The following is a 72,089-nucleotide window of genomic DNA, read 5'->3' on the forward strand; positions in this document are numbered from 1 at the left end:
TGCGACTGAAAAGCGCCGCATGAACAACTGCAAAACTGCTAAGTTTTTAGTTAAATAACTAAGCGCATGCACGCTGCGTACCATGCGCATGCGCATTTAGCAGCAAATCGCAGCATAGCGAAAATCAGCAATGAGCGAACAACTTGGAATGACCACCAATATACAAAGATATGTACCATATGTTCGGATTAACCCATATGGGGAATTTTCCCAGGCAATTATAATATATTGTCCAAAATAATCTCTCTGTGATTTAAAGGTACATTTTTTTTCTACATTAGATAACATGTCTATGAAAAGGTCCCATATAAAACACTTTTTGTAAAAGGAGATATCACAGACCAATAAGGAGATACAATCCTTTAAACTTAATAATTTTCTTAGATGGCAGTTTATAAACACGTCAGACTTCTGCAAAAACATTTTAAACTATAGTCAATTAAAATGTAAGTTTCAAACAATGTATATTGTGATAATAAATGTGGCCCTCAAAAAGATTTTTTTTAATTTTCTTTTTGCCTCTTGCAAATAAAACTCCCTGGTAATACATTTATTTTCTGTAATCCAGTTCCCATTCTATTTTGTACATATATTTCATTTTCTTGTCTTTTATCATCGGTTAGATACATACTAGGGAAATGATGATTGGCATTGGTTTCTAAAAGGCTCTGCTCTTCAGGGTCAAGTATTGATACAAAATTTCTTCATGATCCTCTCACACTGAGTAAACTTTAGCTCAAGACTTCCATATGGAGCACAAAGGTGGAGAGAGGAATGTTCCTTCTTATTTTTGAAAAGTGTTAGTTGAAACCCGTCAAAATAAAAAAAATTAAGATAATATCAATCATATCAAGCAACAAATATAAACACATCTACATTGTAAGATCTTTGTTTTGACACTACCTGTGGTAGAGCAAATGTTTACATTGCTCACGCACGCTTCTCCCATAGACTTTACATGGGAACTTTGTCACTCTGCAATTCCTGAACTATTGCCCCAATCCCATTTTTCTTTTCTACTGGTGCATTGTGCCGTTCTCTCACAGTACAAAACCAGAATTAACATATAGATGATCAGAATCTTGAAAAACTTTTGAATATTATTAATCAGGAGTGAAGAAAATGTTCATATGTTTAGGTGGTCATAAAACTGTAGGCATGGCTTTGTTTGGGGTATACTGTGTGTCTATAAAATATGCTTTCAAACAAGGACGTACAGTCAGGGGAGGCAGTGCCTCCCCTGTCATTAATGATTAAAATAATACAAAGAAGATTCTCCTTTAAGATATTTAAATAATTTTTGCAGGTAATTTGGGTTTGGGAGGCACCATTAGTTATGCCTCCCGTTGTCAATGGTAAAGGGGCCAAAAGCAGGAGGATGAAGGGGGCATGCTGAAGGCTGCAAAAGCCCATTGAAAATCTATAGGAAAGTGGAACTTCTAGAAGTGCCTTGTAGACACAGGGACATGCTTTCAACCCATGAAAGCACATCTCTGTCAGTGAGAAAGATGTGATTGGCCAGCGGATACATAACTGGATCCACTGTCATCACTGGATGCATAGTAGGTGCCAGCAGAGGGGATGTGTCAGGGGTGCAGGCATCAGCGGTGGCAGGACGTGGCAGAGGTGCAAGTGGCAGAGGTGACATGATGTGGTGGAGGTACTGATGTTAGTGGTAGGCATGGATCCAAGATCCCTGCCTGCCATTCTGCAGAGTTGGCAGTGGTACAAAATAAAAAAATGCTCCTCATCGTCATTTTTCTAATTCAAGATCGCCTCCATTACCCAATCACAGCTCGCCACGTCATTGCCCCATCCCCTCTGGATGACTTATATGAGAGGGAGTGGTTGTTGGCCCGACAGCAGAGGAGGAGCAATGAAGAGCTCCAGAAGAGAGAAGATGCCGTGGAAGTCCTGTATGAGCAGCGGCCATGCAAAAGAGCTAAAAAGGCCACCATCCACCATGTGAAGATGCTGGAGGAAGACACTGGAAGCGCTGAGGAGATTGCAGCCATGAAAATGAGCTGAAAGGCTGCCGCCTCCAGTTGATTATGCCGGAGGATGCTGGAGGAAGATGCCTGAAGCCCTTGGAAGGCAGCGGCCTTGAAAAAGAGCTGAAAGGCTGTGTAATAAAACTTTTTATTTTAAACTGTTTTGTATTTATTTTAATATTTTCTTTACAGGAGTACTACAGGTGCCAGTGGGCACTTGTAGTTGGTGGAGGAGACAGAAGCACGCTGTCTCCTCCACCAATGCATTTCAGACATTTATCAAGGTTTGTAGGAGCAAATACACTAACTGTAGAATGTTCCTACACACCTTGATAAAGGACCATGTTGAAACGCGTTGGTGGAGGAGACAACCTGTTGCTACCCCAGAGAATCTTTTGGAGCCCTTACACCTGATGGGAGAGGAGTTATTGCCCAGGGATTTCATCTATAACCCTCATGCCTAAAAAGTGTACCTTTCTCAAAAGGCCACATGTGGTACACAGCAACCTATAACATGTGTGCTGTTTTCAATTTTATGTTGACAAATCTTTTGTATTTTGTAAAAAATTCAAAAACGTTTTTAATACTTTTAAACACTATGAGGAGCTATTACTTTATTTTATCTTTGAGGGGTTCACAAATAAAATAAGATTAATTATATGTGGGATCCCAAGATACACACGGAAGGATAAAGAAACCTTTCAAGACCTCCAACACACCTGGGCGAGGTGAGCTTAGGTATAAGGAACCTTTCTAAAGTCCTTACACTTTATTCTGCAAGTTATTTGAGCCATTCCTATTCTGAAACAAAGGAAAGTCGTATGCTTGGTCATATCCCCCTTGTTATACAGAATAGTTGCACCTGTGATCCATTTGCTCTGACTAGTGTGCCCATTCATGGGTAAGTGTGAATGGTCTCACCCGTGATCCAGAGAATGCATTGTGCACACAAAGCTGACTATTTGCACCCATGCATTTGTAGTCGCTGCTGTGATGCCCACGCATGTGCGAATGCATCATGGCAATGAAGAGCTTGTTGCTGAACAGTAATATTATTATCCCTTATTTATATGGTGCCACAAGGGATCTGTAGCGCTTAATTACAGAGTACATAAAAAAATAATCAAAACAGGAAAATAGTGACTCACAGTTGAAGACAATATTATACAAGTACAGGGTAAATAAACATAGCTACATCAGCAGATGACACTTAATAAGAATACACACGTGCCAATTCGGGCTCAGCGCAATGTGTGCTGTGCCCGGTGTGGGCTTAGCACACATCACAGTGGGTGTCTGTACACACGCTACTATGTGTGCTAGCCCGATCCTAACTATACTGCAAGGCTTAATGCAGTCAGGTTCTGAGCCAGCGTATACACACAGAGCGATCAGTGATTCATTTCTAGACAGATCACTTAGAAAATAGGCTATTATTGCTCCATGTGTACCCCCCAAAAAATAAGTATCAGCGTGGCAGAAAATAGCGGAATTTGGTGCAGTCGAAGATTATTATAGTAAGAAAAGGATAAGCACATGAGAGATGAGGGCCCTACTCAGGAGGGCTTATACTATAAAGGGGAGGAGCAGACAGACAGGGGTGACACAGTTGGGAAATAGCCTTTTAAAATATTAGTATTAACGTTCAATTTAAGCAGAAATTTTTACAATGGATAATCAAATTGATGAAGAATAAATCAAAGACATTTTTTAAACCCATTTACTGTATATGATTTCTGATATGCTGCCTTTGTATATCCTAAAGTCTTAGCAAATTATACGTTTTGTTCCTTGAACATTTTCATTCTCATTTTATGCAAAGTGCAAAACAATATAAATAACTGCAGCTCTCCAAATAGTTTTCTAGTGATGTTGATTACACATGTCAACAGAGCAATTAATAAACATTACAAATGGGTTTGTTGTGATTATTGATTCCTGTATTGAATGTGTTATCTGATTTAAACTGTAACAGACATGTGTGATGAATTTAAATTCAATAACCCAGGTCTTTCTCTTTTGTAATTTAGTCCTAGACTGTACTGAAAACCAAATAATTGTGTAGCATAGTTAATAGAGATGAGCGGGTTCGGTTTCTTTGAATCCGAACCCGCACGAACTTCACTTTTTTTTCCACGGGTCCGAGCGACTCGGATCTTCCCGCCTTGCTCGGTTAACCCGAGCGCGCCCGAACGTCATCATGACGCTGTCGGATTCTCGCGAGGCTCGGATTCTATCGCGAGACTCGGATTCTATATAAGGAGCCGCGCGTCGCCGCCATTTTCACTCGTGCATTGAGATTGATAGGGAGAGGACGTGTCTGGCGTCCTCTCCATTAGAATAGAGATAGATAGATTAGATAGAGAGAGATTGTGCAGAGTCGCAGACAGAGTTAGTTTACCACAGTCAGTGACCAGTGCAGTTGCTAGTTAACTTTTATTTAATATAATATATCCGTTCACTTCTCTCTGCTATATCCGTTCTCTGCCTGAAAAAAAAACCGATACACAGCACAGTCAGTCACACAGTGTGACTCAGTCTGTGTGCACTCAGCTCAGCCCAGTGTGCTGCACAGTCATCAATGTATAAATTAAAAGCTTATAATTAATTGTGGGGGAGACTGGGGAGCACTGCAGGTTGTTAGCAGGAGCCAGGAGTACAATTATATTAATTAACAGTGCACACTTTTGCTGCAGGAGTGGTGACCAGTGCCTGACCACCAGTATAGTATTGTTGTATACTACTAATATCTCTTTAAATATCAACCAGTCTATATTAGCAGCAGACACAGTACAGTGCGGTAGTTCACGGCTGTGGCTACCTCTGTGTCGGCACACGGCAGGCAGTCCGTCCGACCAGAATTGTATTATTTATTATTATATACCTACCACCTAACCGTGGTTTTTTTTTCATTCTTTATACCGTCATAGTGTCATCCTAATTGTTACGAGTATACTACTATCTCTTTATCAACCAGTGTACAGTGCGGTAGTTCACGGCTGTGGCTACCTCTGTGTCGGCACACGGCAGGCAGTCCGTCCGACCAGAATTGTATTATTTATTATTATATACCTACCACCTAACCGTGTTTTTTTTTTCATTCTTTATACCGTCATAGTGTCATCCTAATTGTTACGAGTATACTACTATCTCTTTATCAACCAGTGTACAGTGCGGTAGTTCACGGCTGTGGCTACCTCTGTGTCGGCACACGGCAGGCAGTCCGTCCGACCAGAATTGTATTATTTATTATTATATACCTACCACCTAACCGTGGTTTTTTTTTCATTCTTTATACCGTCATAGTGTCATCCTAATTGTTACGAGTATACTACTATCTCTTTATCAACCAGTGTACAGTGCGGTAGTTCACGGCTGTGGCTACCTCTGTGTCGGCACACGGCAGGCAGTCCGTCCGACCAGAATTGTATTATTTATTATTATATACCTACCACCTAACCGTGGTTTTTTTTTCATTCTTTATACCGTCATAGTGTCATCCTAATTGTTACGAGTATACTACTATCTCTTTATCAACCAGTGTACAGTGCGGTAGTTCACGGCTGTGGCTACCTCTGTGTCGGCACACGGCAGGCAGTCCGTCCGACCAGAATTGTATTATTTATTATTATATACCTACCACCTAACCGTGTTTTTTTTTTCATTCTTTATACCGTCATAGTGTCATCCTAATTGTTACGAGTATACTACTATCTCTTTATCAACCAGTGTACAGTGCGGTAGTTCACGGCTGTGGCTACCTCTGTGTCGGCACACGGCAGGCAGTCCGTCCGACCAGAATTGTATTATTTATTATTATATACCTACCACCTAACCGTGGTTTTTTTTTCATTCTTTATACCGTCATAGTGTCATCCTAATTGTTACGAGTATACTACTATCTCTTTATCAACCAGTGTACAGTGCGGTAGTTCACGGCTGTGGCTACCTCTGTGTCGGCAGTCGGCAGGCAGTCCGTCCATCCATAATTGTATTATTATTATAATATATACCACCTAACCGTGGTTTTTTTTTCATTCTTTATACCGTCATAGTGTCATACTAGTTGTTACGAGTATACTACTATCTCTTTATCAACCAGTGTACAGTGCGGTAGTTCACGGCTGTGGCTACCTCTGTGTTGGCAGTCGGCAGGCAGTCCGTCCATCCATAATTGTATTATTATTATAATATATACCACCTAACTGTGGTTTTTTTTGCATTCTTTATACCGTCGTCATAGTGTCATACTAGTTGTTACGAGTATACTACTATCTCTTTATCAACCAGTGTACAGTGCGGTAGTTCACGGCTGTGGCTACCTCTGTGTCGGCAGTCGGCAGGCAGTCCGTCCATCCATAATTGTATTATTATTATAATATATACCACCTAACCGTGGTTTTTTTTTCATTCTTTATACCGTCGTCATAGTGTCATACTAGTTGTTACGAGTATACTACTATCTCTTTATCAACCAGTGTACAGTGCGGTAGTTCACGGCTGTGGCTACCTCTGTGTCGGCAGTCGGCAGGCAGTCCGTCCATCCATAATTGTATTATTATTATAATATATACCACCTAACCGTGGTTTTTTTATACCACCTAACCGTGGCAGTCCGTCCATAATTGTATACTAGTATCCAATCCATCCATCTCCATTGTTTACCTGAGGTGCCTTTTAGTTCTGCCTATAAAATATGGAGAACAAAAAAGTTGAGGTTCCAAAATTAGGGAAAGATCAAGATCCACTTCCACCTCGTGCTGAAGCTGCTGCCACTAGTCATGGCCGAGACGATGAAATGCCAGCAACGTCGTCTGCCAAGGCCGATGCCCAATGTCATAGTACAGAGCATGTCAAATCCAAAACACCAAATATCAGAAAAAAAAGGACTCCAAAACCTAAAATAAAATTGTCGGAGGAGAAGCGTAAACTTGCCAATATGCCATTTACCACACGGAGTGGCAAGGAACGGCTGAGGCCCTGGCCTATGTTCATGGCTAGTGGTTCAGCTTCACATGAGGATGGAAGCACTCAGCCTCTCGCTAGAAAACTGAAAAGACTCAAGCTGGCAAAAGCACCGCAAAGAACTGTGCGTTCTTTGAAATCCCAAATCCACAAGGAGAGTCCAATTGTGTCGTTTGCGATGCCTGACCTTCCCAACACTGGACGTGAAGAGCATGCGCCTTCCACTATTTGCATGCCCCCTGCAAGTGCTGGAAGGAGCACCCGCAGTCCAGTTCCTGATAGTCAGATTGAAGATGTCAGTGTTGAAGTACACCAGGATGAGGAGGATATGGGTGTTGCTGGCGCTGGGGAGGAAATTGACCAGGAGGATTCTGATGGTGAGGTGGTTTGTTTAAGTCAGGCACCCGGGGAGACACCTGTTGTCCGTGGGAGGAATATGGCCGTTGACATGCCAGGTGAAAATACCAAAAAAATCAGCTCTTCGGTGTGGAGGTATTTCACCAGAAATGCGGACAACAGGTGTCAAGCCGTGTGTTCCCTTTGTCAAGCTGTAATAAGTAGGGGTAAGGACGTTAACCACCTCGGAACATCCTCCCTTATACGTCACCTGCAGCGCATTCATAATAAGTCAGTGACAAGTTCAAAAACTTTGGGTGACAGCGGAAGCAGTCCACTGACCAGTAAATCCCTTCCTCTTGTAACCAAGCTCACGCAAACCACCCCACCAACTCCCTCAGTGTCAATTTCCTCCTTCCCCAGGAATGCCAATAGTCCTGCAGGCCATGTCACTGGCAAGTCTGACGAGTCCTCTCCTGCCTGGGATTCCTCCGATGCATCCTTGCGTGTAACGCCTACTGCTGCTGGCGCTGCTGTTGTTGCCGCTGGGAGTCGATGGTCATCCCAGAGGGGAAGTCGTAAGCCCACTTGTACTACTTCCAGTAAGCAATTGACTGTTCAACAGTCCTTTGCGAGGAAGATGAAATATCACAGCAGTCATCCTACTGCAAAGCGGATAACTGAGTCCTTGACAACTATGTTGGTGTTAGACGTGCGTCCGGTATCCGCCGTTAGTTCACAGGGAACTAGACAATTTATTGAGGCAGTGTGCCCCCGTTACCAAATACCATCTAGGTTCCACTTCTCTAGGCAGGCGATACCGAGAATGTACACGGACGTCAGAAAAAGACTCACCAGTGTCCTAAAAAATGCAGTTGTACCCAATGTCCACTTAACCACGGACATGTGGACAAGTGGAGCAGGGCAGGGTCAGGACTATATGACTGTGACAGCCCACTGGGTAGATGTATGGACTCCCGCCGCAAGAACAGCAGCGGCGGCACCAGTAGCAGCATCTCGCAAACGCCAACTCTTTCCTAGGCAGGCTACGCTTTGTATCACCGCTTTCCAGAATACGCACACAGCTGAAAACCTCTTACGGCAACTGAGGAAGATCATCGCGGAATGGCTTACCCCAATTGGACTCTCCTGTGGATTTGTGGCATCGGACAACGCCAGCAATATTGTGTGTGCATTAAATATGGGCAAATTCCAGCACGTCCCATGTTTTGCACATACCTTGAATTTGGTGGTGCAGAATTTTTTAAAAAACGACAGGGGCGTGCAAGAGATGCTGTCGGTGGCCAGAAAAATTGCGGGACACTTTCGGCGTACAGGCACCACGTACAGAAGACTGGAGCACCACCAAAAACTACTGAACCTGCCCTGCCATCATCTGAAGCAAGAAGTGGTAACGAGGTGGAATTCAACCCTCTATATGCTTCAGAGGTTGGAGGAGCAGCAAAAGGCCATTCAAGCCTATACAATTGAGCACGATATAGGAGATGGAATGCACCTGTCTCAAGTGCAGTGGAGAATGATTTCAACGTTGTGCAAGGTTCTGATGCCCTTTGAACTTGCCACACGTGAAGTCAGTTCAGACACTGCCAGCCTGAGTCAGGTCATTCCCCTCATCAGGCTTTTGCAGAAGAAGCTGGAGGCATTGAAGAAGGAGCTAACACGGAGCGATTCCGCTAGGCATGTGGGACTTGTGGATGCAGCCCTTAATTCGCTTAACAAGGATTCACGGGTGGTCAATCTGTTGAAATCAGAGCACTACATTTTGGCCACCGTGCTCGATCCTAGATTTAAAGCCTACCTTGGATCTCTCTTTCCGGCAGACACAGGTCTGCTGGGGTTGAAAGACCTGCTGGTGACAAAATTGTCAAGTCAAGCGGAACGCGACCTGTCAACATCTCCTCCTTCACATTCTCCCGCAACTGGGGGTGCGAGGAAAAGGCTCAGAATTCCGAGCCCACCCGCTGGCGGTGATGCAGGGCAGTCTGGAGCGACTGCTGATGCTGACATCTGGTCCGGACTGAAGGACCTGACAACGATTACGGACATGTCGTCTACTGTCACTGCATATGATTCTCTCAACATTGATAGAATGGTGGAGGATTATATGAGTGACCGCATCCAAGTAGGCACGTCACACAGTCCGTACTTATACTGGCAGGAAAAAGAGGCAATTTGGAGGCCCTTGCACAAACTGGCTTTATTCTACCTAAGTTGCCCTCCCACAAGTGTGTACTCCGAAAGAGTGTTTAGTGCCGCCGCTCACCTTGTCAGCAATCGGCGTACGAGGTTACATCCAGAAAATGTGGAGAAGATGATGTTCATTAAAATGAATTATAATCAATTCCTCCGCGGAGACATTGACCAGCAGCAATTGCCTCCACAAAGTACACAGGGAGCTGAGATGGTGGATTCCAGTGGGGACGAATTGATAATCTGTGAGGAGGGGGATGTACACGGTGATATATCGGAGGGTGAAGATGAGGTGGACATCTTGCCTCTGTAGAGCCAGTTTGTGCAAGGAGAGATTAATTGCTTCTTTTTTGGGGGGGGTCCAAACCAACCCGTCATATCAGTCACAGTCGTGTGGCAGACCCTGTCACTGAAATGATGGGTTGGTTAAAGTGTGCATGTCCTGTTTTGTTTATACAACATAAGGGTGGGTGGGAGGGCCCAAGGATAATTCCATCTTGCACCTCTTTTTTCTTTTCTTTTTCTTTGCATCATGTGCTGATTGGGGAGGGTTTTTTGGAAGGGACATCCTGCGTGACACTGCAGTGCCACTCCTAGATGGGCCCGGTGTTTGTGTCGGCCACTAGGGTCGCTAATCTTACTCACACAGCTACCTCATTGCGCCTCTTTTTTTCTTTGCGTCATGTGCTGTTTGGGGAGGGTTTTTTGGAAGGGACATCCTGCGTGACACTGCAGTGCCACTCCTAGATGTGCCCGGTGTTTGTGTCGGCCACTAGGGTCGCTAATCTTACTCACACAGTCAGCTACCTCATTGCGCCTCTTTTTTTCTTTGCGTCATGTGCTGTTTGGGGAGGGTTTTTTGGAAGGGCCATCCTGCGTGACACTGCAGTGCCACTCCTAGATGGGCCCGGTGTTTGTGTCGGCCACTAGGGTCGCTTATCTTACTCACACAGCGACCTCGGTGCAAATTTTAGGACTAAAAATAATATTGTGAGGTGTGATGTGTTCAGAATAGGCTGAAAATGAGTGTAAATTATGTTTTTTGAGGTTAATAATACTTTGGGATCAAAATTACCCCCAAATTCTATGATTTAAGCTGTTTTTTAGGGTTTTTTTAAAAAAACACCCGAATCCAAAACACACCCGAATCCGACAAAAAAAATTCGGTGAGGTTTTGCCAAAACGCGGTCGAACCCAAAACACGGCCGCGGAACCGAACCCAAAACCAAAACACAAAACCCGAAAAATTTCCGGCGCTCATCTCTAATAGTTAAAGGAAGTGGAATGTAAATGAGATCCATTTAAACTATAAATAAAGTTTTTATTTTTAGAGAATCTACAGGTTTTGTCAGCTATCTACACTAGGGGTTTGTGATCTGTGAATATTTATTTAAATGTATGCCATGCCACTCCTTATGCATTTACAAGTATTACTATTATATCTAGTCTTTTTTATGCATTTTATGATTTACTAATAAATCTTACTTTGAATTATATTTACCTTAATGATATATATGTACTCTTTAAATGTGTTTGAGGTACCACTTCGAGTATGCTTACCAGACATTAAGAACCTATGTGATATACTATACATGAATTATTGTACATTATCTAATTGTATAACACAAAAAAATCCTATAAAATTTTTAATCTACACATTTTTAAGTACAGTTAACAGCACTGTCAAATTACACAGTGATGCCAGCCTTTGCAGTTATTTCCCTAATTTGTACACAGTAAATTTTATGGAATAAGTATTTTTAAATTAGATAAAAGTTAAATTAGAAGTCCAAATGAATACTGTGCGGCATAGAGATGGTTGTGTAGGTGTTACACATATGCAGCATATACTGTATCTCTTCTGAACTTAGGGGGTCATTCCAAGTTGATCTGCGGGGGGACGCCCAGCAACTCAGAGCCGCTTCCCCCCCCCGCAGAAGTGCAAAAGCATCGCACAGCGGCAATGCTTTTGTTTTTCAGGAGTACCTCCCGGCCAGCGCAGCTCCTGCGACTGGCCGGGAGAACCACTTCACTGCCTGGGTAGCTGCGGCTGCGTGTGATGTCACGCAGCCACCACGGCCCCCCCATGGTCCGGCCATGCCTGCGTTGGCCAGACCGCACCCCCTAAACAGCGGCTTAATGCCGCTGTCCATCCCCCTCCCGCCCAGCGACCACCTTTGCCTGTCAATCAAGCAGAGGCGATCGCTAGGCAATGATGGCCTTCAGCCATCTGGCATGCTCTGGCGCACTGTGGCACCGGCACATGCGCAGTACTGACCCGATCGCACTGCTATGATAAACTGCAGCGTGCGATCGGGTCAGAATGACCTCCTTAATCTGGGTAGAACATACAGTACAGTAGTAAAAGTCATAGGGCATAAAACAGAAACAATAAAGGAAATAAAAAACAATAAAAAATACTACCGAACACATTTTTTAAAATAGTTATTAGTAGTATTATTACTATTACTATGTATATTTTATTATTTGTTTTTTCATTCAAAATGCTTTTTCCTACTGCGGTGGCTCAGGAGATGGATCCTGAAAAGCAGTGTTACCCTTAAAACTTTAATGGCCTATTTATCAGTACATTCAGTATCAGTAAACAGCCATTGTACTATGGAGAGATCACAATAGATATCTTCTACAGTATTTCTGACAGCATCTGCAGCCCCCATAGCATTCTATGGAGGCTGCAGAGCTGCTGGATTTACCAAGCTTTACAGAGCATGTTACGATAGGATAACACATCTCCAGATCGCATTGCCCTATAGTAGCCTATAGGCTACAAATTCACAATTTTTTCAGCAAGGGAGCCTCCGGCAAGGAATGCATAAACTATTGACCATATTGCAAATTATATATTCCAAAACAAACGCACTTTTGAAACAGTGCATGAAGAACCCTAGAATTATGCTCTAATACATTCCACTTATTTTTTTAAATCCAATACCATAATATTTTCTGACATGCTGCGTAGGGGCAATGCATCAAATGCATAGCAAAAACATAGTTGCAAAAAAAGCACATTTTACATTTAAATGTATAAGAACTCTTTATTATTGGAACTCCTCAAGAAATTGGACAAAAACACACATATAAAATAAACAATATATATAAGGATTCCTATCTTCCTCAAAAATTATAGGAAAAAATGCTTACCATTTATATTAATAATAATAATAATCATAATAATATTAATAATAATAATAATAAGAATTATTATTATTATTATTATTATTATTATTAGTCTTTATTTATATGGCACCATAAGGGTTTCACAGTGTCTTACAAAGTACAAGAGGAAACAGTACCAACAAAATAATAAGGAAAAAATTCACAACATGAGACAACCTACAGCATATAAATGCTGTTTCATAAGCAGTCATACCCACAGAAGTAGCACCTGTTGAACCCAAATATTTGTTGCTACAGAACTGTGGGCAGTAGGAGGCGATAATGGCATATAGTAAATGAGAGAGGGAAAAGTACATGAGATACATGCTTGTGAGAGATTACAATCTAAAGGGGGGGGGCAGACAGACATGGTGACAGGGTTGTGTCTATTTCCTCTTCGTGGAAAGGACCTGGATGTAACATTAAGTGAGGGCGGAAATGGTCTTCTGCCCTTACAGCAGGGATGTGCAGTGAGCTAAATAGCTCAGGAGGTACTGTCTAGCAGCCAGATTTACATGCAATATATGAGCCAAAGGGTACATGTGGGCATTATACACAGGTTCAGCAGTATAAACTCCTGGAAATTTGGTGAGGTTTGATCAGAGATGTGCTGAAAAGATTTTCAGGTGAGGCACTTCCTCACCTGCCATATACTTTTTACTCCAGAGTTCTGGCTATAAAACTGATTAGAATAATACAAAGAAGATATTTAAAACCTATTCTTTGTATTTTATATATACTTTATACAGTCAAAACTCTGGCACAAACGTTAGTATGACAGGAAAGGCTCTGCCTCACCTACCTTACTCCACCGCATGTCACTGCCTTACAGCATGTATTTGTTTTTTCCAAACTCCATTTGTTGAACATTATTTTGTTGTAGTTATGCTGCATTAAACTCTCGTGGGCTTGGTTCGCTCACCACACTTTGGGCACGGTGTCTCGCTTCACTCACCACAGGTTACTAACCCAAATAGTCTGAGTGATTTATGGGAAATTTCCTCTTGACGAAAGGAAACAAGATGCTACCATGGTGACAGTGGGTAGAAACAGTGGACTACGAGGCTGGAGCAGTGGGTTAAGATGAATGCCAATAGGCCTTAATAACAGACATCATTCCAACAAGAGTCTTGTTTCATTTAACAAATGGTGTGCTCTTTCAAAAATATATGGTTAAAAACTAATAGCACACCTAAAAAATCGTTTCAATAAAAGCAATTTGTTTCTTAGTGCAAAACACTTCTCCTTGGCATTCCGATATCAGGTTACATACTGTATATATAAAATCCCTGTGCCATGCATCAACATGGTTAAAACTAAAGAGCTGACAACTCCATCGAGGCTAATTAGGAAATGGTTTAAAACAAAAAGTAGTCAGTTGAAATTCAAATTAAGCACAATTAGGGTGATAATAAAAAGCAAGAAAAGCACAGACAATTTAAAAATATTCCAGAAAGAAGATGTATGAGAATACTGACCCCATGTAAAAAGAAGAGGACTGTAAGAGAGGCAGAGACAGATCCATAGATCCCAATTTCAGAACTGCATGGTTTAGTTGACTCTTGTGGTTTTACAATTTCAAAATCCACAGCTTGACCCCACTTCCATGGTCAAAAGCTTTTGGAAGAGTTCCTGGAAAGAAGCCTTTACTAACAGCAAAAAAACAAAACAAAAGAGTACCTGAACTTTTCAAAATATTTTTGAAACTACAAACGGGATTGTGTGATGTGGTTAGATGAGACAAACAAAATACTTTTTGACGATGTACACCATCATAACATTTGGAGAAAATATGGACAGCATATGGTACAATAAAAAGCATCAGATACACACTGTAAAATATGGTGGTGGAACATTATGCTCTAGTTGTGTTTTTCTGCTAGTGGTTCAGGGGATTTATGGAAAATCAATTTCATAATCAATTGTACTTTATACTACTGTAATAAGTAATAATCCAAAATATTGAGAAACTGAAAACTTTATGCATATAGGGGTGGTCCAAGATCCCTCAACAATTGTTCTCCAACCTTGTTAAGCATTACAGAAAGTACAGCATCTCAGTGTTGTTATTCATGCAAGTGGAGGCTTCATCAAATATTAATACTAGGGGTAATAATATTTCTGGAATCTACAGTATGCTTATTTAAAAAAAAATAGTTACAAAATAAAATCTTTTTATTTTTCCAAATCACCATTGGACAATAAGATTTATGGAGCATACCACTGTGTTTACACCTACAATATCACTAATTGCATGTGTGGTTTATCTACAGTATATAATAATTGGTGGTGAACAATCCCAACTCCAACATGTGGAATGGAAATATGCACCATAGGTGTGCTACCTTACCCCACCCATGCAATGGACAACCACCAGAGAGGAGTACCACCACACCAAGAACAGGCAGTGTGGCAGAGTGGGAGTGGGGAAGGAGCTAGGCCGAATGGAAAGGGGTAGAGTGGGGGATGGCTCAGGTGAACCAGTATATTCTGGGTCCATTTGCTGCTGTAGTTTATTTTATTGTACAGTAGCAGTACCATTTGCATGAAGGATGCCAATAATTCAGGAGTTAACTTTAAATGAGTACATTCAATTTACCTGTAGGATACAATAGACAAATTTGTATTTTGTTTTGAGCTGACTCATTTCGCTAAAATACTATATAATAGTGTAAATTTATTAGTGATGTGCACCGGAAATTTTTCGGGTTTTGTGTTTTGGTTTTGGATTCGGTTCCGCGGCCGTGTTTTGGATTCGGACGCATTTTGGCAAAACCTCCCTGAAAATTTTTTGTCGGATTTGGGTGTGTTTTGGATTCGGGTGTTTTTTACAAAAAACCCTCAAAAACAGCTTAAATCATAGAATTTGGGGGTCATTTTGATCCCATAGTATTATTAACCTCAATAAAATAATTTCCACTAATTTTTAGTCTATTCTTAACACCTCACACCTCACAATATTATTTTTAGTCCTAAAATTTGCACCGAGGTCGCTGGATGGCTAAGCTAAGCGACACAAGTGGCCGACACAAACACCTGGCCCATCTAGGAGTGGCACTGCAGTGTCAGGCAGGATGGCACTTCAAAAAAATAGTCCCCAACAGCACATGATGCAAAGAAAAAAAGAGGTGCACCAAGGTCGCTGTGTGACTAACCTAAGCAACCCAAGTGGCCGACACAAACACCTGGCCCATCTAGGAGTGGCACTGCAGTGTCAGGCAGGATGACACTTCAAAAAAATAGTCCCCAAACAGCACATGATGCGAAGAAAAAAAGAGGCGCAATGAGGTAGCTGTGTGACTAAGCTAAGCGACCCAAGTGGCCGACACAAAGACCCAAGTGGCCGACACAAACACCTGGCCCATCTAGGAGTGGCACTGCAGTGTCAGACAGGATGGCACTTCAAAAAAATAGTCCCCAAACAGCACATGATGCAAAGAAAAAAAAGAGGCGCACTAAGGTCGCTGTGTGATTAAGCTAAGCGACACAAGTGGCCGACACAAACACCTGGCCCATCTAGGAGTGGCACTGCAGTGTCAGACAGGATGGCACTTCAAAAAAAAAGTCCCCAAACAGCACATGATGCAAAGAAAAAAAGAGGCGCACCAAGGTCGCTGTGTGACTAAGCTAAGCGACACAAGTGGCCGACACAAACACCTGGCCCATCTAGGAGTGGCACTGCAGTTTTCTAGCAAGAGGATGAGTGCTTCCATCCTCATGTGAAGCTGAACCACTAGCCATGAACATAGGCCAGGGCCTCAGCCGTTCCTTGCCACTCTGTTTCGTAAATGGCATATTGGCAAGTTTACGCTTCTCCTCAGACGCTTTTAATTTTGATTTTTGGGTAATTTTACTGAACTTTTGTTTTTTGGATTTTACATGCTCTCTACTATGACATTGGGCATCGGCCTTGGCAGATGACGTTGATGGCATTTCATCGTCTCGGCCATGACTAGTGGCAGCAGCTTCAGCACGAGGTGGAAGTGGATCTTGATCTTTCCCTATTTTACCCTCCACATTTTTGTTATCCATTTTTTAATGTGTGGAATTATATGCCAGTATCAATAGCAATGGCCTACTACAATATATACTGCGCACAACTTAAATGCACCACAGGTATGGATGGATAGTCTACTTGACGACACAGAGGTAGGTAGAGCAGTGGCCTTCCGTACCGTACTGCTATATATACTGGTGGTCACTGTCAGCAAACTGCAAAACTAAAATGCACCACAGGTATAGAATCTAGATGGATAGTATACTTGACGTCACAGAGGTAGGTAGAGCAGTGGCCTTCCGTACCGTACTGCTATATATACTGGTGGTCACTGTCAGAAAACTGCAAAACTAAAATGCACCACAGGTATAGAATCTAGATGGATAGTATACTTGACGACACAGAGGTAGGTAGAGCAGTGGCCTTCCGTACCGTACTGCTATATATACTGGTGGTCACTGGTCAGCAAAACTCTGCACTGTACTCCTCCTATATAATATACTGGTGGTCCCCAGTCCCCACAATTAAGCAGTGTGAGCACAGATATATGCAGCACACTGAGCACAGATATGGAGTTTTTTTCAGGCAGACAACGTATACTGGTGGTCACTGGTCAGCAAAACTCTGCACTGTATTCCTCCTATATAATACAGCTGCTCCCCAGTCCCCACAATTAAGCAGTGTGAGCACAGATATATGCAGCACACTGAGCACAGATACGGAGTGTTTTTCAGGCAGACAACGTATACTGGTGGTCACTCTTCAGCAAAACTCTGCACTGTACTCCTCCTATATAATACAGCTGCTCCCCAGTCCCCACAATTAAGCAGTGTGAGCACAGATATATGCAGCACACTGAGCACAGATATGGAGTGTTATTCAGGCAGACAACGTATACTGGTGGTCACTGGTCAGCAAAACTCTGCACTGTACTCCTCCTATATAATACAGCTGCTCCCCAGTCCCCACAATTAAGCAGTGTGAGCACAGATATATGCAGCACACTGAGTACAGATATGGAGTGTTTTTCAGGCAGACAACGTATACTGGTGGTCACTGGTCAGCAAAACTCTGCACTGTACTCCTCCTATATAATACAGATGCTCCCCAGTCCCCACAATTAAGCAATAAGCACTGCAGTAGCACAAATATTATTAATAAACGGAGAGGACGCCAGCCACGTCCTCTCCCTAACATTTCCAATGCACGAGTGAAAATGGCGGCGACGCGCGGCTGCTTATATAGAATCCGAATCTCGCGAGAACCCGACAGCGGGATGATGACGTTCGGGGCGCGCTCGGATTCACCGAGCCATACGGGAGAATCCGAGTATGCCTCGGACCCGTGTAAAATGGGGGAAGTTCGGGGGGGTTCGGTTTCCGAGGAACCGAACCCGCTCATCACTAACATTTATAAGCAGAAACAGGAAAATATGGGAAAATTCAATCACTAAATACTTTGAGCTACAGTTCAAACATGAATTTTAAAGTCATACATTTGAAAGTCAGTATTTGAGGTTGTAACCACACCAACTTGTTTTTGTCTGTAATTGTAAAAAGTAATAAACTAATTTAAATATTTAAACCCTTAATTTCATATAACATTCATAGTGATTTGTTTTTTGTTTTTGTCACATTTAAATATATTCCCTGCTGGTTTCTCAATGGGGAGCTCTTCCTCAACCAAACTCCCAGAATAAAAAATATACAAGGTGTCGGTATAACCTATAGAATCTTTGCAATACTGCAGCTTCGGAGTCATAAGTCAAGGACTCTTCCTCTTCACTTGCTTTGAAGTCCACATTATGGCGCTGATTTTGAGTTTGACAAATCAGCTGTAACTAGAGTTTATTTTTATGTTATTAAATCTTCTATTTCATATTTATTTATAAAAAAAAATCAGATTGTGGAACAGAAAGAGATGATCATTCAAAGTGCTGTAAGAGCAACATGTACTGTATTATTGGTTTTCCATTTTATAAAGTGTTAGAAAGTGTCACCTTTTCCCTTGTATTGCAGCAGTATTTATTTATTTATTTTAATTTGGTAAATATTGAATTTCAATAAACAGAGAAAAGAACATAAAAATAATAAAATAAAACAGTACTCAAAGCTGTCAGCGTAAAGGAGAGCAAAATGTACATATGTATTATAGAAAAAAGAGGACATTACAAATAAAACAAATCACTACTGTAGGTGTACTGCAATGAGGAGCCCATAAATAAAGCATCAACAGTAGACACATTGGGATCATAAACTAGCATAGCATGCAGGGTACAAAAAGGCAAGGTCAGTAGAGAGGCTAAAAGACACTAAGGCAGTGTCAACCATTAATACAAGTCACTGCCCCCAACCACAGTCCGAAGCAAACCAAATTGGGATTTAACAAATGGTTCCATTGTTTATGGTTTTCAGGTAAGTCACCTCTACTAGTACTGTATATAGGTACCTCTAATGAGCAGCTGTGGCATTCGCTAACACTGCCCATTTAGGGAAGTCTGGGGCAAACCAGATTCTGGTGATTATAACTTTTGCTAGTGTAGAGAGGTTCCATTGGTGGTACCACGGAGGCCATATTTCTTACAGCAGCACAGACCCAAGTCAAAAAATGACAGCTGCAAAGGCAAGCCCAGATCAAGTGCCACAAGTCATTGTCAGGGGAAAAACATGTGTAACACTTTGAATCCCAATTCAAAGGCATGCTCATAAGACAGAGAGGGGTGCCATAAATGTTATGCTGTACATAATAGTGTACTTACTGTTATTGTACCAAAGGTATGGTATCTTATATAGAACCTAAAAATGTGTCCACACTTCCTATAACTCTATGTCCATCTCCCATTTCAATCTCAGGGGCAAACACACATCAAGTGACAAACATCCGTTAAAATCATAAAATCACCATACAGGGACAAGATCAATTTCCTACTCCCAAGCCTGAGAAGCAAGCTCTTAAGAGAAAACGGGAAATTAGCAAAGGAGTCTCCTAAAACTGGATATGCATGGTGTGATGCAAGTGCAGATATCTAAAAACCATTGTGTAAGGAAGATAAAATTCCTCTCTCAGCTGCTCAAAAGACTTCAGTTGTCCATTATGAAATATCTGCCCAATAGAGGAGATCCTATACACAAACCAAACATTGTCAGAGCTGAACATGTCCAGCTCAAAGAAGGAACCATTAAACCAGAGTAGAGTATCAGAGTGAAGTATCAGTTCCCAGTTCTACCACAAAAAGTGTGTGCATAGTGCCACGTACAGTAATAGAAACAATTGTGGTAAGCCACAGAATGATGTTGTGGAGAAGAGAACCTGGTGTTAAGGGTTTTGGGAATGTGTGTACAAATGGTGGTTTGGCAGAATTAATGTATGCAGCAGCAGAATGTGATATATCCCAAGGACAAGTCCAATGTAGCTTAACCAGGCAGTGTGTTCTATTAAGCAAGTAGTAGTACAGCAGTCCCATCTATGCCTCTATAAACTGAAGAATAAAATTAAAGCTGCTCAATCAAATTATTAATGCCCCTCATGTGTTGAAAGGGAGGGGTTGTTCTAAACTATAAAGGTACACAAAGCAGATTTTTCTCAGCACACCAAGGCATTAGCAATAAGCTGTGGTGGTTTTATCCTATGGGCAGTTATCCTCTCCCTGGTAAAACTGCCACCAAACTCACTGTCAGTGAAGCCAGATGCAGTCCATGAGACTGCACTGGCTTCACTGTAACTGGCAGTTACTTCTTACTGGATGTCCTGCCTGCCAGTCACAGACACTACAGGCAGTCCCACTGGGAGGCATTTCCTCCCTCCGGGACTGCCAGACCAGGCTGTGATTAGCAGAGAGCTACTGTAGCTTCCTGAACTAAACATAAAGCAGTTGCAAAATAAACACATGTGCATCAACCTTAAGTAAAATACATGTGCAGTAATTAAAAAAGTTGTTAATATTTGTTGTATAATATAGAGATCTGCAAAGACCCCTGTGCTTTGATTTTGGTTTTTGATCTGTATTAATTTAGATTTGCTATAGTTCTATTTTGGCAAAACCACCTCACATGGTTCTGTATTTTAAAAAAAGAGATGCTAAAAACATGCCAAAATAATGCAATTTGGGCCTGTTTTTGTTCCTACAGTATTGTAAAACTCAAAAACATTAAGTTCCAGCCATTTCCAGTCAATTTTGACCACCTCACAGCAAATTGTAGTGTTTTCGCCAATATTGGCCAAAGGCTTCAGCGAGCTGGCTAGTTACTAAGCAATAGAGCAGTGGCACAAACATGCGGCAGTTTATAGAACATCTATGAAACATTTCCACACAGCAATGGCAGAAAAGAAAAGTACTGCAAGATGAAACTGTTCTTGGGCTCTCCCACCAATCCTTATGTTGGATATTAACAAGGGCATGCACAGTATAACAAACCAAGTACTTCAGTGATAGAGACTGCCAACTTTGTGGATGAATTGCATGGTTTGTTTGGGCACCCACAAAACAAACTACCGATGGGCTTAGGCAGCTAACAGTGTAGTTAATCCTCTCTGCAATTGGAAGAGGACATTCTCATCTTTATCATTGTTAACATCATCATCACATAATATTAACTCATCCACGCTGAAATCCACTATTACAGAAGTCTTTGTACTTTGACATAATGGGTGGGAAAAGTATTCCTCATGCAATTTGTATTTATTTTTATAAACATCATCTTTTCCACGTTTAGAGGGTGGGCAGCCTAAGTACACCACAGCAAAATTGTACAGAGGGTTCCAAATAGTATTTTTTTCTCCCAGTAGCTAAATGGACTGTCTGACTTGCTTATTTGTACACTGTCATTAAAATAGTCCTCCACCATTCTTTGGATGGTTACCAACTCAGATCGAGTCCCAGAAGAAGTGTAACTAATGTTGGCCAATTCTTTGAGACCTGACCAGATGTCAAAATGCTGTGTCACTTTGGTGCGCTGAGTGGACTGATCCTCATCACCAGTGGATGTCTTGGGAAAGCTAAGTTTTTTCTTGGCATCAGCAGTTTCAGTAGAAGCTAAAGGAGGGGACACTGTTATGTCATGTGGCACTTGAGCTGCCAACTTGCTCACAAAGAGCTTTTGCATCTCTTCAGATATGTGTCACTTGGAAAGAAAGAAATTAAGTTAAACTTAAAACTAGGATCAAGCATGGTCACCAAACTGTAGTGATTTGATTTCAAAATGTTGACAACCCTTTGGTCCTGGTGAAGAGCATAAAGTATTTGATCTACAAGTCCAACATACCTAGTAGAATCAATTTGTTTTGTCTTCTTCAGTTTCTCAAGCTGCCTTTCCATTGCTCTAATTAAAGCAATCACCTGAATCAATCTGGCACAGTATGAATGCACTTCATGGGTTACTACAGTACTTTAAATGGTTTCACTACCTTGCATAAAATTGAAAGAATTCTCCACTGCACTGGACTAAGATGCAATAAATACCCACTCCTCTCTCACTATGCCATGAATTGTTGTGTACGCATGTTTAGCTTGCTTCTGTTCCTCCATTCACTGAAGCATATAAAGCATAGAATTCCATATTATTACTATCTCTTGCTTTGCTTGGTGGCACTGCAAATTTAACTATTCTTGCAGATGCTGTAAACTCCTACTTGCTTTTGCTGAATGACAAAAAAAACCAGAATTTGTTTGGGGCCACAGACAGCATCACCTGAACACCCCAGACAGTTTAAATACAATCTGTACCACCCGACTGATTATGTGTGGAAAAACATGGAAAGTGTTCAAATTCACCAAGTTGTAATCGTCTCACAATATTACTGGTGTTATAAGAAATTACAAATGTTTAGGCAAGTCCTAGCAGGGCAATCCATTTTGCTATGACATCCACAAGGTTTTTTAATAGGTCAACACTGGTATGCCTCTTAGTGAAGCCACTGACACCGAGAGTAGCCTGTTAATGAGATGGCATTCTGTGTTCATACTGCTGCTCCTGAAGGTGATATACCCACCCAGTGGGCTGTCAGTCATGTAATCATTAGTTTGCCCAGATCCGTTTGTCCACATACCTGTTGGTAAGTGGACAGTAGGAACAATGGCATTTTGTAGACAAAGAATTATTTTTTTTTTCTAATGTCCTGATACAGGCGAGGAATTGCTTTTCAGGTAAAATTAAGTGAGATGGAACTTGGTAGTGGTCGCACAAGACCTCAATTAACTGTTTAAAACCAGATGCATTAATGGCGTATATTGGACACAGATCTAATACTAGCATTGCCATCATGACTTCAGTGATACACTGTGCTACATGATGGCAGCTTTCATACTTGCATCCTGTTGCAAAGGATTGTTTTACAGTCAATTGTTGTTTTAAACTACTAGTAGTCTTCTTGGTCCCCTTCTGGTATAAAGATCCACCCCCAGTGACAGTAGCAGCAGGCCTAGAGCTTTAAGAATCCTGAGTAGGTGAGTCATTTAGCCTTAGCAAATTGGATGCAAGAGGACTAATGAGCATATTGATGATGAAGGTGTTGTTGATTGCAGTGGGTGGGATCTAGCTGAGACATGGAAGCTACTTGAGATTACCTAAAGGATAAAAAAGGGGCAGACTAGATGGGCCAAGTGGTTCTTATCTGCCATCAAATTCTATGTTTCTATGTTTACTTGATGCTGTACTGCAAGGTATTATTTAAGCAGATTTTTCAGATTTTGTCAAAAATTCACTACAAATGATGTAAAAGAGAGGAGGTTCCCAGGTGGTTAGCATCCCTATCTTTACTTACTTTTTCTTTACAAACACTACAAATTGCTTGACAATTGTTATCACAATTTGGGTAAAAATAATGTAACATCTTCATTAGCATCCTCATTAATGGCTTCAGTTACACACATATCCCCCTCATCCTGTTGCACTTCCATAGTGGCATCTTCAATTTCTATGTCCCCAGTTATACTGTACTTGTGCTGCTCATCCCTACATTTGCGGAGGGTGCAAAAATGGTAGAAGGAGGCTTCTCTGTGAGTACAGTATTAGAAACATAGCTAATGTGGATGCCCTTACTGTTTTTTTAGTACTGATTTGCCTGTTTTACATTTGACTTTACATGAAAAGGTTTTGCATTATCATGTGAGGGTACAGATGAAGATTCCTGACTGACAGCAGTTCTAGAACCACCAATTGCAAAGAAAGGCCAAGGCCTGATCCTTTGCTTGCCACTGCATGTGGTGAATGGCATGTTGTCAATTTTGTGTTTTTTGGCAGTAAACTTTCCCTGGATGGTAAAATATTGTTTTAATTTCATACCTTTTTTTAAACCCCCTATGCTCTTGAGCGCTAGATAAAGTAGATGTTGATGTACTAATATCATGATCATCATGACTGAGAGCAGCCATGGCACTAGTACTTTGTTTGCTGCTAATGACTGAGAGTGATCCATATCGACTCACAGCACTTATGTTATTAAAGTAGTTTCATCGCACCCACTGAAGGTCATTGAACACACACAAGTTTAAAAAATATGCAGCATCTTAGGCCCTGCCCCCTCTGACCTCAATACTCCTTATCCCCCACCCACCCCAATAGCGACACTGGTGGATTAAATGCCGCCACCAACATGGATGTTTTACCTATGATGGCAGCACAGTGGATGGCTCACCTAGCCCTCCCTGCTCCGCATGGCACAGTCACTCACCAGTCACCAACTCCTCCATGCCACATTACATACCAGATGCAACGCTCCACCACCACCACATCCAGACTACACAACACAGCCCAAGGCAGTCAAAGAAGTAACAGTCTATGCTGCTCGTGAAGGCGGCCCAGTATCTGTGATCCTCCTGACAGCAGTGATTGAGTTGATGCATTAGACCTGTCTCATGCTGGCTGCCAAGCTGCTGCTTCTCTATCCTCTAAGTTATGTGGCATGCTGGGCAGCAGGCAGACTGAGGTGCTGTTTATTAAATATATATATATATATATATATATATAAACACAGAGAGAGAGAGAGAGAGAGAGAGAGACAGATGTGCAAGGGTGCCTTTAGAGCGACTGCTTTATGTGGTACCCAATAATCATAGAAGATAGTTTACTGCATGTAGTAAAAGAAAGGCACTCTCCAGACTTTGGAGGTCAAACTTGTTCTTTGAAGTTTATTAGCATGCACATAGAAAAGGCCAATGTTTTGGTCCCCACATAGAAAAGGCCAATGTTTTGGTCCCATTATGGAACCTTTGTCAAGGACTTGTGACACACACACACACACACACACACACACACACACACACACACACACACATATATGTATACATATAAAAAACTTGCTTTGTACTTGGCACTATTGCAGTATAAAGTTAATGGATCCAGGTGGCTACCCTTTTGGATACATTCAATATGTTAGTATTATGGTGGCACTCTCAATATACTGTGTCTAGATAAAATCAGGGTCCCACACCTCATAGTAGAGCAATCATTTTTCTGTCAGCAATCTCTTATTTGCTTTATTGTTCACTGATGAAAATTTTGACATTTAGAAAAATTTAAAACGTTGTACTAATTTCATTAATCCAGTATACTGAGAGTACAACCATAATACAAACATATTATTTTTTTCTAGTCAAAATATAAAATTCACAATATATACATATATAAATACATGGACATAAATATATATATATATATATATATATATTGGGGTGGTCTACTTTAACATTGATAAAAACATAGATGCTTGAATCATGCCTCCACAATTTTACTTATTTACAGGTATAAATCACTGTGTCGAAATATGCATTCATATCTGGTCCTACTGACTGGCTTCTTGGGAAGCCAATCTCTCACTTATCTGCAACAAGGAACTGTGGGTGGGCAGAGGTGAGTGGTGATGTGGGTGGAGCTAAAAAAAAAAGAGGCGCGGCATCAGTTGGTACATAAACTTTTTTTAAACACATAATGCGAGTACTGCCATATGTACACATAGTGCCACCAGTAGTGCCAGATACACATAATGCCCTTAGTAGTGCCAGTTACACAATGTCCCCAGCAGTGCCAGTTACACAATGCCCCCAGCAGTGCCAGTTACATAATGCCCCCAATAGTGGCAAATACACATTGCCCCCTGCAATGACAGATGCACAATGCCCCCAGCAGTGCCAGATACACAATGCCCTCAGCAATGCCAGTTACACCAGTACTATTTTTTGTGAAAAATAGGTTTAGTAACTACGGGTCTGGGGGTGGAGCATTTAAAAAAGTAATAGATAGAGGATGGTTTTTTAGAAAAGAAGGTACTCAAAATGGATTTTAAAATAAAACTTATCTTATGAAAAATACATTTTGGTCCAGGACAGGTTCAGGAACCCAGTTCCTGATGATGTCATACTTAATGAGAGGTTCAGGAACTCTGTTTCTGCTGGTTCCCACTGAAAAATAGCACTGGTTGTGGTTATTTGGCAGTGTGCGAGTGCAAGGATTCCAACGCAGCAGAGTGATTACTGTGTTAGAAAACTTTCAAAACTCTATGAACGGTATTTGGCTCTTAAGAAGCACCATACTAGTCAAGAAGAAAATGACACTATGTGGGAGAATATGTTAAAAGATGTTATCTTAAGCTGCCTGTATATCTCTGGTGTTGTACCTTGAAAAAGTTCCTCGTTTTGTCGGTGAACTTTGCTACTTCCTGGAACTGTGAGAAGTTTTTGTTCATTATATCATTTTTGGATTTAAATTATTTGTTATTGTTTATTATTACAAGTCTGGAGAGTGCTATCATTTCCACTGTTGTGGGAAACACTGTACTGAACAATGGGTCCCACCTATAGGTGGGTTGGACTCTGATTTTGCACCCCAGTTGGGTGAGAGTGTGGGATTTCCTTTGTGGCTCGAAAAACCGGTGGTGGGCAGCCCTATATTGCAAGATATCTGGAGTATGAGGAGCTCATGCGGAGTGTCATACCTCCTGAAGTAGTCTCTGCAACCCATGTCCGGGATTCAGATAGGCCCAGGAAGAATGGTGAGCATGTGTATTTGCATTAACATTCTATGACCTTATTTTTTTTGTTTGTTTTTTTAAATGTGTGTAATGTCACGTTGCATATTACTCCCATCTTCAAGTGTGTGTCAGCAAATACATTGTTTTGGTTAATGTTTTATACAAAAGCCAATGTAACATCTTACTTTATTGTATGTCATGTGTTTTTATCAAAGATATTTTGCATGTGTAGTTTGGACTTGGTGTGTCACTGAATTGTCATGCAATAATGTTTTCCTTTTGGACCTTTTTTTTTTTTTTTATAATTGTGACTATGTTTTATATTTATGTTATCCATGTGCAATGTTTCAAAAACAGTGGTTGTCATGTTAGAGGCTGGAGTAGTGGAAAGTGGTTTGGAAACCACTTACATGTGTAATGTCATTATTACATAATGTAATATTTTTTTACAAAATGCCACTATTTCTTTGATAATTTTTAGTTTGTATTGTACCGTGACACCACACTGCAGTGTAATTTTTAAAATATTTTTACATTTTGGTTTGGCTCATATAGTGGTAATGTGTGTTTGGAGTGCCACATCACAGAGCAATTTATATATTGCATCTGTAATATTTTTCCTTTCAATACAAAATGAAGATGTGTGTGTTTTTGGTTGTTAATGTTTGTTTTTTTACTTGTGGCCTATGTCAGTGTCCTGTACATGTTTTCCTGTGTTGATTTTTCCATAGTGCATATGTCTATTGGACAATGTTTATTGTTTTATGTATTGTATTTTTTGTTTCCGTTCCTTGTGTTTGTATTAAAAATAAAGCAAGCATTTCTTAAAGAATAAATGTTTATAAGCATAATGGGTGGATGTATCAACAATAGCATGAATATAAAAAAAATGTATACAATGTTTGAAAAAAGCAGTACTACTCGTCGTCCAGTAACTCCTATCACATCTGATGATGATGACGCTGCTGAAGCAGGTAAAGTGTCCATTGTAGTATAGGGTATGTTTGTAAAGGAATGGCCATAACAAAATTGCACTTTCATTAATAGGTCCATCAAAAGAAGTATGGAGCAGCAGAAGTGGAACTTCTGTAAGACATCACCACAAAAAACCTGTGGCCAAAAAGAAAGCAAGGTCTGATGTCCGGGGTCAACCACAGCAGGCTACCCCGCCACGAAGATTATCGACAGTATGTTCTGTCCCCCCACTCCAAATTTTGGACACACCTCCAAGACGTCATCCACACTCCCCTCATCTTGATTGTGAGTATCAAACTGAAATAAGTGTAAACAATTTCAGAACGTAATCAAACTTTTTCTTAACCGCATTAAGTCAAAACACATCAAAAACTTAGATACTTACCGCAGTAAGTAAAACCTGAAATGGAATCCAAGCAAAATGGCCTTGTCCACATCCAGTAAAGATATGTATGTCCACTTGAGCAATACAGTATCACATTGTGTGTAAGATGCTGCAACAAAAAATCATGTATATTTTTAGAAAAAAGTAAGGTTGTTTTTCCAAATTTCACATGTGTGTTTGAGCTAACATTGCCAAATACATATAAAAACATTACTATGTTTGTTTTATCAAAGCTATAAGGTAACACATTATGGATTCCAATGTGTTTTTATGGTGGAGTATGTCTGAGTTACAATAAAACTAAAGTGTTTGCTTTCACAATTAAGTAACAAGACACATTTGCCACAAACAGGCATATGTATGTATTTAAGTTATGAGTGATGATGTTGCTAGGCAGAATATTTGAAAGCAACAGTGAATGACATGTGTTCCGTGTGTAGTGATTTGTTTACATTTCTCAAACATATGGATAGCTAACGGAGATTTGTTTAACATTTCAGCTTCTAGTCCTGGTAACAGCATCCCTCCGCAACAACAGCAACACAGTGACTTGGAGGAGACAATCATCTTAGAAATGCAGCCATTAAGCCAAGGAATGAGCCCCCCAGCACCTGTGAGTACACCACCCCAGCAAAGCACACCAACACCACAACACAGCCCAACAACACCAGTAACACAAGGGCCTGATCAGGTGTTTTGGACCATTTGGGCTAGACAGCAGGGCACTAATGAAGATTGCCTGCGTAGGCAGACACAAATGTTTGCAAGCCTACCATGTCACCTCAGAAGATTATCAAGAAATATGAGTAGACAAAATGAACAAACAACCAGAATTGGCAATACCATGGAACTCATGCGTACAGACATTACACAGGTCATGGGCAACTTACAGCGCATAATGGAAGAACAGCACAGACTAATGGAAGAACAGCACAGACAACAGCAAAGTTATATGAACATTTTTCAAAACAATCAAAAGATTAATGAAAGTTTATTCCGAATTGTAGACAATCAAAATGCTGCTACACGTGAACTCAATGCCACCCTCACTAACCTGAATGAAACACTCAGATCCATGCACCAACAGCAAACAAGCAGCAGTTCTGGTACGACTACTCCAAATATCATGCCAATCTCATCACCACCAAGACGCTCCACCAGAGCACGACAACATGACAGCGCTAAAGGCAAAGGGCAGGACAAGCAGCCACCCAAAAAAACTTGAAAAAAATACAAATTAGACATTTCTGATAAGTAACTCTAAATAGTTAGTAAGTGTATGTTTGGCAAAATATATATAACACTTAGCTCCTTGACAATTTATACAACATCATTAATTATAAGTGGTACAAACAACAACATAAAATTTGTACGCACATTTATTCTTTACCATCTTTTTTTTGTATTGGAGGAGGGAAATGTTGATGGAGCCGCACATACATGTTAGCAGGAAGTGACCACACCACTTGATTTTTTTTCTAATCATTACTCTTTCTAGATTCCAATCATTCTCCTCTCCTGCACACACAATCATTGCCAGGCAGCCACATACATGTTAGCAGGAAGTAACCAGATCACTTGATTTTTTTCTAATCATTACTCTTTCTAGATTCCAATCATTCTCCTCTTCTGCACACACAATCATTGCCAGGCAGCCACATACATGTTAGCAGGAAGTAACCAGACCACTTGATTTTTTTCTAATCATTACTCTTTCTAGATTCCAATCATTCTCCTCTCCTGCACACACAATCATTGCCAGGCAGCCACATACATGTTAGCAGGAAGTAACCAGACCACTTGATTTTTTTTCTAATCATTACTCTTTCTAGATTCCAATCATTCTCCTCTCCTGCACACACAATCATTGCCAGGCAGCCACATACATGTTAGCAGGAAGTAACCAGACCACTTGATTTTTTTCTAATCATTACTCTTTCTAGATTCCAATCATTCTCCTCTCCTGCACACACAATCATTGCCAGGCAGCCATATACATGTTAGCAGGAAGTAACCAGACCACTTGATTTTTTTCTAATCATTACTCTTTCTAGATTCCAATCATTCTCATATCCTGCAGACAATCCAAATTACAATGTTATTGTTTAACTATTTTACCTTTCTTCTCTATACAACATTACAAGAATAACACACTTGAGTTGCGTAAAAAGCTTTCAATATGTTGGCATTGAATTTTTTTGAAAACATTGACAAAATGAATGTCATTATTGTTGGGACATGTTTGTGTGTGTTAAAAATTAGTAAGAATGTTATTAAACATGATGCAGAAACCATCAAATAAGAACTTTTTAACAATAAAACAAATAATGTGTATAATAATGTATATATGTGGCAAACTGTGTATTTACTTACAAATCAGCAAGTTTACTGCAGCAAACATTAGGAAATAAATTATTTTTGATGACAGTAAGTTTGTGTCCCTTAAATATGATGGAGCATCACACATAGGGACACATGTATTCCTCAAGGCTAACATATTATATGTTGAGGAGTGTTTTTTTGGAACACAGGTTCTCAAACTCTGCCCTCGGGACCCCACACAGTGCATGTTTTGCAGTTCTACTCACAGAATCACAAGTGACATAATTAGCTCCACCTGTGAACCTTTTAACATATGTCTGTGAGTAATTCATACACCTGTGCTTCTACTGGGTTATGTGAAAAACATGCACTGTGTGGGGTCCTGAGGGCCGAGTTTGTGAACCTGTGCATTAGGACGTTACACACAATGATAAAGTAAAATACTAAATGGATTATGTGTGCTTGTAATAAATTAGCACTGCAAGTTTACGATCACTTATCCAGACTTAATGCATGCCACTCATAATCTATTGTTTTGAGCTTTAAAATACACACAATACACATGCGACATTTGTTTTGCATAAAGCGAGGGTATGTTTGTATGTGTCAAGGAGACAGACACATTCTGAGTAATGGTTTTGACAATAAAAATGGCCAAACATCTATTTATGATTACACAACAAATGAAATAAGCAAACCAAACTTACCTTAGAAATAGCGAGTGATGAGCTCTTGCCTAACCTGCCTCCCTACATCTGTACTCCAAGTATCACCAGATGTCTCTAATTCCTCTGCTTGCTGGCTGCTTTCTTCATCCTCCTCCTCCTCAACATGAGGCAGATGTTGTTGCAAACACATGTTATGAAGAAAGCAGCAGCAGAACACAATTTGAGTCACCTTCGAGGGACTATACAATAAAAGGCCACCAGACTTATCCAGACACCGAAACCTAGATTTCAGCACACCAAAACATCTTTCTATCACATTCCGCGTGGACTTATGTGCATGATTGTAATTGTGTTCAGCAGGGGTATCAGGTCAGGACAATGTAGTTAGAAGCCAAGAGAAACAGCCATATCCTCCATCACCTAAAAGACAGATATAGTAACGTGATTCATGTTAAGATACAGCAACACATAATTAACACACTGTGGGGGCAGATTTATTAACCTGTAGAAGGCATAATGAAGTGATAAACCAGTGATATGTGCAAGGTAATAAAGGCAGCGGACAATATGTACCTAAACCAGTGGTTCCCAAACTGTGTGCCGTGGCACCCTGGGGTGCCGCGGGACACTTGCAGGGGTGCCTCAGGTTGGTGGTCAAGGACCAATTCAAACTATTTATTGTCAATTTAATAGGCAAAACCAGTGCTGATGGCTTCCAGTTATAAAATATGTGGACAAACAGAAGCAAATCTTGTCCATCACCACATAACTGACCCTAAGGACGACATATAAACGCAATCTACTTCATGTAATATTTCTTTCTAAATTTCTCAATAAGAAACTTGTGGCCTAGGGGTGCCGTGAAAAAAAAATCTGACACTCCAGGGTGCCGTGACTCACAAAAGTTTGGGAACCACTGACCTAAACAATCATTTACATATTGGAGCTGATTGGCTGGTGCCTTTATCACCTTGCACATATCACTGGTTTCTCACTTGCTTATGCCTTCTACAGGTCAATACATCTGCCCCTGTATTTGGACAAACTATACACAGGCCTACACATATCAAATTACATACCCAGCAGCCATCCATCTGGCATTTGTCCGTCCTCAAACTAATCAAAGAGGGATGACTGACTGAGGATGAAGGAGTCATGGGAGCCCCCAGGGTAACCAGCAACAACACTCATTATTTTGAGATTTGCATCACAAACCACCTGCACATTTGTGGAGTGCTCTTGATGTCTATTTGTATATATGTGCTGCTTGCCCCTAGGTGGTCTCAGCTCAATGTGTGTGTAATCTATGGCTCCAAGCACATTGGGCATGCCAGCCAGCTCATAGAAATCTACCCTGACGGCATGCCACTGAGACTCCTGGGTAGGGAAGCAGATTGAGGCATCGATGTGGGGCTGCAAAACAGCCAACACCTGTGTGTATATTTGATAGAAAATTATACATGAGATTTTAGCACAGAACTGGCCACCGAGTAATTAAAACCAAGCAAAAACAGAGTGGGTAGTTAGGTATACATCACCTGTGTTAAGATTCTCGTAAATGAGGGCTGTGAGATTCCTATGACATCCCCAGACACAGCCTGAAAGCTGCCAGTAACCAGAAAGTGCAACACTGCCAGGAGTTTGTGCAGGCCTGAGACAGAGCGAGAGCGTGCTGTCTCAGGGTCTAGGCCCAGTTTGACAAGGTCATACAGACAGAAAATGTTGTTACGATTTAGACGGAACATCTGTATGACCTTATCATCGGACAATGCGTTCAAGTGTAAACGCCCCCTTAAAAAACGAGGCCTGCGCAGCCTCCGCGGAACCTGTACAACCTGCTGACCATGTTCAGTTTCTTGGCCATGGGTACTTACAGGCTGATGTCTGAGTCTGAGGAATCCCACAGCACACAAAAGATCACTGGCCAACAGTCCGGCTGCCATTTCTGAGTGTAGGTGTAATGAAATGGGCCTAATATCCTTTTATAGGCATCCTAATTCAGGTGTGAGAGATTTTTTATTTGCAACACATGTAAACACGCCTGAAAAAAGCAGGTCTATTTTTTGCTGCTTTTTTTAACGAATCGCAAAAAATACGACCGCATTTGAGCACTCAGAGACTAACACCCAAATACGAATGAATAGTAAATTCCCGTATTGTATGAAATAACAGCCGCGTTTGACCGATGGTCTATTCATTCGTATTTCGGAACATTGTCATTCAAACCATTACTAATAGTCCAAACACTGCTGAGATTGGTGCTTAGTGAATTCCCGGATTGGGACTTAGAAAAAAAACACAAATCGGCCAAACTCGGATTTTTAGTAAATACTGGCCAATGTCTCAAATGATAAAAAAGATACTGCATGAAACATATTCATAAAAATAATGAACTGTATTAAAAGGTTCACAATTTATCACTTCTAAATGGGTCCATAATTAAAAATGCTGTACAAAAACAAATATTGGGAAAAAAATGAATATAAGCACTGATAACAATGGCCCTCATTCCGAGTTGTTCGCTCGCTAGCTGCTTTTAGCAGCATTGCACACGCTAAGCCGCCGCCCTCTGGGAGTGTATCTTAGAATTGCGAACGAAAGATTAGCAGAATTGCGAATAGAAATTTCTTAGCAGTTTCTGAGTAGCTCCAGACTTACTCAGCAATTGCGATCAGTTCAATCAGTTTAGTTCCTGGTTTGATGTCACAAACACACCCAGCGTTCGCCCAGACACTCCCCCGTTTCTTCAGACACTCCCGCGTTTTTCCCAGAAACACCAGCGTTTTTTTGCACACTCCCAGAAAACGGCCAGTTTCCACCCAGAAACACCCACTTCCTGTCAATTACACTACGATCACCAGAACGATGAAAAAGCTTTGTTATGCCGTGAGTAAAATACCTAACTTTTGTGTAAAATAACTAAGCGCATGCGCTCTGCGAACCTTGAGCATGCGCAGTAAGCGACTAATCGCAGTATAGCGAAAATCGGCAACGAGCGAACAACTCGGAATGACCTTCAATATGTGCATACATACTGTGGTGATGTGGAATATAGAGACAATAAACCTCCTTACCCTAGGTCCAATGATGTAATCCTCCTGTGGATCCAGATATATGCTTTGTTATAATAGACCATTATCCCTCCTATTTATTGTGGCCCACATCATTAAGTTACTTCCTCCTGCATCTCATAGGTGCTCACATCAGGATCCATAAACTTAGTGATATATCAAAATAATATTCTTTTAAATACCAGTGAGGTGTTAATATATTATCTGAATAAAGAATAGTTTAAATCCCTTAAACTAATCTAGTGTGTCTAAAGTGATAACTGGCCTAATTCAGACCTGATCACTAGGCTGCGTTTTCATACTGCGATCAGGTCTGAACTGCGCAATGTGCAGGCGCATCGGTCCGCAGTGATGGGGATCGGCGGGCAGTGACAGGATGGTGCAAGAAAAGCGATCGCATGTGCAATAGCAAGGTGACTGACAGGAAGAGGCCGTTCGTGGGTGGCATCTGACCGTTTTTAAGGAGTGTCCATAGAAACGCAGGAGGGACCAGGCGTTTGAAGGGAGGGCTTCCGACATCAGCTCCGGCCCGATCATCGCACAGGAAGAGTAAGTCCTGGACTGTGCAGAGACTGCACAAACTTCTGTGTGTGCAGCTTTCCTGCACATGCGATCACACCCCTGCAGAGCGATTTCCCCCTCACCCTGTAGGCGGTGACTACCTGACTGTAGGGATGCAAAAAATGCACCCTAGCAATCAGATCTGAATAAGGCCCCATGTGTTAATTTACCCATCACTCCATAATGCTTTGGGACTACCCATATTGCCACTGTACAGCTAGGGGTCTGAAGAAAACCAACTGGGATTTGGTTGAAAAGGCCGTCGGATGGGCTGCTGCCACTGACCTTTTCTATGGACCATATGAAATTCTGCATTGCAATAAAACTGCTAAACATGAGTGCTGGATCTATGTTGCTTTTTTGAAAAGTGAGTGTTCTTATACAGGTTGAGTATCCCATATCCAAATATTCCGAAATACAGAATATTCTGAAATACGGACTTTTTTGAGTGAGACTGAGATAGTGAAACCTTTGTTTTTTGATGCCTCAATGTACACAAACTTTGTTTAATACACAAAGTTATTAAAAATATTGTATTAAATGACCTTCAGGATGTGTGTATAAGGTGTATATGAAACATAAATGAATTGTGTGAATGTAGACACTTTGTTTAATGTACAAAGTTATAAAAAATATTGGCTAAAATGACCTTCAGGCTGTGTGTATAAGGTGTATATGTAACATAAATGCATTCTGTGCTTAGATTTAGGTCCCATCACCATGATATCTCATTATGGTATGCAATTATTCGAAAATACGGAAAAATCCCATATCCAAAATACCTCTGGTCCCAAGCATTTTGGATAAGGGAGACTCAACCTGTATATATATATATATATATATATATATATAAAAAAAAAAATATATATATATATATATATATAAAAATATATATATATACTGTATATAGCATACAGTCGGTGGCATTCCGGATAAGAAGTCAGGCAGACAGAGGTAGGTACTTCAATGTTTCAAAAGTTTATTCCTTCGTCATCAGGATAAAAAAAAAACCATCAGGCTCACCATTAAATCCCATCAGCACGCCACGTGAATCGGCAGGATCCGGAAGCTTGTTGACGGCGCCCACGTGTGACATCATCATCAACTCCACATTTCCATAACAACCGAATAACACAATACTGTGAACATAAAATAGTACTATGAGGTTTCCAGCAAAGAGAGTGAATGTTGTACATATCTGATACAATAATATTATGTCAAGGTATAAAAGATACAATGTCAGCAATTTGTAAACATATTCTGGCAACAGTGTCCATTTATGCTTTGCAGAAAGAAACACTGGGGGTCATTCCGAGTTGTTCGCTCGCAAGGCGATTTTAGCAGAGTTGCTCACGCTAAGCCGCCGCCTACTGGGAGTGAATCTTAGCATCTTAAAATTGCGAACGAAGTATTCGCAATATTGCGATTACACACCTCGTAGCAGTTTCTGAGTAGCTTCAGACTTACTCGGCATCTGCGATCAGTTCAGTGCTTGTCGTCCCTGGTTTGACGTCACAAACACACCCAGCGTTCGCCCAGACACTCCTCCGTTTCTCCGGCCACTCCTGCGTTTTTTCCGGAAACGGTAGCGTTTTTTCCCACACGCCCATAAAACGGCCTGTTTCCGCCCAGTAACACCCATTTCCTGTCAATCACATTACGATCGCCAGAACGATGAAAAAGCCGTGAGTAAAATTACTAAGTGCATAGCAAATTTACTTGGCGCAGTCGCAGTGCGAACATTGCGCATGCGCATTAAGCGGAAAATCGCTGCGATGCGAAGATTTTTACCGAGCGAACAACTCGGAATGAGGGCCACTATTCTGGCAAGGGATCATATACAGTGGGATCAAATTGTTAAACTGACAGATCAGATAATACAAATTACAAATTTCAGTAGTCTGACCTCATAGGAAACAGTGCAACCACAAGTTTTCATTAAGTCCTTTAGGCGATAAAGTGCCCAATCTGTGAATCCATCTTGACTCACAGCATAATAAGGCTAACGATCTGTCACCACCCCTGAGTCGTAGGGGAATGTGGTCTATGATCTTATAACTGAGAGTTGATAAGTTATGTCCAGCAATCAAGAAATGTCTTGAAACAAGCTGGTCACTGTGTCCATTCTCTATAGTGTTCCTGATAGATAATCTGTGTGTGGCCATACGTTCCCTAAGGGTCCTGTCGGTTTTACCCACATAGCTAAGGCCACATGGGCATGTGATCATGTATATTATAAATGTGGTGGCACATGTCACCCGATGTCTGATCATATATTTCTTGCCACTATGTGGGTGCATAAAGAAATCTCCTGCAACCAAATAGCGACAGGTGGTGCTGCTTAAACATTTATAACAGCCATTCTTCCTAGATAGAAAGTTTTGTTCAGGGCCCTCCTTTCCAAAGTTAGAAAAATCAGTTTTAACCACCCAGTCATACATGTTTTTACCCCTAGTATAGCATGGTATTAGGGATTTATCTCTCAAATCTAGTCCTTTAATGGTACTCACAAAGTAATGAAATTCGACAGATCACAAAGAATCTTTAGCCAATTGTGAGTACCGATAAAGGACCCATTTCTCAGGGAACCGGACCCACTCGAACATAAAGGGTCTGGGGCGATCCGTATGACAGCTTGGATCACCCTGCCTACCCCGGATCCCAAATTGAGGCAAAACTTCAGGATCTTGAGGATTTGCCTTGGGCGCTAGTCTCATTGAATTCAATGGGTTGACAGCTAGCTGAGAGAACCATCCGTTATGCCCATAAAGTTCAGTGGGCATAGCATTTCCCCCCTATACTGAGGACACAGCCAGCACCCCCTGCTGCCGACACAGCTGGCACTCCCGCACCGAGAACATTATGAGCACCCCCTCACTACCGACACACAGCCATCACCCCTGCACACAGAACACTGCAGGCACCTCCGCACTGCCAACACTGCTGGCACACCTGCACAGAGGACACAGCTGGCATCCCAATGCTGCTGACACCGCCAGCACGCCTGCACAGATGACATAACTGGCACACCCTCAAAGAGGACACCGCCTGTACTCCAGCACTGCGACACCGCCAGCATCATCCTCCTCACAGACACCACCAGGGGCATTTATGATCTGGCACCCCCCTCCCACCTGCTGTAACAATAAGTGCACTATTGGTGTATCCAAACCACACTGCATCCGACCTGCACTTTAACCTACACTGTAACTGAACTGCATTGTATCAATATCACACTGTATTTAACTCGCACTGTATCTGACCTGCACTGCTTGTAACTTGTACTGTATCCGAGCTGCACTGTCTGTAACTTCCACTCTATTTGACCTACAATGTGTTTGACCCACACTGTATCCGTCACACACTGTATCTGTCCTGCACTGTCTGTAACCTGCACTGTATCCGACTTACACTGTATCTGATCTGCACTGTAACCTGCACTGTATCTGCCCTGCACTATATCAAACCTACACTGTATCCGACCCACACTGTATCCAGCTCATACTGTTTGCAACCTGCACTGTATCCAAGATGCACTGTATAAACCCGCACTTTATCAAACCCACACTGTATCCGGCCCACACTGAATCCGACCCACACTGTATCCAGACCCACACTTTATCTGACCCATGCTGTCTGCGACCTGCACTGTATCTGACCCACACTGTCTGCAATCTGATCTGTATCTGACCTGTGCTGTATCAATTCTGAAATGTATCCGACCCACACTTTATCCAACTCATACTGTTTAAAACCTGCACTGTATCCATGCTGCACTGTAGCAAACCCGCACTTTGTGGGTCATTCAGAGTTGATTGCTCACTAGCTACTTTTAGCAGCCATGCAAACGCATAGTCACCACCCACGGGGGGAGTGTATTTTTGCTTTGCAAGTGTGCGAACGTGTGTGAAGCCGAGCAGGACGAAAAAGTTTTTTGTAGTTTCTGAGTAGCTCTGGACTTACTCAGCCCTTGCGATCAATTTAGTCTTTTTGGTCCCGGAATTGACGTCAGACACCCGCCCCGCAAAAGCCTGGACACGCCTGCGTTTGTCCAAACACTCCCAGAAAATGGTCAGTTGACACCCATAAACGCCTCCTTCCTGTCAATCTCCTTGCGATAGGCTGTGTGAATGGATTCTTCGTAAAACCCATCGCTTTGCTTTGTACCTGTACGATGCGCCTGCACATTGCGGTGCATACGCATGCACAGTAGTAACCTGTTCGCTGTGCTGCGAAAAATGGCAGCGAGCGATCAACTTGAAATGACCCCTTTTATCCAACCCACACTGTATCCGTTCCACACTGAATCTGACCCACAATGTCTATAACCTGCCCTGTATAAGAGCTGCACTGTATCTGTACTGTATCTGACCCACACTGTATCTGACCGATACTGCATCCAGACCCAAGGACAATTCCATCTTGCACCTCTTTTCTTTGCATTATGTGCTGACTGTGACAACAAACATTTGTATAGTTTATTAAACTGCCACGCTGTCTGCCACTGCAGTGCCACTCTGTTTCCTAGATGTGCTATTTTATAAGTTTAAGTGCCACTGGACTGATACAGCAGACAGGGTACCCCTGGACTGATACAGAAGACAGGACACCCCTGGACTTATACAGCAGACAGAGCTCCCGCCCCATATTAGACAACACAGTATTGAGACTAGAGATGTGCACCGGAAATTTTTCGGGTTTTGTGTCTTGGTTTTGGATTAGGTTCCGCGGCTGTGTTTTGGATTCGGATGCGTTTTGGCAAAACCTCCCTGAAAATTTTTGGTTGGATTCGGGTGTTTTTTTTCAAAAACCCCTCAAAAACAGCTTAAATCATAGAATTTGGGGGTAATTTTGATCCTATAGTATTATTAACCTCAATAACCATAATTTCCACTCATTTCCAGTCTATTCTGAACACCTCACAATATTATTTTTAGTCCTAAAATTTGCACCAAGGTCGCTGGATGACTAAGCTAAGCGAACCAAGTGAGTGGCACAAACACCAGGCCCATCTAGGAGTGGCACTGCAGTGTCAGACAGGATGGCAGTTTTAAAACCTAGGCACCAAAGAACACATAATGCAAAGAAAAAAAGGGTGCAATTAGGTAGCTGGATGACTAAGCTAAGCGACACAAGTGGGCGGCACAAACACCTGGCCCATCTAGGAGTGGCACTGCAGTGTCAGACAGGATGGCACTCAAACAAAAATGGCACCAAACATCACATTATGCAATTATAAAAAAAAGAGGTGCAAGATGGAATTGTCCTTGGGCCCCCCTACCCACCCTTATGTTGTATAAACAGGACATGCACACTTTAACAAACCCATCATTTCAGCCACAGGGTCTTCCACACAACTGTGGCTGAAATGACTGGTTGGTTTGGGCCCCCACCAAAAAAAGAAGCAATCAATCTCTCCTTGATCAAACTGGCTCTACAGAGGCAAGATGTCGACCTCATCATCATCCTACGATTCCTTACCCCTTTCACTGTGTACATCCCCCTCCTTACAGAGTATTAATCCGTCCCCACTGGAATCAACCATCACAGGTTCCTGTGTACTTTCTGGAGGCAATTGCTGGTGAATGTCTCCATGGAGGAATTGATTATAATTCATTTAGATGAACATCATCTTCTACACATTTTGTGGAAATAACCTCGTACGCCGATCGCTGACAAGGTGACGGGCTGCACTAAACACTCTTTCGGAGTACACACTGGAGGGGGGGCAACTTAGGTAAAATAAATCCAGTTTGTGCAAGGGCCTACAAATTGCCTCTTTTTCCTGCCAGTATACGTACGCACTGTTTGACGTGCCTACTTGGATGCAGTCACTCATATAATCCTCCACCATTCTTTCAATTGTGACAGAATCATATGCAGTGACAGTACAAGATGTCAGCACTCGCTCCTGACTGCCCTGCATCAGTGCCAGCGGGTGGGCGCAAATCTCTTATCCTTTTCCTCGCAGCCCCAGTTGTGGGAGAATGTGAAGGAGGAGCTGTTGACGGGTCACGTTCCGCTTGAGTTGACAATTTTCTCACCAGCAGGTCTTTGAACCTCTGCAGACTTGTGTCTGCCGGAAAGAGAGATACAACGTAGGCTTTAAACCTAGGATCGAGCATGGTGGTCAAAATGTGGTGCTCTGATTTCAACAGATTGACCACCCGTGAATCCTGGTTAAGCGAATTAAGGGCTCCATCCACAAGTCCCACATGCCTAGCGGAATCGCTCGGTTTTAGCTCTTCCATCAATCTCTCCAGCTGCCTCTGCAAAAGCCTGATGAGGGGAATGACCTGACTCAGGCTGGCAGTGTCTGAACTGACTTCACGTGTGGCAAGTTCAAAGGGTTGCAGAACCTTGCACAATGTTGAAATCATTCTCCACTGCGCTTGAGTCAGGTGCATTCCCCCTCCTTTGCCTATATCGTAGGCAGACGTATAGGCTTGATTGGCTTTTTGCTACTCCTCCATCCTCTGAAGCATATACAGCAGGGCTGGCCAAACCGGTCCTCGAGATCTACCAACAGTTCATGTTTTCCAGGCCTCCTGGATATCTGAAGAATTGTCAGTTAGGAATGAATGCAGCACATCTGAATTAGTAATTACTACATCTGTGCATCAGCTAGGAGGTCTGGAAAATGTGAACTGTTGGTAGGTCTCGAGGACTGGTTTGGCCAGCTCTGATATAGAAGGTTGAATTCCACCTTGTTACCACCTCTTGCTTCAGCTGATGGAGGGGCAGGTTCAGGAGTTTTTTGCTGGTGCTCCAGTCTTCGGCACGCGGTGGCTGAATGCCGAAAGTGGCCCACAATTCTTCGGGCCACCGACAGCATCTCTTGCACGCCCCTGTCTTTTTAAAAAAAAATCTGCACCACCAAATTAATTGTATGTGCAAAACATGGGATGTGCTGGAATTTGCCCACATGTAATGCACGCTCAATCTTGGTGGCGTAGTCCGATGTCACAAATCCCCAGCAGAGTCCAATTGGGGTAAGCCAATCTGTGATGATGTTCCTCAGTTTCCATAAGCGGTTGTCAGCTGTGTGCCTCTTATGGAAAGCGGTGATAAAAAGCGTAGCCTGCCTAGGAATGAGTTGTCGTTTGTGAGATGCTGCTACTGGTGCCACCACTGCTGTTGTTGCTGCGGGAGGCAATACATCTACCCAGTGGGCTGTCACAGTCATATAGTCCTGAGTCTGACCTGGTCCACTTGTCCACATGTCTATGGTCAAGTGGACATTGGGTACAACTGTATTTTTTAGGACACTGGTGACTCTCTTTCTGACGTCTATGTACATTCTCGGTATCGCCTGCCTAGAGAAGTGGAACCTAGAAGTGATTTGGTACCGGGGACACACTACCTCAAGAAATTCTCTAAGTCCCTGTGAATTAACGGTGGATACCGGACACACGTCTAACACCAACACAGCTGCCAAGGCCTGAGTTTTCCGCTTTGCAACATGATGACTGCTGTGATATTTCATCTTCCTCGCAAAGGACTGTTGGACAGTCAATTGCTTACTGGAAGTAGTACAAGTGGTCTTCCGACTTCCCCTCTGGGATGACGATCGACTCCCAGCAGCAACAACAGCAGCGCCAGCAGCAGTAGGCGTTACACTCAAGGATCCATCGGAGGAATCCCAGTTAGGAGAGGACTCGTCAGACTTGCCAGCAACATGGCCTGCAGGACTATTGGCGTTCCTGTCTAAGGAGGAAATTGACATTGAGGGAGTTGGTGGTGTGGTTTGCAGGAGCTTGGGTACAAGAGGAAGAAGGGATTTAGTTTGCTTCCGCTGTCATCCAGTTTTTGAACTTGTCAATGACTTCTGATGAATGCGCTCCAAGTGACGTATAAGGGACGATGTTCCTAGGTGGTTAAAGTCCTTACCCCTACATATTACAGCTTGACAAAGGCAACACACGGCTTGACACCTGTTGTCCGTATCTCTGTTAAAATATTCCACACCGAAGAGGTGATTATTTTTTGTAATTTGACCAGAATGTCAATGGCCATATTCATACCACAGACAACAGGTGTCTCCCTGGGTGCCTGACTTAAACAAACACCTCACCATCATAATCCTCCTTGTCAATTTCCTCCTCAGCGCCAGCAACACCCATATCCTCATCCTGGTGTACTTCAACAGTGACATCTTCAATTTGACTATCAGGAACTGGACTGTGGGTGCTCCTTCCAGCACTTGGAGGGGGCATGCAAATAGTGGAAGGAGCCACCTTTTCCTGTCCAGTGTTGGGAAGGTCAGGTATCGCAACCGCCGACACAATTAGACTCTCCTTGGAGATTTGTGATTTAGAAGAACGCAGTTCTTTGCTGTGCTTTTGTCAGCTTAACTCTTTTCATTTTTCTAGTGGGAGGATGAGTGCTCCCATCCTCATGTGAAGCTGAACCACTAGCCATGAACATAGGCCAGGGCCTCAGCCGTTCCTTGCCACTCCGTGTCGTAAATGGCATATTGGCAAGTTTACGCTTCTCCTCACATGCTTTTAATTTAGATTTTTGGGTCATTTTACTGAACTTTTGCTTTTTGGATGTTACATGCTCTCTACTATGACATTGGGCACCAGCCTTGGCAGTTGACGTTGATGGCATTTCATCATCTCTGACATGACTAGTGGCAGCAGCTTCAGCACGAGGTGGAAGTGGATCTTGATCTTTCCCTATTTCACCCTCCACATTTTTGTTCTCCATTTTTTAATGTGTGGAATTATATGCCTGTAATATTGTTATATCAATAGCAATGGCCTACTGTACTGTACCAACTATATACTGTTGGTCACCAAAATGCTGTACTGTACTACTATATATACTGCTCACAACAATGCAGCACAGATATGGATACTTGAAGTGACACGGAGCTGCAAGATACAGCAATGAAATACTGTACTGTACTACTATATACTGTTGGTCAGTCACCAAAATGCTGCACTGTTCTACTACTATATATACTGCTCACAACAATGCAGCACAGATATGGATACTTGAAGTGACATGGAGCTGCAAGATACAGCAATGGACTACTGCACTGTACTACTATATATATATATATATATATATATATATACTGGTGGTCTCCAAAATGTTGCACTGTACTACTATACTGCTCAGAAACAATGCAGCACAGATATGGATACTTGAAGTGACACGGAGCTGCAAGATACAGCAATGGACTACTGTACTGTACTACTATATATATACTGGTGGTCCCCAAAATGCTGCACTGTACTACTATACTGCTCACAAACAATGCAGCACAGATATGGATACTTAAAGTGACATGGAGCTGCAAGATACAGCAATGCACACTGTGACTCACACGGTGCCTATTTTATTAATGCAGTTACGTGGCACCTACTAAATGTTAAAATTTAACACACACAAGGTTTACAAAATCAGGTAAACTTTTTCTGTTTTGTCACAAATGACAACTGCACACTGTGACTCACAGAGTGCTTAGATTATTAACGTCCCTTATGAACTTCGGACTGTGGGGGTCATTCTGACCCGATTGCTCGCTGCTGTTTTTCGCAGCCGAGCGAACGGGTCTCTACTGCACATGCTCCGGAGGCCGTAGCAGGGCTGCGATCGCCTCTGCCTAATTGACAGGCAGAGGTGATCGCTGGGTGGGAGGAAGCGGAATGGCAGCGTTTGGCCACCGTTTCATGGGAGTGGTCTGGCCAACGCAGGCGTGGCCGGACCAAATGGAGGGGCGGGCCGCAGCGGCTGCGTGATGTCACATGCAGCCGCTACGGGCTGGGGAGCGATGAGTAGCTAAAGCTGTGCTGGCCGGGAGCTACTCTTGAAGTGCAAAGGCATCGATGCCTTTGCACCTCTGCGGGGGGGCCAGCACTGACATGCGGGGCAGACTAGCCCTGTGCTGGGCGTCCTCCCGCATGTCAGGGAAGATGATCATAGCTGGGCTAAGTTTAGCATAGCTACGATCAACTCGGAATGACCCCCTGTGTGCAGTGCCCCAGTAAGGACGATAAATTTTGATATTAATGTCCTGGCAGTCTAGTGGCTGTGCTCTCTAGCCGGCATCCACCAAATAACTGCAGGAGGGACTAATATCCAAGAACCATGCAAGATCTAATCACGGGAAGATAATGTTTTCCTCCATTTTGTAGTCTGAGTAAGACAGTGCTCGGATTCTCTTGGAAAATGGAAGCTCAGGTGTACTCGGTTTCCTTGAAACTGAGCCTGCAAATTCCTAGTGTAATGCCTACGCATTAAACATTATATGATATAAATATGATATGACAATCAGCAACAGAAAAATTTCAGATTTTACATTAAAATTAACTATTATCTGTTTCAATTGTTAGAATATAACTGGACTATGGGCCTTAATCAGACCCAGTCGCAGACGACACAAAATTGCAAACAGTTGATTTTTGATGGTCTGCAGATGCACCGCAGATGCAGTGCGCATGCACCAGCTATCAAAAAGATGCTTTTACATCATGATTGACAGGCGATGGGTGTTCGTGGGAAGTGTAGCGGTAAACGCAGGTATGTCATGCCTGTTTTGGGGGCCAACCGATGATGTCCTCTGCATTTCCTGCGATCAGAAATATGGCGGCAGTGCCTCTGCATATGCAGCCATGCTGCGTAGGCAGGGGTCAACCTCTATTTGAGATTTTTGCGATGCAATCACAATTGAATTGCGATCCCGTCATGGGCAGAACCACACATGCTGGGCGGCCTTTCCCTGTACTGGGTGGCCCCCAGCATTTGATTTTAGTAGTCGCAGAGTTTGCAAACATAGCAAAATTTACAAGCCACTCTGAATAGCCCTCTATATTGCTTGTAAACACACCTTTTTGTCATCACATAAATGCAATGAGAGACAGCTTATTTTTCATTAGAACTGAAACTTAAAACAGTGTGCAGTATACTATAATACTTTTTTCTATTAGAGCTTGAGAATGTGTTTTAACTTGATATATTGGTTATAATTAGAATCCATAATCTCCAGCAATTCAGTGGCACAGATTCTGCTAATTAATTAACTGTAATTGACATAATCCAGTGACTTGATTATCTCCAATTTGCTAGCTGCAAGTGTTCCCTAAAGGCAAACTCAACTTCAGGGCCTGTCTGTTAAATAAATGAAGGGATAAAAAAAAAGAGGAATTCAATATTAAGAGAGATGAGGTGAGGACATAGATTGGGAGAGCAGTGCAGGTAGGAATATAAACACTGAAAGATTATTTTATGGTTTTCATTATGATTTCTTACATTCACAGTTAAATTGACTACTTTACGTTTGACAGTTTGTCTTCTATTCAGCTGATCCCAATTCTGCACAATACTTTGTGGAAAAATATAGTAGTAATAATCTAGTCATGTTTTTTTTTTTTCTTTTTTTATTGATAATTACTTTTAAAATTGATCTTATTTTGTTTTTAAATCCCAAACAAAATATATATGTGTGGTTTGGATTTTTCAAAATCCAAACACCCCCATATTTAGGGGATCCGAGAGTTTCCAAGCCTCTAGCTCTGAAGTAACCACCATGCTCAGGTCACAAAACAAGGCAAAACGTCATATTCGCAGTGTTGGATCTCGTGAGTTTTTTTTAATTTATTTTAAATAAGTCCCTCTGTCATGAACGTGGATGCCATTTCAAACTGGGGTGTCGTATAGTTAATAGCCAGTTAAAAGATTGTCAGTCATTAGTCAGACGCTATATGGTCTACAGTCAAAAGTCAGACAGGGTCAAAAGTCAGACAGTCAAAAGTTCGTCAGGGTCGAAAGTCAGACAGTCAAAAGTCCGACAGGGTCAAAAGTCAGACAGTCAAAAGTCCGACAGGGTCAAAAGTCTGACAGGGTCATAAGTCTGACACAAAAAAAAAAAAATTGTGTGTTTTTAAACCTTTTTAACCCAAATTTGGTGAAATTCATCCCCTTGCAGGCTCGCTACGCTCGTCACACTTCGGGCTCGCCACAACTTTACTAAAAGGTAATAGTTTGTGACATGGATAGTAAATGAGTCAAAAGTAGTAAAAAAAACACAGAAAAAAAACCTACACTTTTTTTTGGTGTCTGACTTTTGACCCTGTCGGACTTTTGACCTTGTCTGACTTTTGACCTTGTCTGACTTTTGACTGTCTGACTTTTGACTGTCTGTCTTTTGTTCCTGTCTGACTTTTGACCATGTCTGACTTTTGACTGTCGACCATATAGTGTCCAACTAATGATTGTCTATCTATTAACTGTCTGTCTATTGACACAAACCCTTCAAACTGGAGAGTGGAGGCAATCAAGGCTTTACTTGCCTGCCACTACAAAATCCCCTCCATTTCCTTGTACTGCACTGGGGCCTCTCCTTGATTAATGAAAACATTCTTTCAATGGGGTCATATAGTTTCTTGAACTGCCATCCTGTTTGCCACTGCTGTGCTGCAATGTTTCAAAGTGTGCTATATTCTTTAAAAGTAACTACCATGTGTTTGTGTTGCTGCTCTCTTGCTTGGTTTAACCAGTCAGCCTTTAGCCAGTATTGGTGAACAATATTGTGAGTTGTGAGGTGATCAAAATTACTGGAAACTCTGGACATGAATCTTACTGAGGTTAACAATGCAGTAGGAACAAAAATAAAAAAATTACATGATTTTAGCTGTTCTTATTAGAGATGAGTGGGTTCGGTTCTCAGAGAACCGAAACCTACTGAACTTCATGCCCCGAGCCCGGATCTAAGCCTGGCTCGGGACTTCCCGCCAGACTCAGAACCAAGAACGAGGTAAAATGTCATCATCCTGTTGTCGGATTCTCGCAGGTTTTGGATTCCATATAAGAAGGTGCACTTCGCCGCCATTTTCACTCGGAATTGGAGAGTGTAGCGAGAGGACGTGTCTCCATCCTCAGTGTCTGTTCGGGAGGGAAAGTGGGGTGGTGATTCCAGTGCTGTCTTGTGCTGCTCAGTCCAGTGTAGTGTCTTATGTTCGATCAGTTCAGTCAGAGTGGTGGTGTCCTCTGCTGCCATACGTCCAGTGTAGCTGTATAAGTACATTGCAGTGGTGCTGTGTTGTCCTGCATCAGTACAGTGGTAGTGTATTGTGCTGCATCAGTCCAGTCACCGTGGTGGTGTACTAAGCTGCCATATGTCCAGTGCTGCTGTATAAGTCCAGTCCAGTGGTGCTGTGTTGTGCTGCATCAGTCCAGTGGTGGAGTCTTGTGTTGCATCAGTCCAGTCACAGTGGTGGTGTCCTCTGCTGCCATATGTCCAGTGATTCTTTATTAGTCCAGTTCATTGCAGTGGTGCTGTGTTGTCCTGCATCAGTCCAGTGGTGGTGTCCCTGTGCTGCTGTATAAGTCCAGTGGTACTGCCGTATAAGTCTAGTGATACTGCCGTATATGCCCAGTGATACTGCCATATTGGTACAGTGATACTGCCATATAAATCCAGTCCAGTGGTACTGCCATATAGGTCCAGTGATACTGCTGTATATGTCTAGTGGTACTGCTGTATAAATCCAGTGATACTGCCGTTTATGTCTAGTAGAACTGCCATATAATTCTAGTGATACTGCCGTATATGTCCAGTGGTACTGCCATATAAATCCAGTGGTACTGCCATTTAAATCTAGTCCAGTGAGACTGCCATATAAGTCCAGTGATACGGCCGTATATGTCCAGTGGTAATGCCATATAAATCCAGTTATTCTGCCGTACATGTCCAGTGGTACTGCTGTATAAATCCAGTGGTACTGCCGTATAAATCCAGTCCAGTGGTACTGCTGTAAAAGTTCAGTGGTACTGCCATATAAGTCCAGTGATAGTGCTGTATATGTCCAATGGTACTGATGTATAAATCCAGTGGTACTGCCATATAAATCCAGTTTAGTGGTACTGCTGTATAACTCCAGTCCAGTGATACTGCCGTATATGTCCATTGGTACTGCTGTATAAGTCCAGAGATACTGACATATAAATCCAGTGATACTGCCAAATAAATCCAGTGGTACTGCCATAAAAATCCAGTACAGTGGTATTGCCATATAAATCCAGTCCGGTGGTACTGCCGTACAAGTCCAGTCCAATGATACTGCCTATATGTCCAGTGGTGCTGCCGTATAAATCCAGTGATACTGCCATATAAATCCACTGATACTGCCATATAAATCAACTGATACTGCCGTAGATGTCCAGTGGTACTGCTATATAAGTACAGTGATACTGCCGTATAAGTCCAGTCCAGTGATACTTCCGTATAAGTCCAGTCCAGTGGTGCTGCCATATAAGTTCAGTGGTACTGTCCTATGCTGTCCTGTGCTGTATATGTTGTACTACAAATAAAGGGGTTATTAATATATAATACAAATAATTTTGACAGGTTTTGCCCTGTGTGGTGTAGAGGTACACTCTCCTGTGCTGCATTTTGTTATATAACTCCAGATATCTAATGGAGAACAAAAAATTGGAGGATAAAATAATGAAAGATCAAGAACCACTTCCTCCTACTGCTGCTGCTTCCACTGCTGCTGCTGTTGTTGCTGCTGGGAGTCGATTGTCATCCCAGAGGGGAAGTCGGAAGACCACTTGTACTACTTCAACTAAGCAAATGACTGTCCAACAGTCCTTTACGAGAAAGATTAAATATGACAGCAGTCATCCTGTTGCAAAGCGGATAACTGAGGCCTTGACAGCTATGTTGGTGTTAGACATGCATCTGATATCCACCATTAGTGCAGTGGGCCAGGTGTTTGTGACGCACACTTTTGACGCTTAGCTTAGTCATACAGCTACCTCATCGCACCACTTTTACATATTTGCATGATGTGCTGTTTGGGGACTATTTTTTTTTTAAGTGTCATCCTGTCTGCAACTGCAGTGCCACTCCTAGATGGTCCAGGTGTTTGTGCTGCACAATTGTGTTGCTTAGCTTAGTCATACAGTAACCTCGGTGCAACTTTTGAGCCTAAAAACAATATTGTGAGGTTTGAGGTGTTCAGAATAGACTGGAAATGAGTGGAAATTAATGTTATTGAGGTTAATAATACCGTAGGTTCAAAATTACCACCAACTTCTGTGATTTTAGCTATTTTTATGTTATCTTTCAAAAATCATCCAGATCCAAAACCAAAACGAACACCTGAAAGGGTGCTTTTGGAAAAACCTATACAGATCCAAAACACGAGCGGGGATCCAGATCCAAAACACAAAACACGAAAAGTGTCCGCCGCACATCTCTAGTTCTTATCAATATTCAAAATAAAATCCAAACCAAAACACTGATTTTGCCAAAAACAAAACATTGTGGGTGGTTTGGGCAAAACCGAAGCCAAAACACAAGGGGGGGTAATTCAGATCTGCTCGCAGATGTGCAAAATTTAGCACATCTATGATCAGTTACTCTGACATGCAGCGACAAGGGTGCAAAAGCATCGCATGCCAGTGATGCTTTTTCACCCACTGAGTAACTCCCTGTCTGCTCAGCCTAGCTGCGCTGGCAGGCAGCCACCCGCCACATCCTGCATCCGCCGCGGCCTACCCCCAAAATGGTCCGGAATTGCCTGCGTTTTCCGGACTGCTGCATCATGTAGCCACCGTGGGCTGCACCCGCAATGGCCCGGACACGCCTGCGTTGTCCGGACCGCACCCCACCAACGGCGTTCTAATGCCATTGGTACACCCCCTCACGCCCCTGATCACAGCCCTGAGATGCGGATAGCATCTCACTGAGCCTCCCGGGGTGTGCAAGCGCAGTGCATCCGCCGCACATGCGCATGCCACAAAGGGCTTCAGACTGCAATTGCTGCTGCAGCGATCCAGTCTGAGTTATCCCCTCAGGTTTGATGCACAGCTCTACAAAAAATGTCAGAGAAAATCACTAGAATATTACATTTTAAATATTTATTTTCACTATCAAAATGGGTTCCAATTCCTCCTACTCGTCTTCCTGTTTGGTAGCATGAAATTAGGCATTTGTGCTACAGGTCCTTTGTCTTGGAATACTGAAGATATATATTATCCAGACCAGTACATGATTAGGCTATATGGCTACTGTGTTTCTCCAGCAGGCAGTCTTACTGAAGCACATTACAACCCAGGAATATGAAAAAAATTATAAACTGAAAAATATTGAGACTTAAGATGCACATATCTATATTGATATTGGGCAGTAATTTACCGCAGCTAATGGATTTGGCCAGTGCTATCAGGCACCCGAAGCATAATCAGCTATGGAGCCATGATAACACATGGGATCGGGAGCTTATCCTGGATCCCACGTGTTATCACTTGATCATGGGTCCTTTACTGGATGATAAAAACGCCCACGTTGCTGTCCCCGCAAAGTCGCGACACTGCCTGGATCGCCAAGCAAACACCTCTGCCTGTCAATCAAGCAGAAGCCTTCGCATGCAGTTGCATTGGCCCCCCAGGGAACACACAGAATGGATGCTGCACGTGCGCACTGAGACGATAAATCATCCCAATGCAATCTTATTGCTAATGCAGTGCTTGCTGAATAGAGCCCTCTGTTGGAGACAGTGGGGGTCATTCCGAGTTGATCGCTAGCTGCCGTTGTTCGCAGCGCAGCCATCAGGCTAAAAATCGGCATTTCTGCGCATGCGTATGCACCACAATGCGCAGGTGCGTTGTACGGGTACAATGAGTATCGTGGGTTTGCACAGAGTGTAACGAACATTCCAGTCACACGGCTGAACGCAGGAAGATTGACATGAAGTGGGCGTTTCTGGGTGTCAACTGACTGTTTTCAGGGATTGCTTAGAAAAACGCCGGCATGGCAGAAAAAACACAGGCGTGGCTGGGCGTTCACTCTGCGGGTGTGTGATGTCAAAAGCCGTCCCTCCATCGTTAGAATCAATGCACACGGAGAGTAACTACAGGGCGGTGTTGTTTTGCACAAAAAGATTTTGCAGGCGCTATGCTGCACAAGCGTTCGCACTTCTGCAAAGCGAAAATACAGTGCCCAGTGGGCGGTGACAATGTGTTTGCACGGCTGCTAAAAACTGCTAGCGAGCGATCAACTCGGAATGACCCCCAGTAAACCTTAGTGTATAACGGCTGCTTAAAACTAGTGATGAGCGGGTTCGGATCCTCGAAATCCGAACCCCCCCGAACTTCAGCCATTTTACACGGATCCGAGGCAGACTCGGATCTTCCCGCCTTGCTCGGTTAACCCGAACGCGTCCGAACGTCATCATCCCGCTGTCAGATTCTCGTGAGATTCGTATTCGTTCGGGGGGGTTCGGATTTTGAGGACCCGAACCCGCTCATCACTACTCCATATAGAGTGCAGAATTTTGCTGACCACCAATATATATATAGCAGTACGGTACAGTAGTCCATTGCTCTACCTCTGTGTCATCAAGTATACTACAAAAGTTCAGTATAATGACCCAAAAATCTAAATTAAAAGCATCTGATGAGAAGCGTAAACTTGCCAAAATGCCATTTACGACACTGAGTGGCAAGGAACGGCTGAGGCCCTGGCCTATGTTCATGGCTAGTGGTTCAGATTCACATGAGGATGGAAGCACTCATCCTCTCGCTAGAAAACTGCAGTGCCACTCCTAGGTGGGCCAAGTGTTTGTGTCGGCCACTTGGGTCGCTTAGCTTAGCCATCCAGCAACCTTGGTGCACCTCTTTTTTTCTTTGCATCATGTGCTGTTTGGGGACTATTTTTTAAATCGGCCATCCTGTCTGACACTGCAGTGCCACTCCTAGATGGGCCATGTGTTTGTGTCGGCCACTTGGGTCGCTTAGCTTAGTCATCCAGCGACCTCGGTGCAAATTTTAGGACTAAAAATAATATTGTGAGGTGTGTGGTGTTCAGAATAGACTGGAAATTAGTGGAAATTATGGTTATTGAGGTTAATAATACTATGGGATCAAAATGACCCCCAAATTCTATGATTTAAGCTGTTTTTGAGGGTTTTTTTGTAAAAAAAAAACGAATGCCAAAACGCGTCCGAATCCAGAACACGGCCACGGAACCGAATCCAAAACCCGAAAAATTTCCGGTGCACATCACTACTTAAAACTCAACTTAAAACATGAAAACTTCTGTAAACTAAAAAACTATTCTTTAGAAAAATAGGGATTTGTCCAGATAAAACAAGCAAAGACTGACAAAAAGATTTACCAGCTTATGTTGTACTCAATGATTCTTCAACAGTGTAGCATAATTCTTAAAAAAGACTGATGGCAAAGAAACTTCTTACAACTCAAATAAATGAATACATTTCAAACAAGATATGGCAGCTTTTTGCGGCCATTTTTATTAATAATATGGAAATAATTCTATACATATTTTAAGAAACAATAAAAAAACACAGCTAAAATAAGCTTGTATTAATTAATCACATACACTTAGGGGCATGTTTAGTTAGGTGTAGGATTTTCTGCTCCAAGCAAAATTTGCGCACCTCGCACCCAATAACCACATAATTCAATAAAAAATATGGATGCAAATTTATTGTGCCCAAAATCCCACATGGAGAATAAAAAACGATGTGGCATGGAATACCAGGAACTTACCGATGGTCTCTTATTCTCCCTGTCATCACCAGCATGTCGGGGAAGCAGCTGAGGAGGACAGCGCTGCATCAGTACATTGCATGCTTTCCATCAGTGCAACTGGACCTGAATCAGGCCCATTGTTCACAGAATGTTGTTGTTGTCTTTTGATGTTCCATTGCTACACTGATAATAGAAGCACGAGTGTGCTATAGAAGTTAGACATATGGTAGACAGAGTCAAAAGATTGATAGTCAATAGGTCGACAGGGTCAAAATGTTGACAGACAAAGGCTCGACAGGTTCAAAAGTTAACATGGTCAAAAGGTCAACGGTCAAGGGTCAACAGGGTCAAAAGGTTGAAACAAAAAAATGCTGTTATTTTGTGTTTTTAAACATTTTTTTACTCACATTTGTTGAAATGCATCCCCTCGCCATGCTTCGGGCTCGATGGCTCACTCCGCTCACCACAAGGTTACTAAAGGTAATAATTTGTGACATGGGTAGGAAATGAGGCAAAAGTTATAAAAACATGAAAAAAAACCTAAAATGTAGACCCTGTTGACCATTTGACCTTGTTGACCTTTTGACTGTCAACCTACCATATGGTATCGACCTACTGTAATTACTATCTGTCTCTTAACTGTCTGTCTATACAATGGAATCCAATAGGAAGCCAAGACGAAGCAGTCTGGCTACACCATATAACACAACTGCTTCTAGTTTAGGTTAAGAGACTATGCATTCAGACTAGTGATGAGCGGGTTTGGTTCCTCGGAAACCGAACCCCCCTGAACTTCACCCATTTTACACGGGTCCGAGGCATACTTGGATTCTCCATATGGCTCGGTTAATCCGAGCGTGCCCGAACGTCATCATCCCGCTGTCGGATTCTCGCGAGATTCGGATTCTATATAAGGAGCCGCGCGTCGCCGCGCATCGACGCCATTTTCACTCGTGCATTGGAAATGTTAGGGAGAGGACATGGCTGGCGTCCTCTCCGTTTGTGCTTATTGCTTAATTGTGGGGAGTGGGGAGCAGCTGTATTATATAGGAGGAGTACAGTGCAGAGTTTTGCTGACCAGTGACCACCAGTATACGTTGTCTGCCTGAAAAATGCTCCATATCTGTGCTCAGTGAGCAGCATATATCTGTGCTCACACTGCTTTATTGTGGGTACTGGGGACCACCAGTATATTATATAGGAGGAGTATAGTGCAGAGTTTTGCTGACCAGTAACCACTAGTATATATAGCAGTATGGTACGGAAGGCCACTGCTCTACCTACCTCTGTGTCGTCAAGTATACTATCCATCTAGATTCTATACCTGTGGTGCATTTTAGTTTTGCAGTTTGCTGACAGTGACCACCAGTATATATAGCAGTACGGTACGGAAGGCCACTGCTCTACCTACCTCTGTGTCATCAAGTATACTATCCATCAAGATTCTATACCTGTGGTGCATTTTAGTTTTGCAGTTTGATGACAGTGACCACCAGTATATATAGCAGTACGGTACGGAAGGCAACTGCTCTACCTACCTCTGTGTCATCAAGTATACTATCCATCTAGATTCTATACCTGTGGTGCATTTTAGTTTTGCAGCTTGCTGACAGTGACCACCAGTATATATAGCAGTACGGTATGGAAGGCCACTGCTCTACCTACCTCTGTGTCATCAAGTATACTATCCATCTAGATTCTATACCTGTGGTGCATTTTAGTTTTGCAGTTTGATGACAGTGACCACCAGTATATATAGCAGTACGGTACGGAAGGCCACTGCTCTACCTACCTCTGTGTTGTCAAGTATACTATCCATCTAGATTCTATACCTGTGGTGCATTTTAGTTTTGCAGCTTGCTGACAGTGACCACCAGTATATATAGCAGTACGGTACGGAAGGCCACTGCTCTACCTACCTCTGTGTCGTCAAGTATACTATCCATCTAGATTCTATACCTGTGGTGCATTTTAGTTTTGCAGTTTGCTGACAGTAACCACCAGTTTATATAGCAGTACGGTACGGAAGGCCACTGCTCTACCTACCTCTGTGTCGTCAAGTATACTATCCATCTAGATTCTATACCTGTGGTGCATTTTAGTTTTGCAGTTTGCTGACAGTGACCACCAGTATATAGAGCAGTACGGTATGGAAGGCCACTGCTCTACCTACCTCTGTGTCGTCAAGTATACTATCCATCCATACCTGTGGTGCATTTCAGTTGTGCGCAGTATATATAGTAGTAGGCCATTGCTATTGATACTGGCATATAATTCCACACATTAAAAAATGGAGAACAAAAATGTGGAGGTTAAAATAGGGAAAGATCAAGATCCACTTCCACCTCGTGCTGAAGCTTCTGCCACTAGTCATGGCCGAGACGATGAAATGCTATCAACGTCGTCTGCCAAGGCCGATGCCCAATGTCATAGTAGAGAGCATGTAAAATCCAAAAAACAAAAGTTCAGTAAAATGACCCAAAAATCTAAATTGAAAGCGTCTGATGAGAAGCGTAAACTTGCCAATATGCCATTTACGACACGGAGTGGCAAGGAACGGCTGAGGCCCTGGCCTATGTTCATGGCTAGTGGTTCAGCTTCACATGAGGATGGAAGAACTCATCCTCTCGCTAGAAAACTGCAGTGCCACTCCTAGATGGGCCAGGTGTTTGTATCGGCCTCTTGGGTCGCTTAGCTTAGTCACACAGCTACTTCATTGCGCCTCTTTTTTTCTTTGCATCATGTGCTGTTTGGAGACTATTTTTTTGAAGTGCCATCCTGTCTGACACTGCAGTGCCACTCCTAGATGGGCCAGGTGTTTGTGTCGGCCACTTTTGTCGCTTAGCTTAGTCAAACAGCAACCTTGGTGCGCCTCTTTTTTTCTTTGCATCATGTGCTGTTTGGGGAGTATTTTTTTGAAGTGCCATCCTGTCTGACACTGCAGTGCCACTCCTAGATGGGCCAGGTGTTTGTGTTGGCCACTTTTGTCGCTTAGCTTAGTCACACAGCGACCTTTGTGCGCCTCTTTTTTTCTTTGCATCATGAGCTGTTTGGGGAGTATTTTTTTGAAGTGCCATCCTGTCTGACACTGCAGTGCCACTCCTAGATGGGCCAGGTGTTTGTGTCGGCCACTTGGGTCGCTTAGCTTAGTCACACAGCTACCTCATTGCGCCTCTTTTTTCTTTGCATCATGTGCTGTTTGGGGACTATTTTTTTGAAGTGCCATCCTGTCTGACACTGCAGTGCCACTCCTAGATGGGCCAGGTGTTTGTGTCGGCCACTTGTGTCGCTTAGCTTAGTCAAACAGCGACCTTGGTGCGCCTCTTTTTTTCTTTGCATCATGTGCTGTTTGGGGACATATTTTTTGAAGTGCCATCCTGTCTGACACCGCAGTGCCACTCCTAGATGGGCCAGGTGTTTGTGTCGGCCACTTGTGTTGCTTAGCTTAGTCACACAGCGACCTTGGTGCGCCTCTTTTTTTCTTTGCATCATGTGCTGTTTTGGGACTATTTTTTTTTAAGTGCCATCCTGCCTGACACTGCAGTGCCACTCCTAGATGGGCCAGGTGTTTGTGTCGGCCACTTGTGTCGCTTAGCTTAGCCATCCAGTGACCTCGGTGCAAATTTTAGGACTAAAAATAATATTGTGAGGTGTGAGATGTTCAGAAAAAACTGAAAATGAGTGTAAATTATGGTTATTGAGGTTAATAATACTATAGGATCAAAATGACCCCCAAATTCTATGATTTAAGCTGTTTTTGAGGGTTTTTTGTAAAAAAAAAAAACACCCGAATCCGACAAAAAAAATTCAGGGAGGTTTTGGCAAAACGCGTCCGAATCCAAAACACGGCCGCGGAACCGAATCCAAAACCAAAACACAAAACCCCGTGCACATCACTAATTCAGACCCAGCAGTCTTAATAAATAATTGTGAGGAGAAAATGCAACATTTTACAGCACAATACATCTTAATTCATACTACTTATTGAACTCTGGCACTGATTTAGATTCATGGTTTACATACAGATGCAAATATTAGGGGTCTGCAATTGTGCAAGATCCAGTCTATGCATGTGCAGAACAGGTCTTTGAGATCGCTTGCAGCCACAGCATGACTGATATGCTACGCAGTTTGGGGGATAAAGCAGGTATTGCAACCAGTTCCATTTTATATAATGGGGGATTGCACTCCCATTTTTCTGTGTCATCAGATTCAGACTTTCTGGACCAGGCTCACCTGTTCCGATAGTCAGTCTGAGTAAACTTCAGCTTTTCTTCCCAGCAGCTATTCAATACAGTGCAATCAGGCATGGTGCATTGCATCATGTCTCCACTTCCACTACAAAACATTGGGAATAATTCAGACCCGATCGCTGCTGTGCATTTTCGCACAGAAGGCAATCGGGTCTGAACTGCTCATACATATGCACCGCAATGCGCAGGTGCTTCGGTCCTCAGCACCAGGGAGAGCAAGGCAGCGACGGGATGGTGCAAATAAAACAATCACACAAGCAATCGCAAGGTGACTGACAGGAAGAGGCCGTTTGTGGGTGGCAACTGACCGTTTTAGAGGAGTGTCCAGAAAAACGTAGGACAATCCAGGCTTTTAGAAGGAGGGTTTCTGAGGTCAGCTCCAGCTACGATCATCGCAGCGGCTGAGTAAGTCCTGCGCTGTGCAGAGATTGCACAAACTTCTGTTTGTGCAGCTCTCCTGCACATGCGATCGCATACCTGCACAGTGAATTCCCCCTACCCCTGTAGGCGGTGACTACCTGATCGCAGGAATGCAAAAAATGCCTTCTAGCGATCAGTTCTGAATTAGGCCCCCTATTCAGTGACCTAAGGGCTCAGTTGTATCCAAAACCTTACAGATTATTACAGAATTATCAAGCAATATAAGGTTCTCAACTCAATTATAGGGCCTGATTCACATGCACTGCCAACATCTTATGCAGTGGAGTGATTTATTTTCCTCAATGCATGCTTCTAAGTGGCACTGTGCATGTGCCCAGATAGCATGCACACAGATTCAGAGTTGTGATTGAGGTATACATGAGATGGACGCTCTCAGAAATGTCTTGAATATATTTTGGGCAATACTGAATGGAGACAGGGAGGATGCTTAGCGGAAGCACGGTGATGGTCCCTTTTATGGCCATGTTATGGGAGCGTCACAAGCATGCCATTGAAAGCTATTGCATACAGAAACAGTCAATAGCTCATATAGGAGGCCATAATTGGACAGAGAAACTGCACTGCCATCGGGCTGTTGCAAGTTTCAATGGGATGACTGATGGTGCATCTATAGCATCAATCGGTATTTCAGCATCTATGAATGCTGAGAGGGGATGTCTCACATTTGTAAGCATGGAATTTCACCAGGAAATGGCTTTGTAGTGGCATTTACATATTCACAGACATGGAAGCGGCATAATCTGATGAGTTGGACAGTGCAGTGTTGTCATACACCTCCCATTAGGAGTAGGTGGGGAGAGCCAGCCACTGGCTACAAACATAAAAAAAGACATTGGAACAAAGAGACATTAGAGTTGTAAGACATTAGAACAAAATCATATTGGTGCTTCAAAAGTTTTGTCATTCCATTCTCATTCTCACTCTTATTTGTAAGTGCAAACAATAATACTTTAGCTTTTGTCATTTAATATAACATCCACATTTATCTATGGCCACAAACTATAACTTCTGGAAGTCGTAGGCAGAGGGAACAGAATAGCAAGACAGATCTTGGAGCATTGTCACTAAGGGCCTGAATTAGAGGTGCAGGGAATCGATTGCGTACACAGGGGGTCATTCAGACCCAGTCGCACGCTGCGCTTTGTCGCAGCCATGCAATTGGGTCAGAACTGCACAGGCGCTGCGCCCGCATTGCACCGGTGGCAGCGACGCTGCTAGCTAAGAAAGCGGTCGCAGCGGCGCACGCAAGAAGATTGACAGGAGGAAGGCATTCCGGGGCATCAACTCACCATTTTCAGGGCGTGAAGATCCGAACGCAGGCGCATCAAGGCGTTTGGAGGGCGGATGTCTGACATCGATTCCGGGACCTGAAACGCTGGATTCATCACACAGCATAAGTAACTCATACCCTGGTCTTGTTCTACACAAAACTTTTTTTGCATAGCAGGGTTGCACAAGCGATCGCAGCCCTGCTATGCAAAAAAAAACAATCCCCTCATAGGTGGCGTCTAGTTGATCGCACAGGAAGCAAAAAGTTGCTACGTGCGATCAACTCGGAATGACCCCCACAGTGGAGTAATGTTTTGCTACTGCACATGTACCACAGCCATAATAGGCATGCTCAGTGATAGATCAGTGACTCACAGAGGACTTATATGCAAAGTGGGTGACAGGGGCAGTAGGCAGCATTTGGGGTAGATAATGGAGAATGGCTAGAACAACACAAATGTGTTGGAACCATTTTCTTGGAATGTCATTCTCAGCCACTGCAAATTCATACATAAATGGAAAGGCTCAGGTGTCTTAAGTGAGATGCTTATTCTGAGACAGTATAGGATTGCTAAGAGGTTCAAAAGTATAATTGACATGCAACCAATGTTCCCACTTTTGTACGGAGGTGACAGATGTGAAACACCAGCAGTGTGCATCTTTATGCACGTGAGTGTCTGAGTCATTAGCATATTTTCACAAGTCTGCTGCATATGGAATAACAGCTGCACATGCAACTGCCTGCACCTCTGAATAAAGCCCTAAATGTGCACTAAAAAATATATTTATTAGGAATGCCATCTTTCAAATGTGTTGAATATCATTCATTTAAGGAATTGTTTGCTTATGAAGAGCTGAGAGGGTCCCTGTTATTGTTAGTGTAAAGCTGATAGAGAATATTTGTAAACTGCTGCATTCCTTTCATGATGAAATCCATCTTGTTAGCAACAACTATTATTTTAATAGCAACATTTTAAAAAGACTGTCAAGAATGAAGTGGTGAAAGAGACAGTAGTAAAGAACAGTGTAAGCCTCCTCCTTTTACTGTGTGTGGATTCAGGCCATGAAGGGGTGGATTCAGGCCATGAAGGAGTTAAAATGATGTTCGCACTTATTGAGGTTATTAATAGGTTAAGTGTGCTAGATGTTGGTGAAGAAAGCCAGAGCAATGTAATCTGGTTTGAGGATGAGGACATCAGTTACTAAGGAAACTGCTTATGATGTGGGTAGGAAAGAGAAATAGCTTGAACCACCATAAATATATATTCTTTACAGCTGTTAGCCATTTCTGAGGTACTGTATTTATTGGGCCTAATTCAGACCTGGTCGCATGCAGGCTATTTTTTGCACTGCTGCGACCAGGTAGTCACCGCCTACAGGGGAAGGGGGGAAGGGCTTTGCAGGGGTGCGATGTGCTGTGCAGTGAGCTGCACAAACAAAAGTTTGTGCAGTTTCTGCACAGCCTAGGACTTACTCAGATGAAACGATGATCGGTGCCGGCGGTGACGTCAGGATCCCTCCTCTGCAATGGCTGGGCATGCCTGCCTTTTTCACGACACCACCAGAAAACAGTGAGTTGCCGCCCAGGAACGCCTCCTGCCTGTCGTTGAAGCCGTCGCTCTCTGCTGATCCCCGTCGCCGGGCAGTGACGTGCCTGCGCATTGCGGGTCACATGCATGCGTAGTTCAGACACGTTCGCACGGCTGCGAAAAAATGCAGCATGCGAACGGGTCTGAATGAGGCCCATTGTGAGGAGGATGTAACCCTTTCAGAGTGTGGGGTAAAGTGAGAGCATGACGGAAAGCCAATTTATTTCAGTCATAAGAAGTAGGAGAGAGGGCAGAGTCAAGGGAGAGATAAAGAGGCAGCTGTCCATAGCACTGAAATGCTAGCAAACCACCAGAAGCCCACAGTTTACTTGAACTTAAACTTCAAAACTTCAAAACTATTGAAACCTGTGAGCTAGACCAAATAAAAATACTATTCGCATAAGAATATACCAGTTTTCAATAAATTAAAAAACAGTGAAGAACTGTCATAATAGGATGCAGTCAATTTACCGGCTGTCGGGATCCCTGCATCCAGGAGACCAATGCCTGAATCCCGACAGGTGACATTGAACTGACATATGGAATAAAAACACTCCACCAGTATTCCCACTTGTTTGGTGGGTCTATGCCACCAGCCGAGTGGGAATAGAACCTGTGGTGAGCACAGCGAGCCACCAGGCCTGATGCAAGGTGAGCGGGATTATGGAAGATGGGATGCCACTGTCTTTATAGTGACAGCTGGTAACCTATCTGTGGGATATCATATGTATCCCATCATAACACCACAATCAGCATAATCCTAATTTTTCCTCCAATTTCAGATGCTTTCACATCCAGAGGTATTTTTGTTTCTACAGGTTTACTCTGATACTTCTGCAGATAAATTAACCTGAGGATTGCTAAAAAAACTGAATCTACAAACTTCACCAATGGCTTTATGGGCATTTGTTGTTAGAACTAAATTGCAAATTTTAAATTGTATAAAATGATCTTAGATAAGTGAGAGTATGAGAAGGGATGTACTTCATGTGTTTAAAAGTGTAAGTATTTCATGTTTAGGATTTGAAAATATTTGGGCTGGAGGTAGAATGATCAGAGCATGATTTTAACACCTAAGGTTGGAAAACTATTAGTTTAAACACTGATAGTTTGGAAAGTCTGTTCACAGAACATTTGGATTTGGGGAAGTTAAAGCATAATAGGAATAGGAGTAATAAAATAATCCAAGTTAATAACTAGCTCTCAAAAATGAACTTTGCTAAAGGTGATATAATATCCACATTTTATTCCTTACTAGCTGAATACCTGTGCTTCGCTACGGAATTTCAAGTATAATCACAAAGAGATGAAAAGCGCTGGTATTTAAGCAAATTTCAAACTGCTTTTAAAAAAATTTACCTATAAAACACAAAACTATGTGTCTCTGGTGGTAATTCCGAGTTGATCGCTAGCTGCATTCGTTCGTTGTGCAGCGATGAGGCTAAAAACGGCACTTCTGCGCATGCTTATGTGGCGCAATGCGCACGCGTGTCGTACTATTACAAAGAATGATGTAGTTTTACACAGGGTCTAGCTATGCTTTTCAGTCGCACTGCTGGCCGCAGAGCGATTGACAGGAAGAGGGCGTTTCTGGGTGTCAACTGACCGTTTTCAGGGAGTGTTTGGAAAAACGCAGGCATGTTAAGACAAATGTAGGTGTGGCTGGCCGAACGCAGGGCTTGTTTGTGACGTCAAAACATGAACAGAACAGTCTGAAGTGATCGCAAGCGCTGACTAGGTATTGAGCTACTCTAAAACCGCACAAAAAAAAATTGCCGCCGCTCTGGAATCCTTTTGTTCGCACTTCTGCTAAGCTAAAATACACTCCCAGTGGGAGGTGGCATAGCGTTTGCACGGCTGCTAAAAACTACTAGCGAGCGAACAACTTGGAATGACCACCTCTGTGTCTTATTTTAGTACAACGGGAAATACCTGAAGTTAACTGGTTAGTTTAACACAGAAGATCAGCAATTAGACTTGCAACAGGACATGCCATGCCCACAGCGGCCAATCTTTGTCAGGCCACACCTGCTAACGGGCTTTCCCCGTATTGATGCTGTCAAAAGGATAGCGCTGAGGTAAATAATCAACCTCTTTATCTTCCCGTCCCGCATCTGATGCTGCCCTACTCAGTGCTGTAAATGCTGGGGCGACAGGCCAAGCTACGCCTGCTGTATGTTAAATATGTAAGGTTTGCAAGGATAGGCTGACTCTATTCCAAAGGGCACTAGGTCTTCTTGCTTAGCTTCTCGCTCTCTTTAGGGCTCCTCCTTTGAGGGAAAAAGGTAAAGATTTTTGCATAACACAAAGTCACTGGGAGAGCTGTCCGTAGCCTTTACACTGCAGATAAGCAGTTGCTGACTATCAAGTAGAGATGTGCCGTGGGCACTTTTCGTATTTTGTGTTATGGTTTTGGATCTGGATCTCTGCTCATATTTTGGATCTGGATTGGTTTTGACAAAACCACCCTTTCGGGTTTTAGTTTTGGTTTTGGATCTGGATGATCTGGATGATGAAAAAAGCAAAAAACATCTCAAATCACCGAATTTGGGGGTCATTTTGGTTCTACTGTATAAATAACCTCAATAACATTCTTTTCCACTCATTCCAGTCTACTCTGAACACCTCACACCTCACAATATTGATATTAGGCCAAAAGGTTGCACCGAAGTCGCTTGATGACTAAGCTAAGTGACCCAAGTGGGCGGCTCAAATACCTGGCCCATCTAGGGGGTATATTTACTAAGCTCCCGATTTTGACCGAGATGGTGTTTTTTCTTCAAAGTGTCATCTCAGGAATTTACTAAACTCAAATCACGGCAGTGATGAGGGCATTCGTATTTTTTTTACGGCTGTGTAGTAAAAATACGAATGAATACACCATCGATCAAACGCGGCAGTTTAGGTATAGAACTCATTCGTATTTGAAATCTCTTCCGTGAAAATGCATGTGCGGGCATGAAAAAATGCAAATCGTAAAATAAGCCTTAAAAAAAGTAGACCTGCTTTTGAGAAGCGTGTTTACATGTGTTTCCAATTTTACATTACTCACACCTGATTTTTTTGGACCTTTAAAAGGGACCCAAGCACATGTTTCACATCTCTCACTCTGAAATGGCTGCTACCATGTGTAGTACTGATTTCTTGTTTGCTGGGGGATACCTGCTCCATGAGGCTACAATAAAGCAAGGCCAGGAAACTGAACTTGGTCAGCAGGTTGTACAGGTTCCGCGTAGGCTGGGCAGGCCTGGTTTTTTTAGGGGGCGTTTAAACTTGAACAAATTGGCCGATGACCAGGTTATACAGATGGTCCGGCTAAATAGAAGAAACATTTTCCGTCTATATGACCTTGTCAAACTGAACCTAGACCCCGAGACAGTACACTCTCGCTCTGTCTCAGGCCTGCACAAACTCCTGGCTTTGTTGCACTTTATGGCTACTGGCAGCTTCCAGCCTGTGACTGGCGATGTAATTAGTATCTCACAGGCCACCATTTCTAAATATTTAATTCAGGTGAGTTAAAACATACATACACATCTATGTGTAAATGGTGCATATGTAATGTAATATAACACAGTATTGTATTGATTACAGGTCATGACACTCACCTTAAATTTGGTAATGTCCACTCTTGGATGCCCACATAGATGCCTCTCTCTGCTTCCCTACCCAGGAGTCGCAGTGGCATGCAGTCAGGGTAGCTTTCTCTGAGCTTGCTGGCATGGCCAATGTGCTGGGTGCCATAGATTGCACACACGTTGAGCTGAGGCCACCTAGGGGCAGGCAATATATTTATACCAATAGACATCTGGGCCAATCCAGTAATGTGCAGGTGGTTTGTGTTGCAAATTAAACAATACACATATTCCGTGTGAAAAATGTATTACCTTTAACACAGCCATTTTTGGTGTAACAAATCAAAAAACATTATTTGGAACAAACTATTTTCTGCAGGCGTCATTGTTATTTTTTTTGTGTGTGTGCTGGGTGCAGAGGCTTGCCCTGGTTTGTTGGGCCGGGTTCGGCTTGAGCGTCCTACTGGGGAGTTAACTGGGGTCTGGCTTGGTGTAGTTGTTCCCGAGCTAGAGCTTACTTGTGACGCCAACACATTAAGGCTTTGGCTGAGGTTATTTAGGCTAGCAGTCATTTGGGTATTAGCGGCAGTGTTGTTTGCTATAATTCTGGACAGGTTTTCGTTAATCATTTGGTTGTGTTGAATAATTTGAATTAGGGTTTGTTGTTGCCGCTGTTGTTCATCCATGATGTGTTGTAGATTGGCTTGCATTTGGGTGTTGTCTGCCCTCATCTGCTCCATTGAATTCGCAATTCTGCCAACCTGAACTATCAGTCTGCCTGAGTTCCGACTGAGTCGCGGCAGATGATGGGGCAGACTGGCAAGGTATTGGGTGTGGGTGTTCAGGCACGCATAGTGTTGCGCCTGTTGTGTGGCCCAACTGCTTCAAAACTCGGGGGCCATTTGTTGCTGGGGTGGTGTTGGGCTCAATTGGGGGCTGTGGGATGTTTGGGGTGGTTGGGGTATGTCCTGCGGCGTGGTTGTCTGGGTAGGATCTATGGCTTGCAGGTGTAGTGTGTAGGTATCCTGCTGGTCACTTTCCTGCTGGGCATCCTCGGCCATGATGGGTGGTTCTGTATGGGGTTGAAGACAGCCACTATTTAGTCATTATTTAGCATTGGTCTAATTATAGCTTTACGTCAACATGCATTACTTCTTAATATTCATGTTGGTATTGAGAAATAGATTGTTGCCTAAACTTCACAATTTAGCTCACCTTTTTGTATAAATATGTTGCTTTTAACGTCCACTACTCAGTTGAAAAATGTTTAAGGGAATTGTTGGACACTGAGCCATAATTAATGTTCGAACACGAAGAACTCTAACAAATACAAATTACTACATTTACATATTGTGTATGAAGCTTCCTTTTGAAGAACACACACAATACAATAAATGTGTTGAGCCATACACTCATACATTGTTCAAGGCAGTCAGTGGTCTGGCCAAAAGTTAAACAAATATAGTGGAAATAAATGTAAACATTAACAATGGGTGAAAAAGTCTTACGGTGTCCTATGTTTCGAACTGGTGATGTTGGGCATGCAAAACAATTGGATGAGACTTAACATTTATGTAGCTGTTTCTAGCAATCATTAAAAAAAAAATATTTGTTGCTATGCCCAACATCACCTCTGAAAATTATGCACAAAAAAAACATAAACCCCCATGTGCTTGCTGTTGATGATTATTACAAGGATGAATGTTTATTTGTGACACATTTTTTTTTCTGTGCACAAACAGTAGGGCAGATGAATTAACCTGGAGAAGACATAAGGAAGTGATAAACCAGTGATATGTGCAAGGTGATAAAGGCACAAGCCAAACAGCTACAATATGTAAATTAACAGTTAGGATTTGTTTGGCTGCTGCCTTTAGCACCTTGCACATATCACTGGTTTATCACTTCCTTATGTCTTCTCCAGGTTAATACATCTACCCCACTGTTTTTTAACTTCTTTACAAGTAATTGTTATGTTTACTCACCAGACAGCTGAGGAGATTGAGGATCCTCGCTGTCTGGGCTTGCCAAAATGGCTTGTGGTGGCAGGGCCAACACTATGGAGATGTGCCGTTGGGGTGGTGAGGATGCTGCTGGTGATTCAGCCTCAAGACGGCGTCTCTTGGTTGGCCTCCTATGTTGAGGATCCGAGCCCTGTGATGGGCGCCTTAGTGGAGGGGGGTTTGCTGAAGAAGAACCTATGTGATAAGATAAACATTAACATTCTGCTTTTCTTTGTGTTTTCAGAATATGTGTTTACACTAAATTCTTACCTGCATCGCCAGCATCTGCCTCTCTTGGCAGTGTGGGATGTGGCCTGGCTGTGCATCTTTTCTTTCGTACTGTAAAAATATGAAGAATGTACTAATGAACATACTATTATGTTTATCTGTTTATGCAAATTCCTTATTGTGATGTAAACATATGTGGAACCTGATGAGAAGTAAACTAAACTATTCTTGTGCTTTTCTGCATGACTTCATTGGGTGTGTATAGTTGAATTAATAAACAATTTCACCAACCAATCCATACACAAAGGTGCATAATGCACAATATTATACTACTTAAAACCCAAACTTGGGGGTAAATTTACTAAGATGGGAGTTCTATTTGAGATGGGATGTTGCCCATAGCAACCAATCAGATTCCAGGTATTGTCTTCTAGAAGGTGCTAGATAAATGTGAAGTAGAATCTTATTGGTTGCTATGGGCAACATCCCATCTTAAATATAACTCCCATCTTAGTAAATTAACCCCTTGGTAGCTTGACACAACCAGAATATAGCACGATATGTTACTAAATTTTGCTGCTAACAACAAACCTCTACCCACAAATATCTAAAACAAATTGTAAACATAAAAAAATCTGCTTGAAAAATCACATCAACCACACAAAAGAAAACCCAGATCAACACACAATAACCATAAGTCCATTGAAAAATTATAATTTTAAAAATGATCAAAAAACACATGAATCACACTTCATTAAAATACAGCGACAACAATTTACTTTTGAATGAAAACACCACAAAAAGGCAAAGACAACCTGCTAAATTGACAATACAAAGGAAAAAAACTAAACTAATTGTGATTAAAACTACATCACCAACACATTATAAGAATGAACCAACTTACAATCACAATTAGCTAGAAGACATTTCAGACAACTAAGGACAAAGCACAGATGTTAAAATTATAAATAAAAAACAATAATAAACTCACCATCCTGCCTTGGCCGATCCGAATCCCGGACATGAGTCGCACCAACCACTTCTGGTGGAATCAGAGTACGCACAGGCTCCTCCCAATCCCGATAGGACACTCGGAAGGGGTGTCCACCCCCTGTTTGGCGGGCTGATTTAGCCTCCTTCGACATCTTAGCCTTGACACGGCGCTTGATGTCGTAGAATCGCTTACGACACGTGTCCTCGGTCCGCCCCACCACACCCTCACTATTCACAGCCGCAACAACCTTCCCCCACAGAACAGTCTTCCTGCGTGATGACACCTTTGCAGCATCATGGCCAAACAGCTGCCGGCGGTTGCGATGCCTTACCATGTGCACTGCAGGTGTGGCAGATATAACATTTGCAGAGAGAGTTAGATTTGTGTGGGTTATTTTATTTCTGTGCAGGGTAAATACTGCCTGCTTTATTTTTACACTGCAAATTAGATTGCAGATTGAACACACCACACCCAAATCTAACTCTCTCTGCACATGTTATATCTGCCTCCCCTGCAGTGCACATGGTTTTGCCCAATTGCTAACATAATTCCTGCTGCGATCAACTTAGAATTACCTCCTTATACAGCAGCACCACCACTGTACTTATGGCAGCACAGGACACCACCACTGGAGTGACTGGACTGAAGCAACACAAGACACCACCACTGGACTGATGCAGCACAAGACAGCACCACTGGACTGGACTTATACAGCAGTACTGGACTTATGGCAGCACATAACACCACCACTGGACTTATGGCAGCACAAAACACCACAACTGGAGTGACTGGACTAATGCAGTCACAAGACACCACCACTGAACTGATGCAGCATAAGACAGAATCACTGGACTGGACTTATACAGTAGCAATGGACTTATGGCAGCACAATACACCACCACTGTACTTATGGCAGTACAGGACACCACCACTGGGCTGATGCAGTACAAGAAAGCACCACTGGACTGGACTTATACAGCAGCACTGGACTTGTGGCAGCACCAGACACCACCACTGTGACTGGACTGATGCAGCACAAGACACCACCACTGGACTGATACAGCACAAGACACCACCACTGGACTGATACAAAAGAGCAGGTCACCACTCCACGCACCATGCCACTTGGTGAAAATGGCGGCAGCACTCGGTTCCTTATATGGAATCCAAAACACGCAAGAATCCGACAGCGGGATGATGATGTTTTGCCTCGTTCTGGTTTCCGAGTCTGGTGGGAAAACTTGAGCCGGACTTGGATCCAGACTCGGAGCATGAAGTTTGGGTGGGTTCAGTTCTCAGGGAACCAACCCCACTCATCTCTACTATCAAGCTTTCCCGTAATGCATACAAGAGTCACAATATCTATCTTTCCTTTCCTCCAATTGCTCTCTGTGAGGTTGGGAAATGCTTAGTTCAAGTGACAGGTTAACCTCAGATAATTGAGACACTATCCTATCCTGACTGGAAACAGGTTAGTTAAGTATTTAGCATCTGCCACACTATATATGTCTGTTGTGAGAGGCAGAGAGGTTCCTGCATTAGGAGGAGGTGCAGGCCCTGACATGCCTTATGGAGTATTATGGGGTTGCTCCAAGGTAGGTAGCTCTTAGCTTAGATATATTTAAGTAAGGAGCCATTATCATGTGGCTCCTTGCTGGTTAATCATATACCCAGATTGGGGAAATGGAGGTATGAGGTGTGGTGCCTCTGGACTGGCTGAGCTGGATGGCTTAAGTGTGGCATACCTTTACATTCTATTAACATTTTTCACACACTAATTTCTTTAACACTATTTCTCCATTTTAATTACATCTCATTTGTGTATCACCCTCTTTATAGCTTTGGCTTCCTAACACTAATTTATTAACACTATAGTTTTCTCACTGGTATGCTGCCCTGGGCTTTCTGGCTTATGCTGGTATTTTGGGGTGCCACACTCTGCACCTAGATATAGCGCTAGGGACCCCCAATATACAGAGATGCCTTGATGCGGCTTTGGGGCTTATTCATACATTTGCGCAAATATATGTAAGCAAGATCTCTGAATTCTAATATTGTGTGGGATTTACATCTGGTTACTGTTATCATTCAGTGTGCTGGGGGAAACAAAATGCTTTTTTTTCTTGCTTAGAAATACCCCTCCCTTTCAAGCACCTGAATGATATCACTAAGCTAATTGAGCATCTGCCACACTATATATGTCTAGTTAAGTACTTATATCTGAAATATGGAACTGAAACGGCATCATGAGTGTCCCTAGTCATCTCAGCGACCCCGAAAACTATGGATTTTTACATGTTACCAACATTCCTAGGGGTGCTAGTGGTGTCGTACACCACAGTATTTTAAGTTATATGCGTACCAAGTTTGGTGTAAATTTCTCGAGAGTTATGCTGCACTATTCATCTCAGCGACCCCTAAAACTATGGATTTTTACATGTCACCCCCTCCGCCCCACCACCCCTAGTGGTGCTAGTGGTGGCTTACCCCCACAGTATTTTTGTCCAGATTGTAAGTAATATGTGTACCAAGTTTGGTATAAATTTATCCAGGCATTCCAGAGTGTGACCCTGATGACTATGGATTTGTCACTAATGTCACATGTATGAATTAGAGAAGAGAAACTATTCCTCCAGTAAGCAGACACCCGGCAACAGAACAAAAGCCCAGGCCACCCTGTCCCTGCAACTCCCACTCTACTCACACTGGGTTATGGTTAGGGGGTAGGGGAGAGGAGATAGCATACTTACCTTGCCCCTGTCAGGAATTTTTAACATCAGGGACTGGTGTCGTTATTGTGACCGTTTGCATCCCATCCGCCAGTCACACATATGGAACCCCTACAAATGAAATATAATTTACATCAGGAGATCAACTTCACCTTTATCAACTTCCACCATTGAAAGTAGTAGTATTTCCAATTCCAGATGTATAAGGTCTGTAGGAAATTTGGTATACTTCTTAGATAGTCTGACCTGCATAATAGTCTGACCTGACTTGCATGACATTTTAAAGAAATTACTGTATACTTGCACTAGGTGTATTAAAATATCCCATTTAAACATTAACCTCAGCATATTTTTTTAAACACAAAGTGAGGGCTATTACTTGTAATTAATATTTCTCACATTAAGTTTAACAGTCTTGGTATAAGACATGATTTAGCATTTTACTTTTGGTACTAAATATGGCTTTGTCCTCACCTTGATAAAGAAAACAGTCTTATCATTACTTGCATAGATTTACCCTATTATTTACCCTATAATTGCAGAAATTCTTGACCTGAACATTTTTATGCAATGCTGATGAACAATTTGTTAAATTGTTTATTTGTTGTTGTTTTTTTGGTCTGGTGAAATTGCTTTTATTCAGTTCAGATTTAAGTAGATTAGACATAATTTAATGGAACATTTAAAATCCACTGTAGATTCACTACTTGCAATCAGTCAGTGTAATTCTACAATTTGAACAATCAGTAAGGTTAAACAATTTAAGACATAAAATTGAGATAGTGTTAACAGCTTATTTGGTGAAAGCATCATATCAATGTGCAGCTTTCCAGTGAGGCAACACATTCAATATGATCCTAACCAGCTTCTACATTGCCCTCTTATACTTTAATTAAAGCTGTAATGTATGACCATTGTGTATCATTGACCAAATAATTTCAGATTTTGAATTTATTGTAGATAATTTTAGTATAACTGATCTACCACAGTGTCAACTAACACTTTTATCTGTAAAGGAAACACACCACAAGACACTATAATTTCCTATAAGCTCATTAGAACTATTTTTAAATCATATTAGTTATTAGCCATATTAATTATATCAATTAGCAACCAAAGTGCATTATTGTGTTCAAATCTAAAAAAAAATGATCATACATGAAAACATAACATTGCATACGGTAGTCTTCTTGATAAATTGCCAGTCTCATAAAAAGAAAAGGTTATGAATTCATATACATAATTAGCCATTCATTCCTACTGTACCTATTTAATCAGGCTATGTACTAGATGGGCCTATTCAATCAGTCTTGATCATCATCCCCATATTATGCAATCTTTGTTATGAACAATAATATATATTTATGTTAATAATTCAATTTTCAAACACATTCACATTACATTAATCAATTGCAAGAGAACAGAGGAAACCATATAGCTAAGAGCATCATTATACTGTATATAATGATAGATAAAGAGGACAAAAACTCTATACTGTGAACTGTTTATTCAATGTTGACAACCTGCATCATCTAAGTTCTGTTAATTACTAGCATCTAAAATGTATTATTATTATTATTATTATTATTATTATTATTTAGATTTTATTATTTGCTAATATTTTTTTTGTCAGTGTACTACAACACAATTACCTAGACAATAGAGAATGGTAATCATCTTGGCTACTCTTTATTTCAAATTGTCATTGCTTTGTCTATAGCAAAAGTAACATCAATTAAAAGGAATCTCTATTAAATATCACAGAGCAAATAAAATACAATTTTATGCTGATTACAAACATTTCTTTCACCTGACCAGTAATACGTATAATTTTATTAGGTAATTTTCTAGACTGGTTTCCCAATTTGGCAGG

The sequence above is a fragment of the Pseudophryne corroboree genome, chromosome 6 (genome assembly GCF_028390025.1).
Source record: "Pseudophryne corroboree isolate aPseCor3 chromosome 6, aPseCor3.hap2, whole genome shotgun sequence".
NCBI classification, from domain to species: Eukaryota; Metazoa; Chordata; class Amphibia; order Anura; family Myobatrachidae; genus Pseudophryne; species Pseudophryne corroboree.